This window comes from Indicator indicator, chromosome 1, assembly GCF_027791375.1.
Source record: "Indicator indicator isolate 239-I01 chromosome 1, UM_Iind_1.1, whole genome shotgun sequence".
Classification (NCBI taxonomy): Eukaryota; Metazoa; Chordata; class Aves; order Piciformes; family Indicatoridae; genus Indicator; species Indicator indicator.
In genome coordinates, this window is record NC_072010.1 from 23,636,792 (window position 1) to 23,708,880 (window position 72,089).

Below are 72,089 nucleotides of genomic sequence, written 5' to 3' on the forward strand. Positions count from 1 at the left end.
CACCACAGCCATGAAAGCATAGTGCAAAGGATGCAGAGGTTCACACATTTTCAGGAGACACTCAGCAATCCCCAAGATGCCATCCCCTAAACAAGAGTCATCCCAGGATGTCAGCTGGGGGTGCCCTGTGTAGCTGTTTGATGGGAGAAAGAAATGCTTTGGACACAAGCCTCATCTAGGCTTTCTAGGTTTCAAGGGATGTTTTTACCCTGTACTGTTGGGTTTTTCCACCATCTGCTTGTCTTACCTCTTAACATAGGTTGAGCAAAGCTAACTAAAATGGGACACATATTTGTAAAGATGCTCTAAAACTATTACCTGTGACACCCAGAGTGGTGATACCAGGAGAAGTAAAAAGCATCTGAATGTCATCAATGGCACAATGGTTGTATCTTCAAGAATAAAATTGCAGTGTGGCTACTCTCCCTGCCTGGGGAGTGAGGAGCCTGCCAGAGCCTCTTCCTGCTGCCAGCATCTCTGCAAATTTATAAAACCTCTTCTAGTCCCTGGTCAGTAGTAGAGCTCTGCAGATCCTTTGTAGGTCTCAGAGCTTTGAAAACAGCAGCAGATCAGTTGTCATTGTATCGACTGCTTTGCTGATAGGCAAAAATCATTCAACCCCAAAACTAATATGCAGATATTTGTGGACCTCTGTGGTCCAGGGGAGGGCCATACGGAGGATCAGAGTGTTGGAGCATCTCTGCTACGAGGACAGGCTGAGTGAATTGGGTCTGATCAGCCTGGAGAAGAAAAGGCTCTAGGAAGACCTTGTAGTGGCCTCCCAGTACCTGAAGACATTCTACCAGAAAGCTGGGGGGGCACTTTTATAAGGGCCTGTGGTGATAGGACAAGGGGCAATGATTTTATATTAGAACAGGGTATATTTAGACATTATGAAGAAATTTGGACATTATGAAGAAATTCTTTCCTGTGAGGGTGGTGAGATATTGGAATAGGTTGCCCAGAGATATTGTGGACGCCTCAGTACCTGGAAGTGTTTAAGATCAGGCTGGATGAGGCTTTGAGCAAGATGGTCTGGTGGGAGGTGTCCCTGCCCATGTCAAGGGGGTTGGAACTAGATGATCTTTAAGGACTCTTCCAACTCACGACATTCTATGGTTCTATGATATCTTTATTTTCCTGGAAGCATAAGCAGCAGGGGGTTGAGCTGAATGACAGAGATATTTCAGCTCACAGAAGTGCTGACTCCCTTTAAAATCCCTTCCTCACTGTGGCTAGCTTGATCTTCTTGCAGGTGTTGGCAGGTGGCTAGATGAAAGCTGAAACTCCAGCAGCAACCACTGCTCCCCAGGGAATGCAGATTCACACTGCTGTGACTGTCAGAAAGAAATGGAGTGGAGGATGGAAAAAGCTCTCCAGGAGCGATGCACCTACGAAGCCTGCATCTCTGCCAGTCCTGCAGCTTGCTGAGTCACAACAAAGCTCAGAGCCACTCTGCTTCCTGTGTTCCATCCACATCCATGATGGACTCCTCTTAGCCAACAATCTCTTCTTGGTCTCTCTGTTCCCTTGCTTCTCATCCCAGAGAAAAGCCTCCACTTCTCAGCAGTCCTCCCCTTTGCCCAGTGGCTTTCACGAGAGCTTTGGGAGTTTCCTTTTTTCCTCAATTCCATTTCTCCAGCTATCAGGTGATACTTAATGCAAATATCTTCATAGGTCAAATCACTTCAGATGCTGAGCTGCTGGAGATGAGAGAAGTAACAAGTCATTGTTAAGTCTGTTCTGTTTCTATGGTAGCAAGAAGAGAGGTTTTTCATTAGGCTCCACTTTTGAGACACCACCTCCAGAGCAGTTCCTGGGCTCTGGCAGTCAATATTCCCCAGGTCACCTATGGCTTCAGGACCTGCCAGCCCCACACACATGCTGCTGACAGAACTGGCTGGCAGTTTGCTGTGTGGAGCATGATACATGCAGTTCTCCAGTCTTGCATCTCAGTTAGGAGACTGGTATGGAGCAGAAGCCCCAGGCCTAAAGTGCTATCAAGTAGCAATTCAGGGGGATGGTGGGGGAGAACATAAAATCTTGGTGAAGACAGCCTAGTAACTGAACTAAACAAACTAACCTTTGTCCTCTTTCAAGCAGTCTCATGGGTAGAGGACACTGGCTCCATCCCTGTGCCATATAAACCAAAGACTGCCTTTTTACAAAGATGTGGGAAATCAAAAAAGAGATTAAATGTTGTCATTCTTCATGACATGGTGCAGGGCTGAAAGCGCATCATCACAGATTTAAAATCCAGGAAGAGCTCTGCAATGGTGGAACAATTTCTGTACATAACATGTAATTTCATGGACTCCATGGACAAGCTCAAGTTTGCTTTTCTAACAATGTGATTTTACAAAGAATTAGAGAGTGTTGGGAGTCAAGGGCACCAGCATGGCTGCTTTGTGCTTTTCAACCCACCACACTTTGCTAGTACTCAAGGAGACAGAGCTTCCTCTGGAAGCAGCCTACCACACAGTGGTTTGTCTGTACAAAAACCTCCAAAACATTGTTTTGAGATTTCCAGATACAAAATGCATCTGTTAGGTTTGTGCTGAAAAAGCACATCTTTTCTTAGTTATAGCCCAGCATCCTTGGCTTTATTCTCAGTCTCACTGCATTGGTAGGCCAGACTAGTTACTTACTTGACCAAAACACAGGTTGCCTTTGAGATATGCTCTTCTCTCTTTGAACAGGGAAAGCTTTTCTGAAGCCTCAGGAGGCTGTCTCTGGAGTAGGTAAAGTGGTAGCCGTGCTTGGAGAGGGAGATGGAGGCCAGTGACAAGCTGAGTCCCTCAGGGCTCAGTCCTGGGACCAGTCTTGTTCAACATCTTTGTTAGTGACATGGACAGAGGCATTGAGTGCACCCTCAGCAAGTTTGCTGATGACACCAAGCTGTGTGGTGCAGCAGAGACGCTGGAGGGAAGGGATGGCATCCAGAGGGACCTTGACAGGCTGGAGAGGTGGGCACAAGCCAACCTCATGAGGTTCAACAAGACCAAGTGCAAGGTCCTGCATCTGGGTTGAGGCAATCCCAAGCACAAATACAGGCTGGGCAGTGACTGGCTGGAAAGCAGCCCTGAGGAGAGGGACTTGGGGGTGCTGGTGGACGAGAAGCTCAACATGAGCTGTCAGGGTGCACTTGCAGCCCAGAAAGCCAACCAGGTCCTGGGCTGCATCAAGAGAAGTGTGGCCAGCAGGACAAGGGAGGTGATTCTCCCCCTCTACTCAGCTCTGGTGAGACCCCACCTGGAGTACTGCATCCAGTTCTGGAGCCCCTATTACAAGAGGGATCTGGACATGCTGGAAGGTGTGCAGAGAAGGGCCACCAGGATGAGCAGAAGGCTGGAGCACCTCTCCTATGAGGACAGACTGAAAGAGTTGGGGCTGTTCAGTCTGGAGAAGAGAAGGCTCCGAGGTGACCTTCTTGTGGCCTTCTGGTATCTGCAGGGGGCCTACAAGAAAGCTGGGGAGGGACTTTTTAGGATATCAGGAAGTGATAGGACTGGGGGAAATGGAATAAAGCTGGAAGTGGGGAGATTCAGGCTGGATGTGAGGAAGAAGTTCTTCCCCATGAGAGTGGTGAGAGCCTGGAATGGGTTGTCCAGGGAGGTGGTTGGGGTCCCATCCCTGGGGGTGTTTAAGGCCAGGCTGGATGAGGCTCTGGCCAGCCTGCTCTAGTGTGAGGTGTCCCTGCCCATGGCAGGGGGTTGCAACTAGGTGATCCTTGTGGTCCCTTCCAACCCTGACTGATTCTATGATTCTATGATTCTTCTAGCACAGGAAGTAGGGTCAGCAAATAAAATTGTGAACATCAGAAGTCCAGGACAGTGTCATATTGCACTCCTAGCTCTACCTTCCTAATTTTCCTCTCTAGTTCTAGCCAGTTAAAACTGTGATTCACAATCCCATAAAGACTAGACATGGACCTGGTGCTGAGCCTGGCACTCACAGGGACTTGGTCCCTTCCCAGTGCTGTGGAGCCACACGCCTTCTTAAGACACACCTGTATCTTACACCACAACAGGTGGTTTCAACTGGTCAAGTCTAGACTGGTTGTTCACCCCAGAGTGTCCCTATTCTGTAGTCAGTAAAGAAAAACAGTAAACTACATCAACACTATACATTTTTCGCTTTGAGATGAGATGAATCACCCCAGGGGAGTACACCACCTTCCACTGATGACAGGGACAGCTCAGTCATCCTGCTAGGCTGGATGCCCTGCCTCTGAGAGCTGAAGTTAAGTGAGATGGCTCCCAGTTCATAAACTGCCTCACATTATCCCAATCTTGCCTAATGATACTCACCAGTCTGTCACTGACCTGAGCATTAACTAGGATCACAGGCCAAGAAGTCACAACAGTGGAGCATCAGTATCCAGGTTTGACTACAGGGTCTTGGTGTAGCTGCTGCCTTTACAAGAGCTCTCAGCAGTGCTTGTGCAGCATGTAGAGCATCCCTGGACAAAGAGCCAGCAACAGCACAGATACTCTTTGGCTCCTTTGTGCATTGACCTTGTCCAAGGTGAAGCACTGCTCAATGGACTGAGATTACACTGCTTTCTTTAATAAAAGTGGCACTACAGGAGAATGAGATTTTGTCCTATTCCAGTGACAAAAAGCCACCTTCATAGCTTGGAGTTTAAGAGATCATGGCTATTGTCCCCTTCTGCCATTGCCCTATAGGTTACTTCAGACATGGCTGAGAATGACAGAATAACTGAGGTTGGAAGGGACCTCTGGATGTCATCAGGTACCACTGCAGCTCAAAGAAGCTTCAGTTACAGCAAGCTGATCAGGGCCATGATGAGTCTGAACACCTTCAAGGAAAATAAAATGTTCCAAGGATTGCTGTCTCTCTGGACAATCTACACCAGTGTTTGACCACATTGATTGTGCCAACCTGATGCCTTATATCTAAACAAAATTTCCTGCACTGTCTCTCTTCCTTTCACCATGCACCTCGCAGCAAGACTTCATAGTCTCTATTACCTTCCACAGGCTGCTTGTAGGCAACAATCAAATCTTTCCTTTGCCTTCTCCTATGACTAAATAAACTCAGCTCTCTCACCGTCTCCTGGTACTTCACGTGCTCCAGCCACCTGGGTGACCCTCCACCAGGCTCTCTCTAGTCCATCAGTTCCCCAACACTTGTCTCTCACTTGGCTTTCATTTTCTTCCCTGAGGGAAGGACACCATTCCACATGGGTCCAACGAGAAGCACACACAGCAAGCACAGGACTGAGAGTGCCCTCAGCTCCCAGGTTCCCAGAGTGCCCAAATATCAGTGGTCAAAAATCAGTGTTGCACCAGTAGGTTAGCAGGGAGGAAAGAGATGCCTTTGCTGCCCTCCTTGTGAGAGCAGAAGCAGTATGACAGGGTTTGCAATGGCACAAACTGCCACCTGGACAAGAAAACTTAGGATAGGATCTGAGCATCTTAGGAGCCCCCAGAACTGTTAGGCCTGTTTCACAGCTATAGAAATGAGGAAGAAGACGACTAAGGAACTGACTCACAGAAAGTCTTCAAAGACCAGAACATTTGACTGCTGGGCACAGGGTACACTACCCTTGAGCTGTGTTGGGGAAGCCCATGGTCCACACTTCCTTCTCTGTAGAGAGAAGTGCTGCCTACATTTCATGTCAAAGCTGTGTGCTGCTTAAAGTATCCTTGAGCACTTTGTTCCAACGAGTGTGTCATCCTGGCAGCAGCAGGCTGGGAAGGCTTCCTTTTAGTATACTAACAAAACCTTGGAAGATGAGGTTCCACCTCAACAAGAGGAGGAACTTCTTCACTGTGAGGGTCACAGAGCACAGGAACAGGCTCCCCAGAGAGGTTGTGGAGTCTCCCTCTTTGGGGATTTTCAAGACCCATCAGGATGTGTTCCTGTGCGACCCCCAGGTCCTGGGGACCTGTCCTGTGCTAGATTCCATGGTCCTGCTCTGGCAGGGGGTTGGACTTGATGATCTTTGGAGGTCCCTTCCAACCCCTAACATCCTGTGATCCCTTGGAGATTATAGAGCAAATGTAGTCAGGTCACTGTTTCTAGTATAGGAAGATGAGGCTTGTGCTGAGGACAAGTACTGGAAACGTATCTGCAAATGAAACAGTGACTGCATTCAGCAAGTGTCAGCAGGCAAGGGAATTAGGGAATTTAGGAAAAAACTTTCCTACCTGTGAAAGATTTGCATGCAGAAGACTGAGAGGATAAATGGGTGGGGGAAGCCTTGCATATGATAAGCTCTGATGGCACCATACATTTTGCAGGCCTGATCTATCAACACCCAGCTGTGGGCTGACACCAGGTAAGATCAGAGGTTGCCTGACACCTCCACAGCACCTGGTGGCATAATTTAGCAAGGGTCTTCTGAGTACAGTCATGAAATACAGGAGTAACTCACCTTCCCCACTGCACCCCGAGCTGCCCCAGCACATGGACAAGAGCCCCAGTGTGCAGCCTGCCCACTACATAGGAGCCACCAGGGCAGCATCAGCCTGCAATAGGCTCTGAAGTGGAAGAAACTGTTTTCTCAGCATTTTATTTCGACTAATGTGCTCAGACTAGTACCACACTGTGCTGCCCTGGTTTGTAATTCTGCTTTCATGTTGGATCCATTTTTCTCTTTTTAATACCACCATCCAGCCTTCTGGTTCTTAAACGCAGGACCTATTTTTCTGTCTGCTGTAGCAGAAAGAGCTAATTTGGTCCTTCTGTGCATTAGCAACAGGACTGTGAAGTGGAATAGAAGGCGATTTTATCTCTGTGTACGTCCTTGGTCAGATTGACACTAGAATACTGCATCCTGCTGAGGTGCCATATTTTAAAAGAGGACATCAAAAAATTGGAGCGGGTGAAGAAAAGAGCCATAAAAAATGGTTTGAGAGCTGAAGAAAACCACTTACAGGGAGTGACTTCTAGAGGTCAGACTCTGTAACTTGTCAGAAAGGAAACTGAGAAGTGATTTGATGATGTGTGTAAGTACATGTGTGGAGAGAAAATATGGGATGCTAACGGGGTACTAAAAATTTAGCCTGAGAAAAGCACACAGATGGACAGTGATGGGCACTGGAGGACACGCTGAGCTGAATTAGAAATCAGGCATACTTTTTAACCATAAGGATGTTAACCCTCAGAAGAAAATTGCAAAGTGAGTCATGGGTGCTGCACCTCTTGATGTGTTTGAGACGAGTTTGGATGCTAAATCTGCATGTCAGGACAGAGGCAGGGATTCCTGGATGGAAATCGAGGTGAATTTGCTTGAGTACAATCTGGGAGGTGACAGAATTCAGTTCCACAGAAACAAAACTCCACATTTCATTTCATGTGCCCTTTTTACCAGTTGCTCATCACATTCTTGGACAAAATCTTCTGGGAGGAAACTTGCTCCCCTAATGTATTAATAAACTGTTAGTAAGCTAAGTGGTCACTTTTAAGGCTGGGGAGGCATCTGGGGAGGGAGAGCTGGGGCTTTCAGATACACAGGGTTATGAGGATGGATGCTGTAAGCCTGCTCCCATGTGAGCATCTTCAGGATTGTAGAGCTGGGGGGTGACAAGCCCTATGAGGAGAGGTTGAGGGAGCTGGTGTTTTTTAGCCTGGAGAAGAGGAGGCTCAGGGGAGACCTTATTGCTCTCTACAACTACCTGAAAGGAAGTTGTAGACAGGTGGGGATTGGTCTCTTCTCCCAGGCACCCAGCACCAGAACAAAAGGACAGTCTCAAGCTGTGCCAGGGTAAGTTTAGGCTTGAGGTGAGGAGAAAGTTCTTCACAGAAAGAGTAATTGGCCAGTGGAATGGGCTGCCCAGGGAGGTGGTGGAGTCACTGTCCCTGCAGGTGTTAAACAAAAGATTGGATGTGACATTTGGAGCCATGGTTTAGTTGTCAGGTGGTGTTAGATATTAGGTAACAGGTTGGACTTGATGATCTCTGAGGTCTTTTCCAACCTGGTTGATTCTGTGATTCTGTGTTGAATGCCAGCACCATACAACAATGCTCTAGCCAGCACAGTCATACACAGAGATGCTCATCCAGCCTATTGAGAAAAATGACATCAGGCTCCTGAAACTGAATTTCCCCACTGCCTCTGCTGGTGGGTGCCAGCAGCAGCTCCATGAAGAGACTTTGTACTCATGTCTTTGGTGTACAGAAGTGGATAAAGGTTGTAAAGCCAAAATCATGGCAAAACTCATCAGGACTAGAACCAGAGGATCATTTAGTCCTGGGGGAGGATTTAGAGGATCACATTAGAGGTGTTTCTCTGCAGCTCTTTTGCTTCTTACTACCTTTCTGTAGAGGCCTTCAGATCCCCCATGTCCTCTTTAAGGCAGATGCACAGGGAATGAGGACAAAAGGCCCTTTCTTCCACCAGGAGAGCCAGACACCAGTCACTCACAGCTAGTTGTGGATGACCTGAGACAGATAGACCCTTCCCTGCACTGCTGGCTCAAGTCATTTCCCCATCCCGCACATGGACAGTTAATAAATATACCCCAATTACACAACTCCTCATTAGTAAACACAGACCTTTTAAACGGCTCCTACACATCTGCATCAGAAAAATGACACGTCAGAAAGCCACAGAGAGAAACTTCCAATTAAGCTCACTTTGTAAATCATCTGTGGTTTCCAAACAAGCCTGGCACACACACACATCCCTCTTGGTTTTTCTCGGGGTGGATGTTTGCAGTCAGCACTCTGCACACAACCTTCTGCAGTGGGTTTAAAGCTAAAGCTGCTCTGAGCAAGGGCTGCGTGCCCTGAACCCAGCCCCAAGGCTGGGAACTGCCTCCAGCCTCCAGCTAGAGCTCCTAGACTCACAAACAGAAAGCTGCTGGGCATAAAAGTAACTATTAAGCTACTCATGCACTTAAAACTTCATACAACTCTCAAAAGCAGTTCAAACCCTTTCTTTCCCCAGTGACTTCTCACTCTCTTAGGGACATACTCCTGCAGATGGCTGCATTCATGACATTTCTGTTGGCTCTAGGAGTGAAGTGGTCTTCAAGAATTCAGAACTCAGCAGCCTTTTGAATCCCTTCCAGCTGATCTGTTGTGCTCTGCAGCTTCTGTGCAGCTCAAGAAACGTCAGTATTTACCAATCTGGTCTGAGCATCATATCCCAAGGAAGCCCAAACCCAAGGAGTTAGGAGCTCTGCATACACAGCATATAAAACTGCGTTCAAAGGATTTGTGCTGGCTGAGCAAGCAGGTTCTGCACACCCATCTGCATATTCCTCTTTGCACAGGAACATTACACAGAAAACTCTGAAGCTTAAATAAAAAACAAGGCTTAAATGTAAATTCACAACGATCCCTGAGAGACTGGAGGAGATATTGAAGCATTTGTTTCATAGTGTGTTAAACTAATTCTTAAGGAAAAAAATAATTTGTCTCAGAAGGTAAAACCGAATGCAAAGAGCAGAGCTTCCTGGAGGCACAGGTGCTCCAGCTTTGCACCATTAGCAAAACCAGCTGAAAAATCCTGGTAGGAGCAGAAATCCTTCAGGAAGCTGAGCCAGGAGACATGTTGTCATTTCTCTTTGAGAACAAATGGAAATGGTCCCAGACTTGTCTTCACAAAGAGCAGACAAAGCCCTGCCTAGCTGCCTGCACCCCACAGTGCCCAGTTGGCTCTGGCAGCTGCCTGGCCAAGCAACAAGCCACCTCATGGCAGTGTTCTGGATACTTCCTTCAGAAAAGGTTGAGTTTGATCTTGAACTCTTGGAGAACACAATCCAAAAAGCCTGATAACAAACATCAGGGACAGCAGCCAACCCTCGGTACGCCCTGGCTGCATCCAATATAGATCCCACATCACTGCCCTTGCTTCTTCCTTTGCTCATCTTGGCTTGTCTCACTAGTGTCAGCTCAGATGACATCACAGCTTCTTACCCCACAGACACCCTATGCTAGCAGAGCACAGAGGCACCCACACAGCCTGCTGAGCTGGCAGACTTTGGCAGGGGCTGTACACTTCTTTTATGGGTATTCCAGAGGTGGCCAGAGGGTCACTGACATAGGACAGGGAAGATACCACATCTCCTTCAGAGATGGGTTTGCATTGCCAGAAGAGGTGGAGTGGGCAGTAAACATGTTCCAAGCATTCTTCTGAATCACATTCAAACCTCCTTTGTAAGAGACAGAAATCTGCTGCGCTGCACCGAGAGACAAGAGGGCAACCAGTTCTCTGCAGCACTGGGGGAATTTCTGGGGTGAATTACCTTACTCCAGGGTGCAAAGCACACCATCTAACCAAGCAGGAGAATGTGAGGGCATCAGAGCCCTGCAATTCTAATCCAGGGATTTGGGTTTTACCATGTTAGCAAAACTCACCAGCTATGAGAAGCCACGATTTAACCACCAAAGCCCTAAAAACCTCAGAGCACAGACCACAGTCAGAGCACAGTTGTCATCTCCTTTTTAGGCTGGTATAAGTAACAGTATTCCAATGATCTTCTCCAGGAGCACCATCAGCCCTGTGCAGGGTAGATCTAGCTGGAAATGAGCCTGACCACACCCCGAAGGTGAGGAAATCTCTTTTTATGCATCACCTCAGAAATGCACCACTTGGCAACTCCTCTCCTGAATATTCACCCCTTTCCCAGGGTGAATGACAAGACAGGAGAACTCAAGTGATTTTTATGCTGCTTGGAGCGCAAGTGCAGCTTGCTTATACCCTGCCAAAGCTCCACAGCTTGAGAGGAAGGAGCCACAGGTTAGAGGGGAAAGAAAGACTTTCCAGCCACATGGGTAACCACAAGTAGCCATGCAGGACAGATCTGTAAAATTAAGCATGGTGCAAAGAAACACCTCTTTCCAACACCCTCTTCTTCCTTGTTCTTCCCTCCTGAGGCTCAGATTTGTTAAGTCTTGTGAAGGAAGGAGCAGTCAGGGTGCTACAGTGGAGAGCTAGAATCCCCCTCCCGCATTAATAATAACCAGGCTAACTCAGTTTGGAAGCAAATGAAGCTGTATTTACAGCCAAAACTACAATCCATGATGAAATGCAATGAATATGTACAAATATACACTATTCACAACATTTACAAATATGTACAATCAACAGAAAAACAAAACAAAACCCCCTGGCCCCAGAGGGGCTGTGCTTCTCCCCCCCACCCACCCACTCCCCCCCCCATCTCTCCCAGAGCAGGCAAAAGGGAAGAAAGCCAAGAAGCCAAGAGGTTTGTTAAACTTAGTTTGTCAAGGTCAGTATGTGACTGTGTGTGTTATCTCCAGCCAGAAGAACAGAGCAGACTGAGAGAGACTGCCCCACCTTGTTTTGAGTACTGACTCTTAAACATTTCCATCTCTCCAGTGGAAGCATTTAGAATAATCATTATTTTGCTTTCTTACACCCAATAGTGATTTATTTACATTCTTTCACTTTTCTGCTTGAACTTTGTGAGAAAAAAAATTAAAGGTATAGCCTTAAAACTGTCACACACAGGCAGCGTCCATCTCTTACCACCTCACCTAGCCTAGTAGCTGCACTGCAGGGTATTGTCAGAAAGCTGCTTGCAGACCCTGCCTGGACCATGCCCACATTACATGTGTAGAATCATAGAATGATAGAATGGTTTGGGTTGGAAGGGACCTCCAAAGGTCATCCAGTCCAACCCTTTCTGCAGTCAGCAGGGGCATCCTCAACTAGATGAGGTTGCCCAGAGCCTTGTCAAGCCTCACCTTGACTATCTCCAGGGATGGAGCCTCAATTACCTCCCTGGGCAATCTGTTCCAGTGTTCCACTACCCTCATAGTAAAGACCCTGTTCCTAACAGCCAATCTAAATCTACTCTTCTCTAGCTTGAAACCATTGCCCCTTGTTCTATCGCTACAGGCCTTTGTAAATAGTCTCTCTCCATCCTTCTTGTCGTTATTATATAGGTATCTCTCCTAAGTGTTCTCTTCTCCAGGCTGAACAACCCCAGCTCTCTCAGCCTGTCTTTGTAGCAGAGGTGCTCCAACCCCCTGATCATTCTCATGGCTCTCCCTCTGGACCTGCTCCATCAGGTCTATGTCCTTCCTGTATTGAGGGCTGCAGAGCTGGATGCAGTACTCCAGGTGAGGTCTCACCAGAGCACAGTAAAGTGGCATCACTCAGAGGCACAGTGAAAGCCAGGCAGTACCCCACCCTTCTCACTGCCTGGCATATCCACATAGCACATCCACTGGCAACTGTTGGGCAGGAGGGAAAGATGACTGTTTCAGCACCAAGGGATGCTGTCGTCTGAGGGAAAGATGCCACAGACATTATGGAAGGAAGCATCAATACAACAGTGTGAGCTCTGAATGTTCAGCACTCTTTAGGCCTCTCACAACTCCCAAATTTCTCATGCCCTCCTCTCTCCTGCTAAAGGAAGAATTCCCTCTGCTGTCTCCTGCCCTAATCAGTACCCAGCATGTGCAGCTCCCCTGAGCAAATGCTTGTATTCTGTCCCAACTCCTGGTGTTTGCCAGGAGGGGCCAGGATGAAGATGCACTGCCTTAACATTTCCATGCTACCAGCTCAGCCTCACTACTCTGAGTGTGCCAATCCCACTCATCCAGGCTGGGCTAACATTGGTTCAGGGAAAGCTAAACTCAGGAGCTCTCCAGGGCATGAAGAGGGGTTCTTAACTGTGTGCAAAGGAGACACAGCTTGAGATTGACTTAGACACTGTGGTGGTCAAAGGCCTAAGTGCTCTCTGTCTGCACCCAAGACACTGAGGGACCACGAAACATCTGACGGTAAGTAACCACTAAGCTGCAGTGCTGGTGGAACAGTGAGGGCAAAAGGAACTGTGGAGATAGAGACCAACACAGAGAGGTTCTTCCCACCCCAAATTCACCATCTAAACTGCTTCTCCTTTACCCCTTATGTAATAAATAGCACCCTAGAGGTAATGCTCATCTGATCCTCTTATCCTAAGCTGGCCCATTTCTCCCCATCCAGTGTACAGGTAGTCTGGGTGACAAGCTCCCAGGTAAGTATCTGCAGCTGGGCAAAAGGAGCTCCAAACTCACCCCTCTAAAGCAGCCACGGATCCTAACATGGGCAACTGCATCATCATCCCAGGACTAGCTCCAGCAGCAGGAACTCCCACCACCAATCCTTCTTCATCCTGTCCCACAGCTCTTCCTTGATCATATCTAACATTTCAAGTAAGTGTGGCCCTTTTTTTGGGAAGTTGTGTGATGTGTCATGTGTGTTCAGACACAAGCTTGTTCCCATCCTTTACCAAATCTGTCCAGGTGGTTTTCTTAAGTGTGACAGAGCCTTTTGTCTTCTTGAAACTGCCCTGTAGTCCTTGAGAAGCAGAGTTGCTGAGTCTTTTAAGAGGAGATGAAGCCTTCATGTTTCTGGGACCTCCAAACTTTTGCAGCAAAGCTATGAATGTCTACACACAGCCGCTGCTGGCACACCCACACAGAGTCCCACCAGAGCAACATCACCAAAAAACCACAAACAGTCCTTGTCACTGAGGAACAGAAGCATGATAGCTCTATTCCCACCTTGGTTGTAATGAGCACCAGGCTCAATCTAAGTGGGTTTGGTTTTTGCATAACAGGGTTTCTGCATAACAGCTCCCTTTCAAAGGCTGCAGTTCGATCTTGCTTCTGGACCACTTGAGAGAAAGGAGCGCTGGAGAACTGTGTACCAACAGAATCCTGCACAGAGCATCTGGGTACTCAGGGCAGTGAGGACCTGTGTGCAAGCATCAGGGTAACTGAGGCCTGGTTGCTCTTTATACATACACAGAAGAAAGGCAGAGACAGGGAGACTGGCAGAGGGTAGACGTGATCAATACTGCCACTCCACATTCACACTCATCCCTGGCTACTGGTGGCCATGTTACCCTAGGAGCTTGTTAGCTGGTTCCAAATCTGTTCTCCAAAATATCCTCAAAAATGCTGTGGTCTCAAACTGTGTGGGTGCCGCTTGCTGCATCCCCTGTGAACAGAATACCCAAACCTTTCCACTTGCCATTCCCTTGAGACTTCCTGCTCCTTTTCTCCTTTCCCTGCCTATCAGCATCTCAGTTACCTCATGAGCTATAGTTATTGTGCAACAACACTCTAATGAAGCCTTCTGCCATGCCGTAGATTGTACAACCAAACACTTGGTTTATTTGCTTGATTACAGCAACATATTATGATGGCCATTTCTTTTTTCTTTGCCTTACTGGGTCACTTGCTGTGTGCAAATTATGGACCCCTCAAGCATGTCTCTGGTGGTCTGTGTTAAAAAGCCCAACCAGGCTCAGGTGGAAAGAAAGGTTGCTGAAGAAGATTTGTTTTATAAAGGACTGAGGGAGCTTGTACAGTCTCGCAAAGCAGAAGGTGTTGCTTTATATGATGATTCTATAAATACACTCAGGGATGTAGGATACCTGCAGGGAGGCAAGAACTGTTTGTTACAAGATGACGTTAGCAGAAGACCAGGCGGACACAAATCAAGTGTGAACTTACTTAGATTGGAAACTAGTAGACAGTTTCCAAATCATCTGTGAGAACAAAAAACATCTGGATATGCCATAGAGCTGGAAAAGGCCTCTTGGGTCACTGGCTACAGTGGGCTTCACTCCATCTTAAAACTGATTAGTTCTTGATTTGTTCCTTTGTCTTAAAATAACGTCTGCTCTTCTCCCATCCGAATGCATACTGCAGACCTGAGGGAGTGTTTTTACCTCTCATCATCATTAATTTCCTTTGCCCAGACCTGATGGGCACACAGGGACACAGTACAACCTGCTATCTTAACCCCACTGCTGCCCGACCTCCTCCTGATGCACCACCCCAGCCAAAGCCGTTTGTCCCCACAGGCTTCGCTTGGGGTTGCAAAAGCACAGCTGCCTGGGCAGGTGAAGGAGATGAGGGTGGCCGAGGCACCACGCATTTGCGTCAGCAGGTTTCCAGTTTAAATCAATCTAAATTCTCTGGCTCTAGAGAGGGAGGCTGACCCAGCATGCTGCCAGTGTGCTATTGGCAGCCCCAGCAGCAGAGGGGTGGGCTGCCTGCCCTGCTCCCCCTGAGCTGAGACGTGGATCCACCCTGCAGGGGAGGAGTGCATGAATCACAGTTCTCAGCTCTTGGGTGAGGGGGAAGGAGCCTGGTCCCCCAGCACCATTGTAGAAATATCTAATTAGATACAACAGAGGGATAGATGTGCATACTCAGGGGCCTTTCTACATGAGCATAAATTAAGGAAAGCCAAATATTTATTTTAAATGGCTGTGCCATATGCTGATAAATGCTAATCTGCATTTACAGTGTGAAAAAACACACTGTAAATAAACTCCCCAGAAGCACTGCACATTCAGGGAGCATCATCTTTCTGAGCAAGCTAACAAAAAGAAAACAAAATCAACGTCATCCATTACAGACTCTCTTCCATAAGAAATTCAGGCAAGCTTAGGATGACATGGGCCAGTGCTTTTCAAACTGTCATCTACAGCCACCAGGAGCACCACAGGCTTTGTTAAGTGCCTGAGAAGGTATTTCAGATAAAAAAAACCTTGCAGTGTTTAATTCAGGGACTTCGGCCTCAGTAGAAAAAGTGCTAGAGGGTTGCAAATCAAAAGCAACTGAAAAACACTCTAGTGTGCCTCAGGATCAGGACTGGGTGTCAAAAGGACACTTTTGTACCCTCCAGAGATCTCAGGATCTTGGGTGAGTGACTTCACTTGCACCTCTCCTCATCCTTCTGTCAACTCATCTCCTAATAAGCATTAGCAACATCTCTTGTGCACTCAAATAGCACAACAAAGATCCTCCCAGGATCCTCCAGACACACATCACTATTAACATGTCCTTGTTCTCCTAGCCCTCCACCCCCAGCACATCCTAAAGTTTGAAGCCATTTCAAGACGGGAAGCCAAAGGCATTGGCATTGAAGGCATTTCAAGATGGCAAGAAGCCCAATGTGGTTACCTGAAAGACAGGGGTTTTAGTGGCCATCACAAGCTGGCCATGGAGATTGGCATGTTTTTAAGCAGCAAGGCTGGGCAACAAAACCTGTTGACAATGCCTGCAGTTGGCTTCCTTTGTTCACCGAGCTACTTCCACCCTCTTACATATGTTCTCCTCAGTGACAAAGATATAAAGACCACCTTTTGATCAACATGCATATTGCAGTGTTGTCAGCAGCTCCTTAAGGTTATTCCCTTTTTCTTCTGTTATATTTATAAATCCTGTGCAGAGTTGCTATGGTTTCTGCTACCACCAGTCCAATTGGTATTCAGTGCAGTTCCTCTCACCTTCACCATTCAGGTGACCTTTACTTCACAAGGAAGATCTCATGCCATCAGACCGTTCAATTAGATGTCACACAACACGCTGTGCACGAACACCAACTGCTAAGCACAAGAGGACTCTGTGGAACCAATTCATCTGCAAGGCTGTCTGAGAGATGGATAAACAATGGTAATTATTTCAAAGCAAATCAGAACCAGAAAGTGCAAGCCAGCAGTGTAACTGCTAGACAAAAAGGAAAGCCACAAAAAGAAGACATTTCAGGTTTCAATGTCTTGGTTACTCCAGTATCTTCCTCTGGGCAAGTATTTTTCTACCTTTCCTGCTCTCTAAAAACAAGTTTAGAAAAACTTTTACTTCCAAGACAGTTTCATCAGTTGAATAACTTATGCAAGAGACTGCTCACAAATGGGAGCAACACAGCTGTAAACTGGTAGTAAGCATTTCTCTCTTTTGCAGACAAACATTCTAAGTGTTATAGTGAAGCAACTTTGCACAAAGCAACACTGCTTACTCTATGCATGATACCTTCCTCCAAAATTAAGCACGCTGAGAATGGGCTTGGCAGCTTCATATACCAACCACATCATGAGATCTCCCAAACTCTAACCCAGACACTGACCAAAAAGCCCATGGCTTCTCCCTAATTCCAAAACCAAGGTTCCTACTACAACAAAGAAGTTACAAATACACAAAATCCAGAAAATAGAGCTTGGAAATTATATAACTCTAGCTCTGCTCATGCCATGGGAATAGGATGGTATCCCCAGACTTTGTCTCTTCAGAACAATGCCAGAATTTTCCTTGTGGCACTTACCTGGCTGTTGAGGCAAGTGTTCTTTCATTAGGCAACCAGGTTAGCCAAGACATTTCATCCCATAAGCTTTTAATGCTAGTTAGGCTCTTCTAGAGATGAGGAAAATTGCCTGGCATCTTTCCAGGACACCTAGGTGCAGACATGTAGGAGCATGGTACTTCAGCTGATCAAAAGACAGCTCTGTTTTGCACAAAAGGAGCTCCTCTGTTACAGGTACTGAAGAACCCTGTGTGCAATAAGTGGGTCAGAAGAACAGGTCAGAACCAGTAGACAAAACCAGGCTGACTTAGAAGGCAGGGAAGGTCAAATGCCCTTGTGCTGTAGGAGGTGGAACATCACTTGCAGCTGCAGCTCTGTTAGCTAGGGTTAGTGAGGACAGCAAGCTCTGAAACACCAGTGACTTAGGCATTCACAGCCATGGCCAAGCTTTCACACAGTGCTCTCAGGAAACACCAGGAGCAGGGGAAAAAGACTGTGTGCCACATTCTCTGAACTGCAGCATCTCTCTGACTTTGCTATTACCAACATGCATGGCTTTACACAGTCTGCTTTTTTCCATCAGGGGGCTACTGAGACTACTCCCACCTGGCTTGGCTGCAGCCTGCACCACATTGTTTGCAGTCTGGGCCTGCCACCCACTTTTCAGTGTGCTGCTCTGGCACTCCCAGGCTCGCTGCTTGCTCCCTGTCAGCACAGTGTCACCTGCAAGTTCATTACTGCAGATCCAAAAAAAAAGCCCCAAAAACCCAACAAAAAAGTCAGTCCACAATCAGATTCAGGGTGGCTTATTCCAAAAAGAGACATAAAAAAGTTTCCACTATTTCCTCTGCTGCTTCCATCTCCTCGTGCCTGATTGTGCAGCAAAGTCTTTGCTTGCTTGATGGAGAACTTCTTTACAGCACACAAACTCTTTCATCTTTACCATGATCAGAACAAGTCGGTGAACCTTTGCTATTTCACAGTCTCTTTTAAACTGGGGTGAGCTGAACTTTCTATACAAAGACTTGACCTCTCCTGAAATCCCTTGATCAGCAATTTCCCTTGCTTGGTCTTTCATGTTTGAGGCATTATGAAACACTGGAAACTACACATTCTTTCATAAGGAAGTTAGTGAGAAAATTCAAATAATCAACTCAGTCCCAAGAGACTTGGGGTCTCTTTCTAAGTTTGAAAGTTCTTTCCTAAGAGAAGTTTTGCTATTGAAAGTCCTCTGGTTAGCAGGCAGCTGCTGATAGAGCTTCTCTGGAGTCTGATTTTACTTCCAGCCCAAGGGCAAGCAATAAAAAGTCCTGCCCAGCTCTGTGAGGTCTGAATCAGGTGCTAACACTGAACATCTGCTGGGGCCTCTGCTCTCCTCTCCCCCACCCTCCTTTCATGTGCTGGGCATTGGAGCATTCTCCACTTTATAGCTTGTGGCAACGGAAGGCAAATTTAAGAGGCAAAGCAATGCTGACAGCGTTATCCAAAAAACCCCAGACTCTGCTTTAGCTGCTCCCTGTCCAGGACTTTGGTGAGTCCAACACCACTGTGACATGCTGAAATGATCTGCATTGTATGGCAGCCTTTAGAAGCAGTTAGCAGCAAAGCATTCACAGCCCAACCTCAGCAAAATAGACTCTGCACGTACGTTTATTACTTCATACAACCAGATTGCTTATTGTACAAAAACTAACAGTGCCACCCAAGAGGGCCTTCACAGATGTTCTGAAAGACTGACGTAAACACAGCTTTAAAATATGGTTTTTAATGTAATTTAGATACAAACTACTGAAGCACCATATGTTGTGTGCCTATGTATACACATACATGCACATGTGCATGTATCTCCACACATCATACAGACACAGACTGAACAAATTGTCACAGCAGGCTGAGGAATCCAACATCCCTAGACGACCATTTCCATCAGTGAGACACAAATGGACTGAGCCATACACTCATCCTGCCTTGAGCTGCTGCCACTGTTGGTCTTTCTTCCATGGTTGCTCCTTGCTGCACCCCACCGCTAGCTATCCCCTCGAGTCAATAATCCAATCTCCAAGCTCACCTAGGTGGGTGCATCAGCCTGACTTGCTGAACATGTCAGGGTCACCATACAGAGTCATATTCCTATACCAAAAAGCCTCAGCAGGGAAGGGATGTGTTCTGTCCTGCAGGGTGCCTGGTCTACCAGGCTCCAAATCACAGGTGTAAATGCTTGGGCACAACCACTGAACTTATAAACATCTAGAGCCTGGAAACTTTCATTATTCTGCTCTGCAGCACTAAAGGGATGAATGGACCTGTACAGGAAAAATATTTGGGATAGAAATCATGACCTTTAGATAAAACGATTGCAGCACCTGAACAATTCTTACTAGAGTTAATGCCCAGCACAGAGAATTTTGCTTAAATCCAAGAGGGAAGTTTAATAACTTAAAGCAGAAGGTTTCTGAAAGAGCTACATAACAACATTGCTGCTAAATGCTGTGCTGTCGACAGCAGGAAGGGCACTGCTGCTTGCAGTATGAAACTGAGAACACTGGTACTTCCTAAGCAGCAACTGCTGCATCTCAGCACTGCTCCTGGGCAGCTGAACACTGCAAGTCATTGGCGTTCGTGTCCACTGCCTTCCAGATCTTTCCTGCCTAGACTAAGTTCCCTGGGCAGCAAAGGTCTCTCCAGTGAGAGAGCATGAAGTGCTAATCTGGCACTGGCCACAAAAGACTTGCGTGGCTTTACTAATTTCTACTGCAGTAAACCAAGTGAGTATGGGCTGGATCCTACAGCTTTCAAAGGAAGAAATAATAGACTGTAGCAATGTCTGCAGAGTTTTCTCTCTGTTAAGTCCAGTTACTCCCTGGGAGGCACAGACTAGCCCTGTATAAAGATTCAACATGGTTTCGCCCTGCTCATCTTTTAAAGCAGGGAGAATTTGTTCCTGTTAGTCTGACAGCCACAGGTCCTGTGAATCCCAAGGACTCTATCCACTGTGCAGTCAGTGCAAACTGGTCAGGAAAGAAGCAGTTATTGTCCCTGTAGGCAAAGAGGGTACAAGCTGACGTCTTTCTGCACTATCTTCCCTGCCCCAGAGTATAACAGGGTCTAACGCTAGGCAGCCGAGATTCTCTGTCCTTGGAAAGGTATCAAACAGCAGCTGTGTTTCAACCAGCCTAAAGGCCCCAGAAGATTCTGGTGTGGAAAGACATTTTTAAAGCCCTGACTGGGCTTCATGTCAGATCCAAGACTGGCAGAACCTCCATGGTGTTTCCCCATGCAAACTGGGGCAGCCCTTTATAATGACAGGGTCAATCTCAGATGTGGTCTTCACATAACAAATTAAAAAAGGAATACTGTCAGACACAGCAGCAATGGAAAAACAGCTCCAAAAGTCACTCATGTGGTCTGAGAGATGCTGCAGAGCTGCCGTGCACGCACTCTGACAGTCCTAGCTACTGAACAGTTTAACACACTTGAGCAGCATTTCCCTTAGTGGTTCATATATCACAGTCCAAGAGATCAATGTGATGACTTACTGACATTATTGGGAACTTCCAAGTACTAGTAAAAAGCAGCAAGTCAGAACATGTTTCCATTCAAGGGGAGGTGTTGTAAGTTTCCTACTCCAGTTTGCCACATCTGGCTACACCACTAGGAACCTCCGCAGAGAGCCAAAGAGCAGAATACCTATCAAACTGCACAGCAGCTCACATCCACCAAGATATTTCAGACCTAGCTCAAAAAAATCACCAAAAATTTGAGAGCTGAGTCTGTGAAAAGCTGGCAGATGAGCATGACAGTTATACTCTAAAGAGAAGCTTTCTCATGCTATGGTTTCTAACCCAACCCTTCTCATCCCTACACTTTTACGCGGGAAGGGAAGAAACAAGTAAGAGAGATTGTACAGATTATTCTCCCCTAAATCAGTAACATTTATACATTTAAAAAAAACTTCATAAAAAAATTAAGCATGGACAGTTCTATAACACAAATAGGTACAAATTCCACCACCTAGAAAAGCTAGGAAACAGTTCATGTATACTCATAAGTGGAAGTCCACAATCACATGTTTTAAGGACAGCCTTATGTTTTGAAGGCAGCCTTCACATTAGTGTCTTTCCTGTACTAAGCTCTTGGTTGTTAAACAATGTTATCAAGACAAAGTACAGGATGATACATCAGCAAAAAAGTGCAAGATGCAACTTAAGTCAAAGTGCCTGCTGGTCAAACTGGTACTAAGTATGTTCAGAGATCAAGCATAAAAGTGGACTGAGAGCACTTCCATCAGAAGTCATCACAAGTTACATCAGTACAGTCTGAAGAGGCATCAGTTCCAAATGGATGTATATAAGAGGACAGCCAAGCCCATGACTTGATGGAAAACTGATCCTCATTTCCTCTGTGCGGTACCAATTGATCCACAGGCTTTGCTCCAAATATCCCAGCAGAGAGAGAGAACAGTAACTTCAATGACACATTCAAGAGAGGCAGAGTCAGGAGCTCAACAGAAGAGTAGCACTTAAGAGAAGGGGGTACAGCACACCTTTGTGAACTCCTCTGGAGTCACATCCCCCAGCAGATTTATTGATTCCAGCCACGAAAGATGACTATGAGGAGGTTAAGTAACACTGCTCTTCATGGGAAAAATAAAAAGATTATCCTCACAAGTATAACTTTCCCTTCCTGTTTGTCTTATTTTGCTATTTCAGAGATAAAATATCTTTTACAATATTAGCTTTTTCGGAGTTTAAAAGATCTTGTCATCAAAAGAGGGTGAGATGGGAGCACAGACAGACCTTTTCTTAAACCTTTAAAAAGATTTCTACCTCATTCTGCAAGTGAAAACAACAAAAGCCACAAAACTCGAGCAAAGAAGCTGTCGCTGAGATTAAGCAGATCCAAATTCTGCCATCCATTTTTCATACTTCTCCAGGTCTGCAGCAGAAACAGATTTGGAGATTTTCTTCAGAGCCAGCTCAAAGTCCCCCTTGGTAACTGGCATCTGAAGCTCCTCTTTAGAAAGTGCACGAATCTCTTCTGGAGTTAAGCCGTTAATACGTCGTCTCATTGCCATTAAAGAGGCATCCCTGGAAACAGAGGACAATGGAAGAGAATTAATTGCTAGCAGCATATGCTGCAAGCCTATGAATTTTGACTGTGTTCTCTTGCTAGAAACCACTTCCAGGAACACTTAAGAGAGCATTTATTTACCATGCAAGATGCAGTTCACATCCTTCTTAGCTTCCATGTTTCCAGACCACTACATTAATTCAACATAAAGGAAGCACTGGCAACAAAACCCATTTAAGTATATAGTAAATGTGCAGAGATAATTAAGACTATAAAACTGAAAACCTTTTACAATGATTCATAGAGATGAAGTTTTACAGCCTCAGCGCAGGAACAGGCAGGGTGGGAGAGGAACCGCGCTCAAATATTTATTCCTTTTTAAAGCAGCCTGGGTTTTGCACAGCTTTCCTCTTAGATGTCAACCCTCTGTGCTCCCAAAGGGACAGTCAGCCCAAAAGGACAGTCAGCAAGTGTCTGGAGTGCAGCCCAGCTCTGTTGCCTGCCCGCACTCAGCACCTGAATCTGTAGAGCAGGAAGCATCAGACACTAGCATCACATGGTCCTGCTGCAGGGCTGAGGTCACCAGCGCCTGTGGCTCCTCATGCTCTACCTGCTTCCTGACTCCTCCTCAGCTCAGATGCTGCCAGTGTGGCCCACTGGCATGGAAAACACTGATCATTTCTCACACCACAGCCCACATGCAGTCTGAAATAACATTTTTTTCTTCTTTCCCCAGGTTTTTGCCAGCAAGAGATAACACAAGCCTCAGGGAAAACAGGTAATTCAACTACTGCACTGTGACACACACCAAGTTTTGAAAATCATGGAGTCATTTCACAATTTCAGTAAAGCAGCAGGGGAAGGCAAAAAAAACCCCAAGCCACATTCTTAAAGGATCAGTTTCTCTTGGCAGACACCCTAACATTGTAAGGGACACAGACTTCCTCCCAGTAAGTTTTTTCAAGTACCTCTTCTCCACCAGAAAAGACTAAATTTTCAAAAAAATGAAACCAATTGTGGGAACAGAAAGGAAATAAATTTGTTACTAATACTATGAACTCTATAACCCTTGCAGCACCTGGAAGATTCAGGCAGAAGCCAAGACCATGTTGCACTGGGGGCTGTCCAAGCACAGGGCATATAGAAGTTCTGAAGAATTATTCTGTGAAAGGTTCCTTTGCATCACAAATTTCTAGCTCTTAAACTGATTGTATTTGAAAAATAAAGAAATCATCTAAACCTGGTTTGCACTGCATTAACCAATGCAGACAAATTCAGTAAATACAGCCAACAGTAACAAGAAATTTGCCCAGAAAATCTTTTTTTTCTCTTCAGATCCAAGAAAATCACATCTCACAGAAAGACTCCATTTTTAGACCACTCCACAGTGACAGTAATGCAGTAACACATGGTTCCAGTAAAATAGATTTGAGCCTCAACACAGTCACTCTTAGCATGGCTTCAGCTGTAGCAGGTATTGCCTTTTATCATGGGATGCAAACAATGACTTCTCATGCAGTTTTATTTGCAAATTAAGGACAATGAGCTACCTGCAAACATTAGTGATGTCAGCACCAGAATAGCCTTCAATCTTCTCTGCAATTTCTTCAAGGCTGATATCAGGATCCAGTTCCACCTCCCGAAGATTAATCTTAAGTAGTTCTGCTCTGCCTTTTGCTACAACACAAAAATAGTCTGAAGACTTAGAAGGGTAACAGTAAAAAAAAAATATATATATACATATAAACACAACTTAGATGTTTCATTGAAAAATATAGACAAAAGGATTTAATATAAGAAAAGAGACAGAATACATCACAGTAAATTGTGCAATCAAACACAATAAAGTATATGGTTAAAAGCTGCATGTTAGGACAGCATGCTCCAGAGACATTTTTCAAAGTCATACGTCATTAAAAATGCCTGTTATGTCTCAGGTGACAAAGCATTTGGTCACATACTACCCAAGGGCACAAAAGCACAATCTTACAAATGTCTGCTTCTTCTCACATCCCTTTGGATTCACTCATTGTGCAGTTTCATGAGGACCGCAATGAGGATTCTATTAACAGAGCTTCAGACAGCACAACCCCCTTAACAATAGGCTGAACTTTAAGCATATGTTTAAGCACTTTATTCAGTTGGGACCCAAGAAAGCTGCTGCAGCCTGATAGAAAACAGATACATTAACAGAATAAACATATATTAATATATTTATAATACAAAATGTCCTGGTATCCCACTTTCAGACCTGGATGCAGCATGCACACAGTGATAGCCAGCTGTGTAAATGAGCACTTACACAGCTCATTAGCCACTGCTCTTGTAGAGGGCACCTGCATTTGTGCATTTGGGGACATGTGTTCAGCAGCCTGGGCTTATAAAAAGAGAATTCACATTTGACAGCTTAAGCCTCAGTGTTATTCTACGCAGGGATGGTAAAGCAGGGGTCGAACGCTTTCCCAGCTTCCACTGCACCAAAAAAAAAATATACCAACTCAGCATCTTTATTTCCACAGTGACCATTTTTTATGACCTAGAAAAGAGGACAATCATAAGTAGCAGTAGAAAAGGTTAAAAGTCCTAAGGAAATGTCCACAGTTATGTTTTATTTATTGATATCCCTCCTTCTTTTTTTTTTTTTAATTTTTGGGGGAGGAGAAATACAAAGGAAATTAGAAAGCTTGTATAAAGCTGCTGGTTTTGCCTGCTTTGCAGAACTGTCAAGAATATGGAGTTATCAATCACACACAACTGGCACTAGCTATAAAATGGGGATTTACTATTTATGGAGCACACTGTACACACAGCACACCTACAGGGAGCATCCTGTATCAGAAAACTTTCTTCTAATCTTTGCTATGGGGCTAAGGAAGTCCTTGCAGTATTTTGAAAAGGAAACATGGAATAATCACAGAATCATAGAATTGTCAGGGTTGGAAAGGGGCCCCAAGGATCATCTAGTTCAAAGCCCCCTGCCATGGGCAGGGACACCTCATGGTAGATCAGGTTGCTCAGAGCCACATCCAGCCTGGCCTTGAAAACTTCCAGGGATGGGGCTTCCACCACCTCCCTGAGCAACCTATTCCAGTGTCTCACCACCCTAACGGTGAAAAATTTCTTCCTAACATCCAATCTGAATCTACCCACTTCAAATTTTGTTCCATTCCCCCTAGTCCTATCACTACCCAACATCTTAAAAGTCCCACCCCAGCTTTCTTGTAGGCCCCCTGCAGATACTGGAAGGCCACAATAAAGTCTCTTCGAAGCCTTCTCCTCTCCAAACTGAACAGCCCCAACTCTCTCAGCCTGTCTTCATAGGAGAGGTGCTCCAGCCCTCTGATCATTCTCATGGTCCTTCTCTGGACACACTCCAGCACGTCCACATCCTTCCTATAAAAGGGACTCCAGAACTGGACACAGTACTCCAGGTGGGGTCTCACCAGGGCTGAGTAGAGGGGGAGAATCACCTCCCTTGACCTGCTGGCCACACTTCTCTTGATACAGCCCAGGATCTGGTTGGCTTTCTGGGCTGCAAGTGAACACTGGCAGCTCATGTTGAGCTTCTCATCCGCCAGCAGCCCCAAGTCCTTTTCTTCAGGGCTGCTCTCAAGCCAGTCACTGCCCAGCCTATATCAGTGCTTGGGAGTAATATAATATATGCTTGCATCAAATTCCACAATATACAGGTGTATATATATGACATATAACTTTTTCAGTTAACATGCCTAACCACATCAAATCACACAGCAGTTACAAATGCATCATTTAGACATGCCCAGAACAGCCCAATGGTCTTATTTACAAAATAGACAGAAGAAAAACATAATATTGAAAACGAAACAGGAGCCCAGCTTGTATGCTGTCCAGGGTGTAACACATTGTGTCAAAAAACAACCTGGTTTAATTGGAAACAAGAGCAAGAGCTGATAGGATTTTAAGCTAATTGGTGGTAAAGACAGTCATCCTGTTAGGAGCTGTTTCCAGCTGTAAGCTGCAAAGACAAGCTGTAGAACTATTAAGTGTCCTTATACCTGCTAAATTAAATCACAACTGCTGTCACCACCAACACGCATCTTGTTATCTTGAGTGCTCATGCAAGGAGATGAGGCATCCACTGTACCAAGAAGAAATGAAGCTATGCAAACTTCAAGTGATAGGAATCTCAAAATTAATAGGACAGGTGAATGACAGCTAGGGAAGACAACGCAAGCCGAGACGTCGTAGGGCAGGAAAGTAATCAGCCTGCTGCATTCTGAGTGACTGGAAGCACAGTCACAAAGGCAAGCAAGCCCTGATTTACAATGAACTAAGCCTGTAAGTGAACATTCACGGATCCACTTCTTTGCATTTGTCTGCCAGGGCACAGAGTGCATTTGCAGTATTTCTGAACATGTCTAGCGGCTGCCTTTGATGATCGCTCAAGGAGTAACTGTTAAACATTTGAAATAATTCTAGGCTCATTAAAACTAACTCTCTTTCAAATTGTAAGAACCCATCAATTGGCTTGCAATGAAATGTTGCAGCTCTTTGTTTTTAAGCCCTCAAGCTAGTAGGGGTTTTTTGTTTTTTGTTTTTTTTTTCTTTCTCTCACTTTCTTTAAAAATAATATGATGCAGCCAAACAATTAACCCCTGAATTTCACTGCTCATCACAAAAACATCAAGATTCCTTCAAAACCCAACAGTCCTGCAGTAATTCTAAGTGTATCTTTGCAAAGGCCATTTTAAAGGAAAATGCTCATAGCAAACATACCTGTGGGCAAAGGTATATAAATCCTCTTCTCCAGTCTCCGTCGGAGAGCTTCATCGATATCCCAGGGAAAATTTGTAGCAGCTAATACCATAACCATCTTGGAAGGGTCATCATTTTCCAAAGCACCACCTACCCCTGCAACACAACAGTTCACAGCAATTTCACTGCACAGTTCTTATTGATTGCGATGCTTGCCAAGAAAAGCTGCATAGAAAAGCATTGCAAAAGCCAGGACAAAGCTAAGCAACAACTCTATATACAGTCCTAGTGTCCTTTCCAAAGGTAGGTATGACAAGACCATCATTGTCACAGAGAGGGGGAACAGTTAATTTTTTTGTTGAGTCAGATTTCTTTGACAGTACTAGTAACAGTCACTATGTAAGTGGAGCACTCCCAGTCCCACCAAGAGTCACTCTGTCAAACCCGGCCATAGAAGAAACAGAAATCACTCCTTGGCCTCCCAAATGAGGACTGCAAAGAAATTATCATTTTGGGGCAAAAAGCTGTCTACCCTAAGTTTACAACTATCAACCTGCATGTTTGAGGACATTATAAATGGTAGTTAAACAGCAGCTGCAGTACAGAGGTGGTTATCAAACCACTACACCATGCAATGGTCATCACTGTTATATAACAAGAGAAAAGATACTAAATCTGGTTAAAATGGTACTAACTAGCTGCCACCAGAGAATACAGCAAAATCAGATCTCACAGTGGAGTCCCTGGGCCAGAGACTCTAGTGAAGGGGAGAAAATTGTTTAAATTGCATCAAAATTCAAGACTGCATTAAACTACACAAATCTCCATTATCTGCTTCTCCTAGAATGTCTCTTAAATATGAATTTTCAATTTACCAGCAAAATGGTCATTTCAGAAAAAAATAGAGCAGAACACTCTTTACAGTTATCTGCCTTTGGAAATTCCCCAAATACACTCCCTCTCTCAAGTTCTGCCTTATTCTTGCCCTATCCATAAAGCCAGAATTTCTAGATTGCTCAAGTTCTTACATTCCCATCTGTAAAGAAACGATGCCCCAGCCCCAGACTCAGATCTAAACACTTGTTACCATCCATTTGCACAAGCAGCTCTGACTTGACTCTGCGACTCGCCTCGTGTTCGTCTGACGTGCCTCTGCGGCTGCACATGGAATCTATCTCGTCAATGAAGATTGTTGCTGGAGCGTAGAACCTTGCCTTTATTCAAAGGAAAACATCACTGTTAAGGCTGCACCTGCAAGCACAGGCCCTCAACAGACCATGACCCAGTCCCACCAGGCATACTACATACATATCTTCCCTGCCTGTCACAAGAATGTAATTCAAAATCTTGATTTGCAAACTGTCTGGCAAATGCTGAAGTTTATACACTTTAAATCGTACTCCTTAAATCGGAGGTCTTGGTGGTTGGTTTTCCCCAGCAACCGGTCTTGCAAAGGGGAACACAATCAAAATACAGACACATTTTATGTCCAGGTTTTTGTGCTGCTGAGGGGTAAGCACAGAGGACAGAAAGGAGCTCAGCCTGTCTCAGAAGAGACAGGTTTTAACAGAGTATTGTAGCAGTGCAAAGAGGTGAATGACTCCTCAGTATAGGCACACATGGACATGTCCTTCACATACCTCTCATGACAGATCACACCCACAACTTCACTGAGTGGTTTGTGTCCATTATTCAGAACAGAAACAGAATTAAAACATGTAGTGCTTCTAGAGCAACAGTTCCACATCCCTTCCACTTTCAAATCTACTTCCTGTGGGCTTGTTATCCCACAATCAAATAAGAACTTTTGTCAAGGACACAATTCTACAGTTAGTCTGGAAAATGGCATTCTAAATATGGGTGATAAACCATTTTCTTTTTAATCCTCAACACTCAGCAAAGGATGGAAACACAGAGGTACATTTTTCTAACTGGTTGAGGAGGTGTCAATTCTACGAACTCCGTGCTTCCAACATGCTACTGAAGGGGCAGGAGACCAAGAGAGATGTTCTTTCTCACCTTAGTGATCCCCAGATCACATCATCGAGGACATACCATTTCAAACAAGAGGCGGACCAGCTTCTCAGACTCGCCCCTGTATTTAGATGTCAGGGTAGAGGAAGACACATTGAAGAATGTTGTTCCACATTCTGTAGCAACAGCTTTCGCTAGCATTGTTTTGCCAGTGCCAGGAGGACCAACCATCAGCACGCCCTAAAAGGTGAAAATAAAGGAGAGCAACGCAAACAAAGAAACTTTGCAATGGGTGCTCTATATTGCACTTCCATTTGATACAAGATCTGTATTTAAATTGTTTGATAACTTAATTGTCATCAATGGAAAACAAAAAAGAATCCTACTTTCACGAACAGCATGGAAGAACCTGGTTTCTTTTTACCACTCCACCTGAGTCTCAATCACAAAAGCCAGTAAGTGATGCTGCACCTAGCACCTCGGAAACAGGCAAAAGGTTTACAGCCTTGCTCTGAATCAGAGCCTGGACATAAACTTAGGCCTACTCATGCAGGGATGCACAGGCAGATGAAGACAGTGAATTATTTTTGGAACAATGGCCACTTCACAAAGAAAGCTTCACGGAAACCAAAATACTTTTACAGAAAATTGCTTCCTCATTAGATCCTTTTTATGTAGAAAAGACATTTTGCCAAAAAGCCCTGAAGATGTGTACACATGAATCTGCTTGATTTTTACACTTACATTAGCACAAGAACGTTCACTGAATAAAATGGTTCATCATACTGTTTAATCTCTGCATCTCAGTACTTCTGCAGCCATACTACTGCATCTTAACAAGTACTGGATGAAGTACCATCCTCACCATACTTTTCCATGCCAGAAGACTCTTGCTATTTCTTTTTTTACAGATAAGCTAACTGTAGCTTAGGTGGACTACATCTCAGTCTCACAAAAGCCTAATATGAACCCCAGTGATTAATCAGAAAGATTTAAACTAGAACACTAAACTATAATTGTTAAGTCCCAAGTTGGCATCTGCACCATCGACTTACAAAATCATGCAGGTTGGGAAAGATCTTTAAAGATTATTGAGTCCAACTGCAAACCTAAATTTGACAAGTCCATAACATATCTGTTTCCATCTGTGGTCTACCTGAAAGAGAGACTAAGAAGCACACATCTCTGCAGCTCAGCCCATTCACACATCGTTGCACAAGCAGGTTTTTAGCTAGACACACAGTGGGCTCAGGACCCATGTTAAGACTGTAGCACTGAGCCTGGTTAACCACTCCTGATAATATTTCTAAATACACTTATCTTTATGGACAGTCTTTCCAACCCTTTCAGCAGCAGTGCTGAAGAGGGACAACACCTTGTTCCATGCTACACAGCAGTAGAATAGAGCATTGTAATTTTAAGCACGGGACTGTGAAAATGCAGTGCTCAAGCAGCTTGGCTTTTTTTCCTTCCCAACTGCAAGATCTTATTACATGCTAGCAAGAGTTTCCTAAAGAAGTTGTACTGTGTTGCAAGGATAATCAAATTAGCTGGAATTAGCATTGCACATCATAACGTGCACTGCAATTAATAACTTACATAAAGTTCCACAGCAATAAAATTTCTGTTAAATGCAAGCCACATAGCAAATTAGATTTCATCTGTTCCTCACAAAAAATTTACTTCAAAATGCGCAAAGAATGACATGGAAGAGATCTATAAAAACAAATCAACCGGGGATGCAATTATTCAAAAACGTACTATTCAAAAGCAATAGTCTCTCTGTACTCCATTTTCCATTAACTCTTAATACCTTTATTGCCATTTAACACTTAGCTAATGCAAGCTCCACATACAGTTGTCTGTAAATTAAGTCAGAAAAGCTCACACACCATCCATACAGCAAACAGCCCAATGTCACTCCTCAGGCTGCCCAAGGCTTCCTAAGATGCAGAGCAGCAAACATAAAAAGTAAATGGACTCTTTTTTCCCCCATCACCATTCAGACATATACTGTGATTTCAGCTGCTGCACATTGTAATATTGCAAGTACAACCCTGTAGGACTGGATGAAAATCACTCAGCCTGCGATACGGAATTCGGGGACGACTTCCTGTTCTCTCTGAATTTCAAACATATTTATTTACTATTTTAAAACAAGCTGCACCTCAATTTACATCAAAGTTGTCCCTGGTGTCTTCTGCAGGATCTGGTGATACAAGGGACTAAGGTAATTTTTTGGATATTGCTCTGGTCCTCCATTATTCTGGAAGGTCAAATTCTGGCTTCACTTATGCATACTGCTCACTGCTGAAATCATAGAATCATAGAATCAGTCAGGGTTGGAAGGGACCACAAGGATCAGCTAGTTCCAATCCCCTTGCCATGGCCAGGGACACCTCACACTACATCAGGACGGCCAGAGCCTCATCCAGCCTGGCTGCAAACACCTCCAGGGATGGAGCCTCAACCACCTCTCTGGACAACCCATTCCAGGCTCTCACCACTCTCATGGGGAAGAACTTCTTCCTCACATCCAGCCTGAATCTCCCCACCTCCAGCTGCATTCCATTCCCCCTAATCCTGTCACTACCTGATAGCCTAAAAAGTCCCTCCCCAGCTTTCTTGGAGGCCCCCTTCAGATACCAGAAGGCCACAAGAAGGTCACCTTGGAGCCTTCTCTTCTCCAGACTGAACAGCCCCAACTCTTTCAGTCTGTCCTCATAGGAGAGGTGCTCCAGCCCTCTGATCATCCTCATGGCCCTTCTCTGGACACCTTCCAGCATGTCCATATCCTTCCTATAAAAGGGACTCCAGAACTGGACACAGTACTCCAGGTGGGGTCTCACCAGAGCTGAGTAGAGGGGGAGAATCACCTCCCTTGTCCTGCTGGCCACACTTCTCTTGATGCAGCCCAGGATCTGGTTGGCTTTCTGGGCTGCAAGTGCACATTAACAGCTCATGTTGAGCTTCTCGTCCACCAGCACCCCCAAGTCCCTCTCCTCAGGGCTGCTTTCCAGCCAGTCACTGCCCAGCTTGTATTTGTGCTTGGGATTGCCTCGACCCAGATGCAGGACCCTGCACTTGGTCTTGTTGAACCTCATGAGGTTGGCTTGTGCACACCTCTCCAGCCTGTCAAGGTCCCTCTGGATGCCATCCCTTCCCTCCAGCGTCTCTGCTGCACCACACAGCTTGGTGTCATCAGCAAACTTGCTGAGGGTGCACTCAATGCCATTGTCCATGTCACCAACAAAGATGTTGAACAAGACTGGTCCCAGGACTGAGCCCTGAGGGACTCTGCTTGTCACTGGCCTCCACTGGGACATGGAGCCATTGACAGCCACTCTTTGGGTGTGGCCACCAAGCCAGTTCTTTATCCATCTCGTGGTCCACCCATCAAACCCATGTGTCACCAGTTTGGAGACCAGGATGTGGTGTGGGACAGTGTCAAAGGCTTTGCTCAGATCCAGGTCAATGACATCAGTTGCTCTCCCCTCATCTATTAATGTTGTGACTTTGTCATAGAAGGCCACCAGGTTTGTCAGGCAGGATTTGCCCTTGGTGAAGCCATGCTGACTGTACCCAATCACCTCTTCACTATTTTTCTGTCTCAGTAGTGCCTCTAGGAGGATCTGCTCCATGATCTTACCAGGCACAGAGGTGAGACTGACTGGCCTGTAGTTCCCTGGTTCTTCCTTCTTCCCCTTTTTGAAAATGGGAGTAATGTTTCCCCTTTTCCAGTCTGTGGGCACTTCCCCAGACTGCCAGGACTTTTGGAATATAATAGAGAGGGGTTTAGCAACCTCATCTGCCAGTTCTCTCAGTACCCGTGGGTGTATCCCGTCAGGTCCCATGGACTTGAACACTTTCAGGTTCTTCAGGTGATCACGAACCTGATCTTCACTTATGATGGGAGGTTCTTCCTTCTGGTTCTTGCCATTAGCTTCCATGACTATTCCAGGAGTGTGGCTGGAGGCCCTTGCAGTGAAGACTGAGGTGAAGAAGTCATTGAGAACCTCAGCCTTTTCCAGGTCCCTTGTGACCATTTCTCCTGTTTCCTTTCTGAGGGGGCCCACACCTTCCCTAGTCTTCCTTTTACCATTAATACACCTGTAGAAATTCTTAGTGTTCCCTTTAACCTCCCTGGCTAGATTCAATTCAAACTGTGCTTTGGCTTTCTTAACCAGGTCTCTTGCTGCTTGGGCAGCTTCCTTATACACCCCCCATTCCAGCTGTCCTTTCCTCCACTCCTTGTAGAGCTTCCTTTTAAGTGATAGTGTGTCCAGCAGCTCCTTGCTCATCCAGGCAGGCCTCCTAGCATTCTTCCCTGCTTTTCTCTTTGTTGGAATACATTGCTGCTGGACACAGAGGAGGTGGTCCTTGAATACTGACCAGCTGTCCTGGGCCCCTCTTCCCTCTAGGGCTTTGTCCCACGACACTTTGGCCAGCAGATCCCTGAAGTGATCAAAGTCTGCACTGCCTAAAGTCCAGGGTTGTAAGCTTAGAATATGTCCTCCTGGTTGCCCTGAGGATCTTAAATTCAACTGCTTCATGGTCACTGCAGCCAAGGCTGTCTCTGAGCCTCACATTGGTTACCAGCCCTTCCCTGTTGGTGAGAACAAGGTCCAACATAGCACCTTTTCTTGTTGGTTCCTCTACCATTTGGAGGAGGAAGTTGTCATCTATGCAATCCAGGAACATCCTGGATTGCTGGTGCCTTGTTGTGTTGTCCCTCCAGCAGATGTCAGGGTGGTTGAAATCACCCATGAGGACCAGGGCTTGTGACCTGGAAGCTGCTTCTCTTTCCCTGTGGAGGGCCTCATCTGCTTGGCTCTGCTGGTCAGGTGGCCTGTAGCAGACCCCTACAGTAACATCTCCTTCCCCTGTCTTGCCTTTAATTTTAACCCATACACTCTCAACCAGCTCATCATCCTTCCCCAGGTGGAGCTCCACTGATTCCAGCTGGTCACTGACATAGAGGGCAACACCTCTTCCTCTCCTTCCCTGCCTATCCTTCCTAAAGAGCTTGTACCCATCACTTGCACCTCCTGTGTAGCTACTCCAGTGAGCGTTACCTTGCATGTGATACTGGTAGCAGCACATATGTGTATAACATGGGTGCACACCAGCTGTAAAGCCAGGGAAAAATAACCTCTCTGGGGATAAAGACAATAGAAATATCAGTTAAAAAACAACCAAACAAAAATATCCAGCCCCTAAGCAACACAAAAAAACCCAGAACTTGAGCTCTCAGCAAAACAAGATGTGCATGGTTGCAATCAGAAACACGTAGGATCAGGTTGCTCTTTCTCTCTGCAAACTAGGAGGCTGCCACTTACTTGCAAGCTAAAATCCTTGACAAACACAAAGACTTCTTTATTCTTTCTCTAAGGCTCTGTTAATCCAAAGTATGCCAATAAGAAGCTGAAATGCACCACAGGGAGTAAGTGTTTTGATGAAATCACTGCAGGGTTACTTCTTGTTGTTGTAACAATCACTAGCAGAGCAGTGGGAAGCACGGCGAGTAACCAGGCCTGCTTGGCACAAAACAGTTCAGAGAAAAAGAAAGAGCAAGCCCGGGGCCACTCAGAAACTGTGGCTGCAACTACAGAGCACCTGTGTTGAATCAGGGAAGACAGCTGGCTCCTTCATACAAGGCACTGCCCTCTGAATGCAGGCACAAACTGAGAGGGCTGTCTTGGGAATTGTTCTCAGGAGAGCCTGAACATCCAAAACCAGATTTGGCTGCCTTTTCCCTGAATTATTGTCCTGAATGCCTAGGCTCAACAAATGCCTGCTGCTACGCTGATTACTGCAAGAAACAGTCTTCCCTTCAGAACTTATCATCCTTGTAGCACAGTCAGAGGTCAACAGGAGGGAAAATACATGCTGTTCTTTGTGAAAAATAAATTCAGGAGAGTTACAGTTTCACAAGTCACCAGGGAAAAGGCTAACAATGAAGACTCTTCATGGACTCGTCAGAAATCAATTTGCATTTCAGACCGAAGAGAGGAAACAATCTTGGATTTACTTTTTTTCACGTCAGCTACCACCTAGTTTTCAAAGGCAACACTGCTCAGTAGGAAAAGATAATCTCACACAAAGAGATGGAGACTGTAACTCTTGAAAAGATCAGCCTGTTGTTTCTTTATTCACTGCCACAACACTTGGAGACAAGGCCAGTGGCACTCTTCCTGTTCTCTGCAGTCTGCTGAGATACTGGTCTTCCAGGCAGGTGGCCACTACATCCTCTAGGCATGTTGATAGGTGGGGAAGAAAGCACAGCAACTCTTCACTGCCTTAAAAGTTGTTGAAGACTGGAGACAAAAAAGGCCCCTGCAGTCTGTTTTAAGGGTACAGATCGACTTCCTTTATGACAAAAGGAGAAAGATTTAGCCTATTCAAAAGACTAAAAATCTCACCCTACATTTTGAAATCCATGATATCTAGCCTTTGTTCAAGCTTGGTTAACCTTAAGGTTAACCTCAAAGCACTGCTATTGACCACAAGTACTCTAAACCCCAAAGGCCGTATAGCTTGATGCTGAATTTGGCCTGCCTCTAGGTTTGGGCTGCCCCCTGAAACTCATTAAAACCATCATGACCAGTCCTCAAACAGCAACCTCCCAGCTCCCATTCTTTTTGACTTCCCCTTTTTACTGACTGTAGGCACAAGTCTTCCAAGGCTCTGTTTTGTAAACAAGGAGAATAATGGGGATCTACGACTGGCTTCAGCTGAAGGACAGTTTTGAGGGTCAGATCTCAATACAAGCCAGACAAGTAAAAGAACCAAGCAGGAAAAGACTGGGCAAGCACTGGTTACACAAGACCTGACATATGCTGCTGAGCCAGCACACTAGGCCATGGAAACCATTCACGTGGCACAGCACTCCTTACACATGCCATTGCCTCCCAGACTCAGAATAACAACTTGCAACAGTCTCTTTTGTCCAGTAATCCTTCTCAGTAAGCAGAAAGCCCTTCAGTTGTGACTACTTACTCCTAAAACAAGTGTTAATGTGACTCAAAAAAACCCTAAGATAATTTTATTTTCTGTTTATAGAAATGCTCAGCCAGCTCCTCCCTCCTCTTCATTTTTAGTTCTAGTCAAGGCCCAGACTGAGTTCACCTCTGGTCCATCAGCCAGACCAGCTCTGTCTGATACCCATGTCCTTCTTCCACTTTAAATTTCTCCCACTTCAGCAGTAACTATGCTCAGCTGCAAGTCTAACAGCAAAGCCAAATCATCACTCCCCTCTCTCCCTGCACCATCCAGCCTGCAGTCTGAAAGACAGCTGGTACATGCAGTATAAAACAGTCCAAGCACTGCTGTCCTCCATAAAGCACTGAAGAGTGGCCACCACAATCCTAAGCAGAGCTGTCTATTAAGCAGTTCTGCTTCTGTCAATATACCCTGTATGCTCACTCACATGTACAGGCTGATATGCAGAAAGTACTAGCTTGTCAACCAGCTATGACTAAGTAAATACAAAAGAAATATTATTTACTGTAAAGCCCACACACACTTCCAGCTGTTCTTTCAGTGCATTCCACATGAATCATTATGAGAGGATTTAATGAACCAATTCCTGATCTGTCCCATTTGCTTGTTTAGCCTTCTGCTACAGCAATCCACACGAATTACAGCAACATAACTACAGCTTGCCGTTTAGTAAAACACCAAATAAATTCCCACCTTCCAAGGTCTTCTGATCCCTCTGAAAAAATCAGGCATCCACATTGGAAGAACAACAGCTTCTCTTAGTAATTTCTTGGCTTCTTCCAAATCTGCTATGTCATCCCTGTGCAAGATGAAGAAACTGGAATAAGATTCCCATACAACAGTATTTCTTCTATTTTTATACAAGAAAAATAGAAAAGCTTTTCACTTAGTACTTAGCATGCCAGTAGAAGCCTCATGAGAGCACTCTTTTAATTCTGTGACCTAAAACTGAATCCACTTTTGGAAGGTAGGGGGAAAAAAATAGATTTTCAACTCAAGTTACCCAGAGCTGCTTAATGAAAAATTGTTTTGGACAATGTGAACACCAAAGAAGTATCTTTAATATTCTCTAGACTGTACTTTCATTTCAGCAGTACCTGTAACTGATGTACTGCACATAATAACAGTTAGCAACAAAAGCTTAACTGGAATCAAATTAATAAACTGTTAAAACCAAAAGACCTCATTTTGCTTATCTGCAGAAGATTATGATGGCTACCTATTTTAAGAGTCAGAAGAAGGATTTCTCTCCTTCCCCATGCTAGCAAAACCACTTGAATTGAAAAAATCCTCCTACCAATGAATGCTTGGATTCCTTGATACAATGTCCCTTTCAAGAGCTTCAACTAAGTCTTTGTCGTAACCCGCTCCATCAAATTTTGGAATTTCCCCATCGCCAACTTCCTGGGGTGTTTTCTTTCCCTAGAAGTGAAAGTCATAGAGGCTTATAAGGACATTACACTTTCAACACATCCTTTACTAACAATATGGAGCAATGTTGGCTGGATCGTCTCTGTAGAAGCCACAGGAAGACATCAAGCTTCAAGGCAGCCATCTCAGGACCATGATGGCCAGAAAAAACAACACTTCATAAAAAGTCCCCAAACACCTGCAGCTGCCTCTAGAACAGCACTTTATTTCCTTCATAGGTGCAGCTCACAGAGATAAAACCCCATCAGAGCTCATTATATACCACAGTGGGTGGGGGGGTTGGTGGTTTTAAAGCAGCAAACCAGACACTCTTAACAGTGCTAGAGATAAGTGACACACTTCCTGGCCAACCAAAAGCACAAATGCAGAAGCAGCCTCACAAAACAGGCTTGCATCACAACTTAATGCTACATTAATTCTAAAGCATCTAAAGTATATTTTGAAGACGCTACACCTTTCACAGCTAAAGAACCAGCGTTGCATTATCAGTGAAAAAGAACACAAAAGCTGTTACACCCATTGAGTTTGATGGAGGAAACCCAAGCAGATTCTCTCTCCTTGTTTAATGAAAGCCTTCCTGCCCAGCAATTTCTCTTTTCCTCACCTGCAGACTATTTCCCATCTCTCATTCACTGGCCAGCTCCATAAGCAGTTAAAAGGTCATATTTATTTAAGGGCTGCACCAAAACCCCTAAAGAAGCTCCCCAGTCACCCAGACACTGCTGGGAATTCTGACAATGATTTCTGCAGCACGGCAATGCTCGTTCTGCGACCAAGCCTCACACTGCCTCTGCCCCCAAAGGGCACAGAGTTTCTGGTTAATACTTCCACAGCGCCGTTAAGCTTATCGGGGTGAGGAAACATTTCGCCTTTGAAGCATCAGGGTTCTGCTCCTCCTCTCTCACTACAGAAGGAAACCACTTCTCCTCCCAGCCCAGCGGCAGCGTGTGCCTGAAAAGCAGCTGGAGGGAGACCGAGTGAGGAGCTACTTTCGGACTCTTAACTCAGCTTCTAAACATTATCAGCAGCAAGTTAAAGAATTCCAGCTGGCAGGACAAAAGCTGCTAGGCAAAGGCAGGCCGAGAGGCAGCTGGAGACACACGAATAACCTCACAGTGGAAAAAGGTAGCGATTGCACCCCTCCTCCTTGCCTTTTGCTCACGAGGCCTGTGAGGGAGCAGTTTATTTTCCCACTATTTTTATTTGCTTCCAAGTGGTGTTGTGTTGTTCAGTATTGCCAGTTCAGGTTGCCTTTTTAAATTTTTTTTTTCTTCCATGGAAAAGAAGCTGAAAGTCGTGTTTAGACAAAAAGCTGGTGTCAAAAATGTAATGGTCTGGCATAAAAGCGAAACAGGAAAAAAGCCCTGTAGAATTGGGAAGGTTTCAGAAGAAAGAAAATGGAATCCAAATGTAACCATAAAAAAAAAAGAAAGAAAGATGGAGGGGAAAAAATACAATTAAATGAAAGGTATTTGCTGTCTCTCTGTTACACACTTCTGTTTCTCTGTAATGAACTGGTTTTCCTAGTGAAATAATTTTTCTCCACGACTAAAAACCACATCGGATGTTTTGCTGGTTTGGTTTTGGTTTGTTGTTTGTTTTGGGGTTTGTTTTTTTTTTGGGGGGGTGTGTGTGTGTGTGTGTTTGTTTTTCTGGGTGAAAGAGAGTTAAGGCAGAGTTCAAAAAGAGGAGAGGGCCGGGCGGATGACTGCAGGCACTGTGGCGGAGGCTGAGGCCGCTGCTCAATCGCCGCACCGAACGCGGTGGGCAGAGCTGCACGCAGCCCGTTTGCTGCAGCAGAACGGCGGAGAACACGCCGGTCGGGCAGTGCAGGTGACACCGGGCAGTGCAGATGACACCGGGCGCTGCTGTGACGCTGCTCAGAAAAGCATTAAAAAAAACTCGAAGCAAAAGAGGAAAGAAAGGCCCAGCGGCAAGGCAGGCTGCGGCAGCCACGGAGCGGCAGTAGAGCCAGCCGGCAGCGCGGTGGGCAGCGGGAGGGGCGGCGACAGCTCCCTGCGCCCGGCCGCCTCCCGCACGCTGCATCCGGGGCCGAACCCCCAACCGCCGGGGCCCACGGGTCTGACGCTTCCCGGGAGAAGTTATTCCTCCGGTTCCGTGACAGAGAAGGAAAAGGGCGGCCGCTGGCATCACCTTGGCTATCATTTTAGTGACAGTGAATGCTTCCATTTTTTAAGTTCTAGGATTACCCTGAGATTTAAAATATTTACACATATAATAATGTTATTTATGTTGGTCCCAAACTGCTCCAACATGCAATCCTCAGTCAGCAAGTGAGCAGCGACTTAAAAAAATCATTTTTAAAAGTGTCACCTGAATCCACACAGCAGGAATAAGCTTAATTTTCCAGTCATAGCCTCATCTCTTGTGGAATTACTTTCCCAAAACAGCTTTAAATAAGGCTGCTGTGATGGCTTCTCTCCATCAGGGTATGCTAAAAAGCAGGTATACGGCTGAGTTCCTACCCTTGGCAATCTCATCACCTAACCTTCTCCTCAGCCAACCAAGCTCTGATTTTAAAATATTTAAAAACTTTGCTGGGTTTCAGTCAGGAAGGGCTATCAGACCTGCACCACTCCACTGCAGCAAACCCCTGATTTTCAAAACTCATCTATTTCTACACCTGTACTTAACTGTGCATTAGTTTCTGCAGTTGTCTCATCAATGGGTCCACCATCCTGATGAACTTGGCAGCACAGACGTTCTCTACCATCTTTTACCAAAGCTAAGTCTCCTCTTGGAACGTAAACTGAACACAACTACCTGTTCACTTGGACAACCTTTTTAAACAAATATTATTTCTTCTAATTTTAACATATCTTTCCTGAGCATGCCTGTTAAAAACACATACAACATAGTCATGTTGCTGTCTCACCACAGCCTCCTAATAATGGGTATCTCTTTGCTAGCAACATCTCAACAAACTAAGCCTAGGCTTTAATTTATGTTAATTGTTGCCTTAATCTCAAACAGATCAATCACGTAGAATTGGTGGCTCAATAACCAGAACTAGTTAACTGAAAGTGATGGCATCTTGCTTTCCTGCAGACTTTTCCCACTACACAGAAACACCAAACTATGGCCAAATGCACTCTCTGCCCCTTGCTTCCACAGCCAAAGGTGGCACCTGGCTGTGCCTCGCTCTTGCAGCCAGTCCTTCCCATCACTGCCAGGAAGGGTCATGTGCCAAATTAAAGTTCAACATGATTCAGTTTCTGACAATACAAAAATGGAGGGGTGGCTGACACCCTGGAAGGCTGTGCTGCCATTAAATGAGATCTGGACAGGCTGGAGAGCTGGGCCAAGGTGAACCAAATTAAGTTCAGTAAGGACAAATGAAGAGTCCTGCATCTCAGGGTGAATAACACCAGACACCAGCAGAGACTAGGGGTCATCCTGCTGGGAAGCAGTTCCATGGAGAAAGACCTTGGAGTCCTGATGGACAGCAAGTTAGCAAGTTATCCATGAGACAGCAATGTGCCCTTGTGGTCAAGAGGGCCAATGGTATCCTGGGGTGCATTAAGAAAAGTGTGTCCAGCAGGTCTAAGGAGGTTCTCCTTCCCCTCTACTCTGCCCTGATGAGGCTACACCTGGAACACTGTGTCCAGTTCTGGGCTCCCCATTTCAAGAGAGACAAGGATCTGCTAGAGAGAGTCCAACAGAGAGCTGTGAGGATGATCGAGGGACTTGAACATCTCTCCTATGAAGAAGGACTCAGAGAACTGCAGCTGGGATCTTGTCAACATCTATAAATGTCTGAGGGGTGGTGTCAAGATGAAGGTGCCAGTCTCTTTCTGGTGGTGCCCAGTGATAGGACAAGGAACAACAGGTACAAGCTAGGACACAGGAGGTGCCACCTCAACATGAGGAGACACTTCCTTACAATGAGGGTGATGCATCACTGGAACGGGCTTCCCAGAGAGGTTTTGGAGCCTCCTTCTCTGGAGAGTTTCAAAACCTGCCTGGATGTGTTCCTGTGCAGCCTGCCCTAGGTTGTCTTGCTTTGGCAAGCGGGTTGGACTTGATCTCTGGAGGTTCCTTCCAACCCCTAACATTCTTTGATTCTGTGATATATCTCTCTTCTAAGTCTTTCTTCTCCACACCTGATTTCCCAGCCTCTAGAAGAAATTCTTGTCTCCAAATACATGTCTGCACCATTGAACATTATCCCACCCAGCCTGATGATTCCGGCATAGAATCATCCAATCCCTCCTGTACAGCAGCCTCATTCTCCTCTTTTGGTGATGGTGCTTCCCAGCTCAGTGTCATCAGCAAATTAGCACATGCCTCTTTTCTTTTTTGTGTCAAGTTCACTAATTTAAATAGAAGACAAGAATCTGTCTTGAGGAAGTCCATAAATGATTTACCTGTTGACTGATATATTTTCTTTCAGTACTACTCATTAACATTCACATGGGACTACCACAGACCCATAAGTTTTAATGGAAATCTCTGCTCCTAACCCTGCAATTTCACCTTTCAGCATTCTTAGATTAAGATTATGCAGCCTTCTAGTCACAATGCATGGAGGTCTATGCTTCCACATAAATACAAATACCTCATCTCACATCTGATGATGCACATCAGAATAATCAAGGAAAAAAACATTACATTTTTTTCATTGATTTTAATATTCACTTCACTGATAGGGCAGCACAATCCATGGCTATTTGATATCCTTTGTAATATGCCCCATCCTCATCCACTGACAATCTGAAATAATCTAAAAAGTACTCCTGAAAAGGTGTTCTACTGCTTACATATAGTATCATGTAATTCCTAAACCAAGTAGCATTCATGCTGCCTCTTTAAGTTGAACTATTGAACAGAAGGCAAAATTCTTGGAAATGATTTGGTAGAAGGTTCCCTGAGACCAAGCCTAATAATTTCCAGTGGAACTAAGGAGGAAAAAGCAGTTGAAAGCAGTATTTCAGAAAAAGCAACACATAAACATAAGGGTTTAGTGGATAAACATCATCCGGTGGCTTGCAGTTCAAGATTATTTTATATAGCACTACAAAAGGTCATTTTACAGGCACAGTCAGGTTAAAACTCCTTATCCCAAGACAGTTACTGTCAGAATAAAAAGATTATATGGTCTGGGGGAGGAGAAACAGTGAAAGAAGGCATTTGACTCAAGTGAGGCAAAACACTTCTGAAGCATACATACTCTACCTTTATTTATACCTTTATAAGATCATAGAATGGTTTGGGTTGGAAGGGACGTTAAAGAATATCACAAATAAATATGCAGATTACATTGTGATATTGTAGCCAGGACATCATACAACTTATGACACTGCAACCAACATCTTGGGAAATGGATACAGCATCCAAGTTCATTACATGTTCTTAGTAGCCTGATTCAAGCATCCTAGAGCTGACACATCTACTCTGAAAGAGACACCTGGGTACTTAATTTGAACTTTCTGGTTTGTCTCATTTTTTGGTAACTAAATGTGATCTATTTATTCAGATAAGAGTAGTGTTTAAAATGTACTACCACATTAAATGGAACACCTTCATGACTATTCCTCTGTCTGACAGCAGTAGTGTTGTTAATCTCATTACTCCCAGAGACAAGTATTGTACAAGTCATGTTGTTGTGGGCTGCTTATAATAAAGCCCTATAATGCTCATCGCCGGAGAGCTTTGAGAGCAGAGTTCACTCTCATTAGCACTAAGACTTTGAAGGCTGCCTTATACAAGCACAACTGGTGAACCTGTCACACACCATGACTCCAATTCCCTGTGTAGATATCAGAGCTGTAAATAGTTTCACAGATCTTCACAAGGTTTTTTTATCTTGCAGGATGCACACTTGTTATTTTTAATCTTACTGATCCAGCATAGAGAGATTTCTAAAATGATTAAACTTGATCTGTGCAGTCACTCAGTGGCACTGCTGAAAATGTGCTTGGCCCTACCTATTGATGGTAATAGGGCTGGGATTGCTTAATACTTTTCCGGTGCATCAGGAAAGCAATTCATGATGTGAAAAACCTATCTTGAGTTCTTTCTGCACTATGAAGAAGCAACCTCTAACAGAGAGGCCACAAAGTGGCTAACTAAATTCATTTGGAAGAAAACTAGCCAAAGTATTCTTAGTCATCTCTCAAGATCTGTATACTGTGTGCCTCTATAGGAATGGGCTTCTCATATCTCTGTCATAAAAGTAAAGCCACTTCAGTACACTTCTGAATTGTATCCCTTATACCACAAATTCCTTGGGTTCCTGGCACTGACTCCACAGTTCAATTTAAAAATACAAATTTTTCAGAAATAGCAATGTGCATACAGACATTTTTCCACCACAAAAACAGTCCTGCCTTTGATATCACTACTTGATAGGGAATCATTATTTTTATTTTTCTTTCATTTTAGCACTGCTTCTTTTCATAGGTCTTCAGAGGAAAGAATTCCCAACTTACTCTGATTTATTTTGCTGTTTTTATTTTTAAAACAAACACTTTCCAAGAAGCATCTTCCTAAATACTATAATAAACACAAAGCCCTTTTCATAAAGAAAATTAAAGTTGCTAAGAGTTTACTTTTATTACATCTCCCTGACGTGATTTTCAAATATATAACTTCAGTTAATTTGGCACAGATTTACCTAGCATGAGTTCACTTACAGAACCGTTCTGGACTTCTAGGCACAACTACAAGAGGCAATGACACTGCGGAACTCCATCCATAACGCTCAAAAGTCTAGAACAGGGCATTGGTCTCACTTTTGCACTTTTTACAAACAATCTTTACAACAGAATGGAATCAGATTCCTTTAAAATGAAACAGAAACAGTGGGAAGGAGAAGGGACTTTACACATGATTGACACTGACAGATTAGTCTAAGCCCATAGCCTGAGATAATGAAAACTCCCTAGCAACAGGCCACCATGCTTCCTCCCTATCAAAAAAAAACCTTTTAAAAACAAGACAGAATAAATGAGAGAGAATTCTCCCTAATTTGGTGCCATTACTACTATGTATCTCCATGATACAGGCTTTGTCCATCAGGCAAGAGGAAAGCACCATTTTTTTTTTCCACTGGATTATTGTGGCTTTTTATTATTAACTGTATTAAATAAACTAAGAATGCTTCCCTTTGCCACCTGCTGCATCATAACTGCACCTCTCTGTATTCTTTCCCACTTCTTCATAACAGCTCCTCTCCGCATTCTTTCCCACTTCTTACCTTGTCATCTCTTCCTCTAGCTCTAGATTCCCTTTCGCGGCTGCCTGCAGACTTCTCGCCCTTGGACAATGCGTGTGCTCTGCCCGCAGGCCCACGGGGCTGCAGCCCTGGTGATTCTTTCCTCAAAGGTTTTACTTCTCGGTTGGGACGTTTTATCTGAGGTGGAGCCCTAACAATAAGCAATCACAACAAAACCATGCTAAAAACAGCAAAAAAAAAAGAGCACCATTAAGGAGGAAAGACACTAAGATTTCATTAATTCCCTCAGTGCATAATTACTAACGATGACATGCCCTTCTTATTCTCTCTGTATCTGCAACATATTCTAGTTCTTTGTGATGCCTAAAGTTAAGACAAAAAATACAAAAGGAAAAATGTTTCAAAAGTGGAAAAAAAAGAAAATTAATAATACTATTAGATCAGTACTCTTAACTAATCTTATAACAAACCACATGTAACAAATGAAGAAACTATTTATGTTGTAGTTGCCCCTGACTCCACACCAGAGGATTTTATCAGGCTACATTCATATGCACAAGTTCTACTCAACCAGATCACAATCCTGGTTTTAAAACAAACAAACAAACAAACAAAACCACCAAACCCCCCTCCCCCAACAAAACCCCCACCAAAACAAAGAAAGAACCACAAGCTGGCCAATATCTTTGACAAGTACCAAAACAAAGGAGGGAGAACTTTAAAACAATCCTCCTACCTCTGATTTCACCTCCCTGTGTAAAAACATTGAAATGTAGAAATTGCCTAGAAAGCAAAAACAAGTAGAGCCAAACTGCAACTCCCTAAACTTGTGTGCATCACCCACAATGTCAGAGAACACAGCAGTGCCACAAGGATAAAGAATTTGGTTTTATACGAGGAGTCACAGGCATTTCGCTTTAGGGATTGGATTTGAAACATAGAACTAAAAATAAATGGCCAGGAGTGTCACCCAACTATTAAATCATCTACTGATTCTTGGTCTGAATAACTCAACATTTGCGAACTCCAGCAGCACTTTCCTGGAATATGGCTTAAACACACTTCTGTGTACAACTGCTACACTCTGCTTTGTATACATTTTCATCATACTTAACAGCATAAAAGAGTGGCTAATTTTCTGTATTTATTTGCACAATATTTAAATTCATCATAAAAAAGTGAATGAACTATTGGGCCTTTACCTCTAACAAAGATGTAAGAATATATACATCTTGCACTTCACATAATATTACCACAAAAATTCAGATGATAATTTCTATCACTCAGAAAAGTAATCAGTGTTAACATTATTTTATACTTACATCCTTAGGGGTTTTTGGAAAGCAGAGATTCATTTGTTTGATAAAGCACATAAATTTGCAAATAAACTTTGTCATTTCTTTCTGTTAACCAAGATCTCTCATCTTTGTTCCTTTGCTTGTACAAGTACACACACATTAAAATTCTTTGCTATTATGATGATAGAAACACATTGTCATGATAAGTGTTGTTCTTGGTTTTAAATTGGATTTGTTGTTTCCAGCAATCTGTGTCAAGTTCTATTATGATGAAAAAAAGAGATTTCAGAAAATGCACAAGCAGTAGCTAACTAAAGTTACCCTAACAGTAGTTACAGAAGAGAAACTAACCACTGGATTAAATGTAAATTACATTACTTGTAGCTAGGAAGAGACTAGTAACCACCATGTGCTTTCAAGATCTTCCAGTTCCAGCTCCTTACTGACTCCTCAGCCATCAATGAAATCAACTGCTTAAATCAATGAAATGGGAAAATTTTCTCCCTGCACATGAGAATGGCAAGTGTCACCAAAAGCCCTTACCTCTCCAGTTCTTCTAGTTCCAGGCACTTAGATACACTCCTACCAGAATAAAGGAGTGACTTTCTTTAGAGCTTCAGCAATAAATCTGAACTGCAGTTTAATGACTTTTTCCCCCAATTAATTATATTTATGCTTTATTACAAATGACTAAGGGGTAAAAGAAATGTGATTTTATGTTACAAATGCATTATAAAAGAAGAATATAACAGCAACCCAGCTTTACTCCACCCACTCTGCTTGTCCTCATTACCTGTGTTCAGCTGGAACAGGAGGGGGCCAAACAGCAGGATCTCTGAAAGGCTCATCCTGACAGGATACAGGGATCTCTGCAGGTCTGTCCATTTTAAAACTCTCTAAAGTGCTGACAATGCTCTTAACCTGTTCATATTCTTCAACTAATTCTTGTCGGACCTGAAGAAATACATTATTATTTAATTAAAGAAGCAAGTAATTATGTAATTAAAAGTTGTTACAATTCGAACTTAAACAAACAAACAAAACCAGAAAAGTACTTCAAAACATACGATCCCCTCAAAAGCCAGGATTCCCAAGCCTCTCCATTCGCAAACCCCAGACCTGTCAGGCTGACACGAGATCTTTAACAACAGCCTAAACTATTGAATCTGTTGAGTTCATCTTCCTGTCTGTCAAAGTCATGACCTGACATGATTGCTAACACAGGGATCACTCCTCCATAACATGTGCTGATGCTTAGATTTATGTGTGCATGTTGGCATGGATGCACTCATGCACAAGCTTTCATACTAGTAAGGGTACTGCTGGCAGATCTTTAACATATTTGCTCCTATTCTGGCATAGAAAAACTTCTCCAAATACAGTCTCCAAGGTTCTTTCTATTTATAAAACTGGTAAGACCATTCAAATATAATATTACAAAATTAACTTTATGAGGGGTGTAACATCATCATACAGTCAAAGCATAAATCAATTCTTTGGTGGATTGCAAAGATTAGAACAGAAAATGGGAACTTCAATACTTTATGGCATAAGTTCAAATGATAAGTAAGCAAAATAAAAAGGAGAGGAAATTGAGTCTCAAAAAGAAATCATGTTGCAGAATTATGCAGCTCAATTCTATTGTCACTACTCAGGGAACTAGAACTACTCTGTGACAATTTCAAGATTATGTATCTTACCTTTGTTCCTTTGGAAAAATAAAAGCTGTGTAGAAATTTCCTAAGTTTTAAGTGATATGGCTTGTTGCAAGCTCAAGTATTGTATGGCAAGGTCACCATTTTTCAGTACACACCAGCAGCCAAAAACTGCTTTGTTTGCTCATGAGCAAAAGCTTTCAGTGCAGTAACTTAAAATGTGCTAGCATTCACCTGAGAGCACTTGTACTGCATCTTACCAGCCTACCACCTGTCACTCAGTGATGCTTTCCATCCTGCAGGATCAACCTCCACGCTTACTCCGGTTTTTACCTGCTTGAGGGTCGTAACAACCCAGACATCACCACTGAAGTGCTGGTGCACAGCTAAAACTAATTCATAGATTGCTGTGCATAGCTGGAAATAAGTATGGGCACTCTGCAGCTAAGATTACCTTAGGGCAGTGTGAATCTTGCAGTTACAGACTGTAGCTGGAGCTGCAGAGACTTCTTGGACCTTTCTGCCCACTGGAGAGGTGCATAGACTTTAACAGCTCTCACGAAGAAACACTATGGTGAGGATATTTGCAGACTGCCACGAGGCACACTACTGAGTGAGGCTACAACTAGCATGCATTGCAAGGCTTAATCAAAAAGCCAGGATACGAAGACAGCTCACAAGAAAGCCAAGGAAAGACACCGGGCCCCCAGCCATGCTCATGTAATGCATCCACGTGAAAAAGAGATGGGAAAAATATTGCCTAGGGATGCTGCAACCAGGCATCACTGTGTGGCAAACAGAGAAAGGCAACTCGGGGCAGTATCAACAGATATCAGTGATTTTGCCCGAAACCCAGACTCTTTGCTGTGCATATCCTGAGCAGAGACTGGGTAATCAAGACAATCAGGAGAATGGAAGTCTGCATATCCAGGCTTTCCACTGGATATGGAATTAAAGCATAGAATGGTTTGGGTTGGAAGGGAACTTAAAGATCCAATCTCCACTACCATGGCTAGGGACACCTCCTCCTAAACCAGGTTGTTCAAGGCCCCATCCAACCTGGGTTTGAACATTTCTGGGATTGCAGCCTCCACAATTCTCTAGGCAACCTGTTCCAGTGCTTCACCACCCTCATGGTGAAGAGTATCTTCCTAATGTCTAATCTAAATCTATCTTCCTCTAGTAACAGCTCATTCCTCATCCTGTCACTACAGGCCTTTGTAAAAAGTCCCTCTCCAGCTACCCTGTAGTCTCCCTTCAAATACTGGAAGGTAACAGCAGATCAGAAACTACTTACTAAACAGCATCACATCATGATTGCTCTTCCTGATGGTGCTTACTGGTGAAAAGCTGTGGCCGCTAGCCTGATATATTCCTATTTCCTAGTGTGCTTGGAAAGGAACCATGATGGATACATGCAGGGTGCAAGGTCTTGTCAGCACACATTCAGAATAATGCCTCTTCCAGACTGATTTTCACCTGCTCCTCACGTTTCTCTCTTACACTCTCATTTTCCCTCTCAAAACATCACCTTTCCTTACCCACTCTGCTCTATATATTCAAAACAGCAGCAATCCCCCACTTTTGGTGGGGCAACTTCAAGACAGAAGACTCTATCTGACATAACCATTTTCTGAGAATGGTGTATAAAAGATTGAGTGATTAAATGGTCAGCACTCAGTAACAAGCATACATCACACCTCTTTCTGGATGCTGCAATTCTAAAATACTACCAGGTACACCCCACAGCAAGGTTTTGTTCTGCTCTGTATTATTTTCCAGGAATTTTCTCACCACGAGGACAAAAATAGATTTCAGCTGCACAGAGAAACTATTTTCTGGCTTAAGACTTAAACCTTGTTTAAGAATAAGAATATATATGACTGCTGTCAGCAAGGTATCAACAAGGACAGAGACAAAGGGTAAATCCCCAAGGCCCTGCACAGCTTTTGCAGCACCACATTTACTTCACCAGGAGCTTGGCATGTGTCTGTGCGAAAGAAGCCTTAGGTACAGGAAGAACTCGATCCTCTCACAGGGCAAAGCAGCCTTCTTGTTTGTTCCAGATGGAGTAGCTGCATCTTTTCAAAGACACAGGACATCCAGCTCAGGCAGGATTGCTCTGGTAAAGACAGTCAGTGCTTGACATGACTCCCACCCCATGTCCTGGCTTTGCTTTCTTTGTTTTCTCATCACACAATTAGCAGACACATCTCAGAGTGTAAGAACTTCCAGCCGAGTTACAAATGTGATTGATTACTGATTCCTTCAAACTAACAAGTATCTCTCCTTTCAAAAAATAAATCCAACTGTGAGGCACAAAGGAATGATACAGCATAAATCCTTCAGGGCACCGTTCCACAAGAGATGTCCACTTCCTATTCCAGTGCTCTGGAGCATGCAGAAAAGTTGGTGGAAAACAACTGGCTAGCACTGAGGGCTAGAAGTGCTGTCATTCAGCTTTCTGGACCAGCAAGGAGGATGGTATCTGAAAACTGAAAGTGAGCCTTTTATGGCTTGGAAGCTGGAAACAGACTAAAAACTGCTGGCCATCTCTTATCCAGACCTGAGCAGTCCCAACTGCAACATACACCTTTATTGCTTTATCAGTACCTGACAAACCAACCAATGAAAAACAACAGGACCACAAAGGAAAACCAGCTAATAAATTCCTGGAGGCCTTAAAGAAACCAAGACACATGAAACAAGTGCAGCTGAGCAACAAATAACCCATATGTGAGCCAAGAAGGGTTGTGCCATAATTATAGAGGTCTTTGAGCAGTGTCTTTGAGTGATCAATGTTACTCTGAAGTAACCTTGAAGGCTGTAAAAAAGGAGTATCACTGGTCTAGATTCACTCAGTCTCTTTGCCTCTGTGTCACACTCTTCCCTTGGGTGCTGAAGCCTTCTTGGGGGCTCCAGCTCAGGATGTAGAGAACCTGGAGAAAGCTTTTAGGTTATTTATGTTCAAGTAGCTTCAGGAGATAGCACAGGCCTAGTTAGCAGCTCACCACTATCAAACAGGAAGATCTCATTTTCCCTCACTCACTCCAACCATACTCTCCTCCTGGATTCAATTTTGGCACTTCCATACAGTAACCTAGCCTGGTAAAATGGCAGAAAATTAGCCTAGGATGGTAAAAAGAAAATAAAGGACGGACACTCTTGATCACTATCTTGTGATCAGGTGAATCCCAGGACAAAGAATAGCAAAGTGCAGAAGAGGGAGAAAAACTGGTGTGGGTTGAGTGAAGACTAGGTGGGGAAGAGCTTGGCCTCTCTAGTCAAGGCAGGATCTTAACTGGATTCAGTTACTCTGTGAAACTGCCTGATCCCTAGAGCAACACGCTGTTACACTAGACACTCCTACAGGCCACATCACTGCCTCCACAAAAGCAGCATCATGGCCACTGGGTGATGTTAGAAAGCCCAATGAAAAACCTTTCAGCCCAAGAGGTGGGCCTACAGCTTTGTTTTGACATTTCAGCCTTAAGGATTTAACCAAGCAGAGAACACATCCTAGCATCTGAGTATAAAACAGTAACCAAGAGCTGTGTTCACTCTTTCTTAGTGGTAGTCCCAAAAACCATTTCAGGGGCTTCCACTGTATTTTACAACCTGCCAACTGCTGTACCATTGGCATGATCAGCTTTTATTTGCTGTGCTAAAGCTTAAACTTCCCATAGCAGTAAGTATGGGTATTTGTACCTTGGTAAATACAAATAACATAAGGTGGGGTTTTTAATTTATATCATGCTGGAACAAAATCAAGTTCCTATAAAAGTATTTTCCAAACCTGAAATTACCACCTGCAATTACTGTTAGTTATCCAACAGGCTCCATTTTTCAAAAAGTGAAAATAAAAATTCCTTAAACCATACCCAGAACAGACATCCTGTACCCCAATTTGATCCCATGGAGTGAAAGTGTAGCTGCTGCAATCATGGTTCTTCGTGAGCTACCTGCAGAATATTCCTTAGTTACTCATGAAGTGTTAATAAAACAGGCATGGAGCAAAACCAACGCAAGCACATATTGACTGAGATGTATTTAAAATAATAAATAAAAGTAAAAATCATCCTTCTTTAAGCAAGAATATGGTACACCTAATCACCTGCTCCAGGGACCATGGTCAGTAAAGGTGCCTTGCAGGCTGCTCCCAGTGCTCTGGGAAGCATTAAACTCCTGCCCCAGCTCCAGCTGAGACTCCTGTGCTCTCAGATATTGTGCAACACAGAGCACAGGGTTGTAACACACAGCAGGTTTTGCTCGACAGCCGCTGGCCTTGTTGTAAGCCAGGACTATCTCCCAGGGGCACGCTCTGCTGTCATCCTGCAGCTGCTGAACTGTCACTGGAGCAGCTCTTTCCTACAAGCCAGCTGTCTAGTAAAAAGACTGCTGAAGCCAAGAAACTCTCTCAGAATAAGCAGGGGGAATGTCAACACAAGTAGAGTTCACAGCAGCGGTCATGGGGGTAAACCTATCTTTTGTTGTTATTGTTAAAATAGGGGAAAAAAAACCCTGAGATGCTCCTGATTTTGAATCTTTCTAGTCCCAGCCTGTATTTACATAGATGAATATGCCTACATGTCTGACAAACCTCAAAGCACAACAATGTAGTAACTTTTTCAAATGAGCTCCGTGGCCTAGGAGTGAGAATAAAAACGGAGCTACACTCAGCCACACATGAGCAAGTTACAGCTGCCTGTATGCAAAACAAATAAAGGTCTCAATAGCAGGTCACTTTTGATATCCCCAAGCCAATCCAGTTATCAGACAATCAATGACAATGAATTTTCCAAAAGATTAGAGGAATTCTTATGATGTCACACCACTGCTTTGGTGGACCCTTCAGGATATATCTTCTGACCTTTCAAAGTTCTGCAGGTTGTGCCAGACTAATAACACAGTCCCTCTCCCCGAGTCAGTGCTGATTGTGAAGTTCCAGAAGCAGTATTGCATCAAGTGGAACTGAGCCAGTCAGTTGTTCCAAAGGGAGTAGGTGATACATATTCACGTTCCTCCTCCCATCAGCACCAAGCACAAGAAACCCTTGAAATCAGGGTACCCAGCTGCAAAGTTGAAGCTGTCCGATTGTGCAACATGAAATCAAAACCACCAAATACTTGCACAGAATATAACTGTCCAAAACAACCTGTAGAAATTTTAAAACAATGACACCTAAGAAAAGAGTGTTTGGGAGTCTGACCCAAAATTCACAGAATCCCAGAATCAATAAGGTTGGAAAAGACCTCAAGGATCATCAAGTCCAACTACTTCTCATTGAGGATGCCCCTGCTTACTGTAGAGGGGGGTGGACTAGATGACCTTTGGAGGTCCCTTCCAACCCAGACCATTCTATGATTCTATGGTTTACCTCTGCTTTCCATTGCTCAATAATAGCTGGGAAAATCCTGAGGTATTTACTCAGGATGGAGGACCCACTGCAGAGTAGTGACCAGATAGGGAGAACAATGGTTCATGTAACCAGTATGAGTTGGTCAGCTGCAGCATCACGGCTGGAACTATTCTTTGAGATGTTAGTTGTATGAACATTCCTATTTTACGAGGGAACGTGTACACAAACACTTAAACTGAGTTCACTACCTCAGAAGTAAAAGCAGAACAAACACCCAGTTTGTGCACTGAACACAAACATACAGAAAGGAAGGGCATGCTTCGTGCTGCCACATCCCCTCAGCGTCGCTGTCTCAGGAATCCTTCAGGAGGTTCAAGATTGTGAATGTGCATGCAGACAGCACATCTCAAAGAACTAGTTTAAGTAACAATCCTCTCCTTCAAGCACTTATATACATGGGCATTCATGCTGGGGACCTCTCCCAACAGTGAAAGCTCTCCCTGCCCAGTGTGTGCTAGAGATAAACTCCCCTCCAAAAGGTGCCAGTGGTTTTATCCTCTTCATATTCCTCAGAGGATGGAGAAACTGAAGAACCTAAAGAAAGGGCTAGTTCCATGTGTCAGGAGACAGAATTTCAAACAAAAATTAATTGCATTCATCCCCTGAACTATGACCTAAGGGTTGCTTTGCTTCTTGTGCCTTTTGCAAGAAGTATGCAGGTACAGGAATCTTTTGATTCTGCACATTATTAGTACCAAGTGGGTTAGACCTCAGGTTTGCTAAACTTACAGTGTGTATGGCATAACTCTTTCACGAGTATGAGCTATAAAAGAGTATCTAAATATTATTTTAACATTGTGAACAAGTGTTTCTTGTGATGCAATGTTTTGGTTTAATTTTTCTTTCAGAACAGGCTGTCAGAAAGCTATTGAATGTGGCTGACAGTTTGGATGTAGCTGCTCTTTGGACTGGAAAGCAGTGCTAACATCCAGATCATCATACTCCCTCTTAGTCTGTCTGAAGAAGTGAGAAAGCATAACAATTATCTATCAAGGGTGGGTAGCAGAGCAGGTCCATCTTGGCAGGTCACACCAAACCACTCAGGTGAAGGTATGGAAAAGGTACTGATTCCAGGGCTGCATCATTTGCTCTCAGGGCTATATTATTTTGTTCCCAGTGGCAGTGCCACAATTGAATGAGAAGGCAATAAGCCTGAGGATGAAACACTTCTGACTTTTTTTCAATTACATTTCTTATTTCTTGTTTGTCCCCAAGCTGAGACTGACACCAGCAAAGTGATATCCTGACACAGCTCAGCTGCCACCACTGTGTTGGGAAATTTCAGAATTAACACAAGTGCAGAGCATGGCAGATGTGACCCCACCTGCTGTTGATCTTTCTGGGGGTGGTTCTCTATGAAGTATTTATGGGGCACTGTCAGAGGCCATTCTGGTTGAAGTAAGGAGACTCGTGGTAAACTAAAAGGAATAATTTCTAAGAAGGTGCAAACTTCAGATCCTTTGCTAAAGAGCCAGCTGCTTTCCCCAGGAAATAATCCTGGAAACCAAGTCAATGGTCCTCATTTACTTGAGGTTTGTCTCCAATGTACATCACACCTTCCATGGTGCATGGGCCTCTCTCTGCAGCAGTTCAAACAACACACAACATCATGAGACGTGAATTAACAAGGTAAGATCTGTTAAAAGGAATCAATGTCCTTGGAGGAAACACAAACTTGCATTGAAGGCAATGCAGCGATGCAGCTGGAGAAAAGGAAAAAGCCTCATGGTCTATCTTTATGTCAGCTACAAGTTCAGCAGGAACTATGGACACACATGGGGCATGAATACCTTGATTCAGCACATCCTGTGGTGAGGAAGATACTTGAATGTGAATATCTCCTATACAACATTCAGTGTATTACATCACCAGGAAAGCTAGGCATTACCACTGCTGCTTGGACATGTTCATGCTTTACAGACAAGCTCTTAATAAGCAGACAGACTTCTACAGTTCTATGAAAAACATCTATGAATAGTACTGTCATTGGAAAATAACTGCTAACAGTGTTGTAGCTGTCTCTCAGTACACAAAATACTCTATGTCAGTGTCAAGTTGTCTCAAACACAGAACTCTAACCAAAGCACCTGATGCAATAAAAAGGAAAAACTCTTCTTGAAATCATCTCTTTAGCTACTTACTGCAAAATTATATCTTTTACAGGAGCTATGACTTTCCCACCAAACATAATGTTTAAGCAACATGAATTCTTTATTCTAGAATACGCTTTTATATGTTTATCCTCCTTTTTTTTTTGTATGGAACACACTTTGTACAATGAAAAATGTGATCACAAAAGATTTAATAAAGATTTAAATACTGAAATTGCTAACTGAAGGTTCTTACATTTCACCTGTGGATTACTTTTTGCCTCCAGGAGCACTCTAGCTCAACAGGGAGATTCCTGTGTGCAAGAATCAGACTAAGAACACTGGAGTTTTAGAAACACTGTAGCATGACAGTTAACTGTCACTCAGACAGCCATTCCAGTGATACCACCCCATCCCCTCACACCTTAGTTTACTACACAACGAGGATAATCAGAGAGCTGGAGCACCTCTTCTATGAAGACAGACTGAGAGAGTTTGGGCTATTCAGTCTGGAGAAGAGAAGGCTCCCAGGACACCTTATTGGGGCCTTCCACTGTCTTAAGGGGGCCTACAAGAAAGCTGGGGAGGGACTTCTTAGGGTGTCAGGTAGTGATAGGACTACAGGGAATGGAAAAAAAATAGAAATGGGTAGATTCAGATTGGATGTCAGAAAGAAGTTTTTCACCATGAGGGTGGTGAGACTCTGGAACAGGTTGCCCAGGGAGGTGGTAGAAGCCCCATCCCTGGAGGTTTTTAAGGCCAGGCTGGATGTGGCTCTGCGCAACCTGATCTAGTGTGAGGTGTCCCTGCCCATGGCAAGGGCCTGGAACTAGATGATCCTTGAGGTCCCTTCCAACCCTAACAATTCTATGATTCCTCAGTTTTCCAAAGTATTCAATCACACACAAAAAGACCGGTGAAAACAACCAAAGAAAATTATTCTATCAGAACAAAAGGTCAAGGGAGGTGATTCTCTCCCTCTGCTCAGCTCTGGTGAGACCCCACCTGGAGTACTGTGTCCAGTTCTGGAGCCCCTATTACAAGAGGGATATATGGACATGCTGGAAGGTGTCCAGAGAAGGGCCACCAGGATGAGCAGAGGGCTGGAGCACCTCTCCTATGAGGACAGACTGAAAGAGTTGGGGCTGTTCAGTCTGGAGAAGAGAAGGCTCCAAGGTGACCTTATTGTGGCCTTTCAATATCTGAAGGGGGCCTACAAGGAAGCTGGGGAGGGACTTTTTAGGCTATCAGGAAGTGATAGGACTAGGGGGAATGGAATAAAGCTGGAAGTGGGGAGATTCAGACTGGACGTGAGGAAGAAGTTCTTCCCCATGAGAGTGGTGAGAGCCTGGAATGGGTTGTCCAGGGAGGTGGTTGAGGCCCCATCCCTGGAGGTGTTTAAGGCCAGGCTGGATGAGGCTCTGGGCAGCCTGATGTAGTGTGAGGTGTCCCTGGCCGTGGCATGGGGGTTGGAACTAGATGATCCTTGTGGTCCCTTCCAACCCTGACTGATTCTATGATTCTATGATTCTAAAAGAATCCCTTCTGAACATTCCACAAAAGTTACTTTCTCATAAATATCAACAAAATATTTAAAAATAGATGTAAACTTTACTGAAATATACCTCCTTTACATCTAAAAGTTTGGGGGAGTATAGCGGGTTTTTTTAAATATCAAATAATAGAATAAAGGCAACCTTATTTTACCCTACCTGTTGCCATTTGCCCTTAATTGCTGGATCTCTGATTGACTGGCAATGTCTTTGGATTTGCTGGATGACACCTTGGTAATATACCATAGAAGAGTCGTAATTCCCAAGGAGTGCATATTCTCTTCCTTTTTTGGCATTATCGCAAATCTCTGCTAAATTCATCTTCACTCCGAAACCTAAAAGAGAACATAACCATCAGAAAAACTAGTTTTACTTCTTGTAGAATAAATGCAGACTGTGACACTTTAGTTTTGTGGTTTGTTTTTTTTTAACTCATAACTGAATTGTGTCTCTTCACCTCCCCTTCCCATCCAGCCTCTCTGCAGTACCTCTTTACCAGACTAAGGTTTGAGATCATGAATCATAACATCGCAACTTCTTTGCTGCCTTTGGTCCCAATCCTGTTCAACTAATGCAAGAAAATTAAATGTCCTGCTCACGCAGAACATAGCAAACCAAACTTTAATCTGTAGATCACCACAATATATTAGTAGCCATCTACCCATGAATCACAAATGAACGAGGCATTAAATTGCTTTTCATACTGCTGTATTACATACGTGCCTAAATTTGCCAACCAGCATCAGTGAAATCTGCACTTAGCACTTTCAAGAGCCCTCACCCTAATGAGATTATGATACGGTTGAATGATAGCTCTACAAAAGACAAAGTCAAGAGCCTCATCCTATTTAAATTTTTTTTCAAAGTTCTCTAACATTGACATGCCAGTTTGTATTTTTTTCATTAAATTTAACATGTTGCTTTGGGATTTATGGTAGAGTTAGCACTCCAAATTTAAGATTTCTTAAAACAGTGTCTCCCAAAGTACAACCTTTCTCTAGTCCTCAAAAGAACTTAAGATTTACATAGTTTACTGATTTATTTATACAAATAATAAACCACAGCATGACTTCAAGGCAAATCCATGGTCCAACTTTTCCCAGTAACCATTCAAGAAAGCAGTAGTAAACAACACTCTCTAAACTAAGCTGTTGTACCAGCCAGGTTTGTATTTTAAGTTCAAGACTGAAGCAGAGCCTGTCCCTTTAAATTCTACATGACCCAGAGTCTAGGTCCTTACCACAGAAAAAGAGCATAAGTTTCTTTCCCTTGTCCTCTGACTCAGAATGGGTGAGGTCCCTCACATTCCCTCAGATATAAACCTCTGGAAATAAAAAGTTTAACGTTACAATTCGTAGTAATGCAATGCAGAGTATTGCATTGACCAAGGGGGAGGAAGCCAGCTCAGTAAGGTTGTCCACTTGCTGCACTGAGGGTCTGGTGACACCAAGTTGAAGAAACAGGGAAGGAGGGATACAGCCACACCAGGAGAGAGAGCAGGGTGTGACGCCCAATACAGCACACAGGCCAGGTCACACAGCTAAAGGCAGCCTTGTGATATGGGGATGCACACAGCAGAAGCAGGTGGTAGCAGAGAGAAAACAGATCAGGGAGAAACATCCTTTTACAGCCTAGTAGGTTATAAAAATACTTTTTATAGAACAGACCAGACAAGATCAAGATGGCATTAAGGAGGATATATCTTATGCCTTTATTTTCTCTGGTGCTTACCAATATTCAAACTTTTGACAATAAGTTAAACATATATCCACATGACCTTCATTCTGCCCTGCTTGAATGCTGCCTATAGCAAACATATGCTCTGCCTCTCAACAGTGCCAAACTGGTAGCTCTTATTGCTGCCTGCAGCTCCACACCAGGTCTGCTCCATTACCGCTTCACTCCTGCACCCTGCAACTAAGCCATGGAAACCTGCTACCTTCACTTAAACCCACAGGCCACACAGCTTGCATGTAGCTGAAGACTTTTGATGGGGCGGGAACACTGCTGCCTCCTGGCTGGCACTCCACCGAGCACAGGAAGACACATAGGAGCACTTCAGCTTGCAGATCATTCCCATGGGCTGTTAGAAACTTCTGGGTGAGAGCAGAACTAAGGTGGAATGGGTGATGACCCTAATTTTGTTTTCTCTTGGTGCTGAGGAAGGGCAGGATACATCTGCCCTACATGTGGCAATTAAGACCATTTAATTCTAAAATACCGATGATAACCGACAGGAAAAAGCGATTGCTCTTGCAATCTGGAAACAGATAAAAAGATAGAACTGAATATGGGTTACAACCCATTCAGCTCTGATGAATCAACTTAAAAATGAACACCACCTGAGGCAGAATCCATTGCCCTGTCTTCAAACACGTACAAGTTAGGATCTGATACATAACCAGCTTGTCCACACAAGGGAAACAGTCCTCTCTGGAGGTTTTCCCCACATGTATCCAAAAAAAAGAAAGAAAGAAAGAAAAAAGGAGCTGCTGCATTCAAATCCTAGAAATGCATTAAGCAGACAAAGTACTTCAGCAATCTCTTGTATCTGTTTATAGCCAGCTGTAGTTTGTAGATGTTTGTAGCTGGTTCCCACCCTGCAAGCGTGTGTTTAACTCCCTTTTGCCTTAAGAAGGTTGACATTTGCAGAAGAGTGCCCTGCTCACCACAGAAGACAGCCTCCTCATGTCCAGTGAAACCTGGGCCAACCCACAGGCAGGAGGCAAGGCACAGCAAAAAAAACCCTCACTTCAGAAGAGTATTTAGTACAGGAAGGTGGGAAGTGGGAGACGAAAAAATTTGCATGGTCTTAGAACTGCATGGGGAAACCAAATCAGAGTCTCCCCTTTCCTCCAGCAACCAAGATTTTGGGAGTTTCCTCTTGTTGGTGACACTGAAGCTTAACAAGAGCTTGATGTCCATTGCATCACACTGCAGAGCTTCTAAACATCAACAGGCACTGAAGCTCAGAACACACTGGGAGGTTGGTGGATGTACACATATGCACCTAATGCGCAGTTGATGCCTACAGAGGTTTCTGGATTCAGGCACTTCGATTTTTACTTATCACCTACCCTAGACACCAAAGTGGGTAACATGGCTTGAGAAGGTGAATATAACATCACCCATACACCTGAACCACATTTGAAACTTCAACCATAGACGTCAGTCTTAAATCAGTGCTTCCCCCGACACTCAGAAAGTCATCAGAGGTCCTACTACAAAAAGAGTGGTGGCTATTTTAAAGTAATGGATAAAAATTATTTCAGCAAACTACAAACCTTTTATGCACATCTCTGATGGTAACATTAGTTCAGAATTGCTAGAGCAAGTCAAAACAAATATGCCCAAAGTTAAGGAAAAATATTTTAAGTAGGAAATTCCTTCCTTGATTGTCTTCTGGACAGCTCCATTCTTTGACACCAGGGCTGGGGAGGAAGAAGTAGCTAGAACTAGGTGGGAGCTATTTAACGTTATAATATTATCTAATCTACATTATATTATAGATTTCATACAATACTGAAAACATCCAAGGAACCAGAAATACAGAAGTTATAAATAGTGCTTTTGTTGTTTGGGGTTTTGTTTAAGTATTTGTTTTCTTACCATATTGCAGAGACATCTTTTAAGTAAATATACAGCCAGGGACAACTGTTGTCAGGTACGTTTAGAACAACTTACGCATTACTGGTGACACCAGCTTTTCATTCTATCGCTGCGTGGTTATTTCCTGCACTAGACCATAACAGCTCCACGGCATGTCAAGATATCCTTGGAGATTCCTTAGTTCACGGATCATTGACAAGAAGAGGCATTACAGACATTCATGTTGGCATAGCTGCCACACATGGGGTCTTAAGCCCACTTGTTAAAAACCCTGCAGCAGCCAGGCTAAAAGGTCACAGGGGATATTAATCTCTATTCTTTGGAGCATAAGCTGAGCTGATCTCTATCTGAGGTCAGGAAAGAATTTTTTCTCCCGGAACTACAGCAATGCACAATTGAGCAAGATCCAAAAGACAGTCTCTATTTTAACATTAAAGCATTATACACACAGAGATGTATCTGCGGGCAGATACAGTGCATGGTGGGTAAAGGGGGACAGCTTGTCTAGCACACTATTCCAAGCTTGTGTGCAACACCAGTGGGAATGCTGGACAACTGGCCCCCTTCAGGTTATCTCCCACTTAACCTCAGCACAGTGCTACCAAAGGCAACAAACATCCTCCCTTATAGATAGGGGTCTAGAGAAGGGCTTTTCCTATTGCTTAATACCGAACATTCAGATCTGCAAGTGCCACAATGAAAGGCACCTCTGTTATCTTTACACGTGTGTTTTGTGCCTATGTGTTCTGACAGTCAGTTACACAACTGTATCCCATTTTCTCCATCAGCTCTCAACTCTTGCACAGGAGGGATGACACTCATTACATCAGCAGTTACTTATTTCTTGCTTTAGTCTCATTATTTCAATAGTCACATTGAGCTTTATTCACTGTCTACTAATCAGACTTTTCTCCAATCAGTTGTTAGTTCCTCACTGATAGTGCTGTATCTGGGTTTTTTATGGACATGTGCCTTTCTCTGATCAAAATGTTAACCAGATAGACCACAAATTTTCCACAGCTCCCCAGGACTGCTGGACATATGGTCTCATGTCATAGCAGCTGTGCAGTATTGCTGACCAGACAGATGAACATCTGGAAAGGCCTGGACATACACAGATAAAGACTGATTCCTAATTCTGTTTCTCATTTTACATAAATCAACCATGCAACATAAGAGACCCAACTAATGTCATAAGACAGACAGCCACAATGTAAGGCACCACCTGCTGAAATTCAGTGCTGAGGTATGACTTTATGTTTTCCACTTAGACAAAATAGAGCCAGGATGTCTCTCTGCTGCCCCACAATCTCTGAAGAGGTCGACTGCCACAGAAAGCTAGGAAGCTGATTCCAGTGTTAAGAGGTTTTGGTTTTTGTATGCATCTATTTCTATTACCAGTCTAAGCAATGAACTCAAGTTGATCTTTTCTCAAATTCTTCTTACTGCTTGGAAGCTTTTTCTTACAATTAACCTAAATCTGCCCTTCTTAGTTTAAGGCCATATTGTTTCTATAAGCCAGATTTGACCAGTTTCAAACAGCTTCCTCTCCTTTGATTACATTTTCACTTAAAGTAGTACAATGATCCTACTTCTCATTTTTTTGTCAAAGTTAAACTTGGTAAAATAGAGACATATAAGACAATATCTTAACCTGAAAAAGCATAAACTGGAACCCTAAATGGAACATTATCAGAGGAATAAAAAAGCTTTTACCTCCCTGCTTGACATGCAGTTCCTACTGGAAGCTTTTCTGATTGAAATACAGATTATATTTCTTTCTCATATGCTTAATGTATTTTATGTGATTTTTTTAAAGAGTAAGTTATTAAAAAATGCAATTATCCATATATAATTAAATAGGTCTTGCCTGCTTTATTAGAAAGATTATCCCTTTTATTTTTGAACTTGAGTACAGAACAACTGGTCTTCATTTCTAATAATTAACTGTCCCTGTTCAGAAGCAATCACTGATGCTGCAGACAATTATCAGTCATTATGCTCACATGACAAAAACAACATTTTAACAGATCATTGCCAGATAAAATACAAACAAATAAAAGGCTTGCCAAGTTCCACAGTCAAATCTATCTTTCTCTGTTAACTTGTCTTTGTTTAAAGTTGCAGCTGTGGTCCCACACACTGGTGCAGAAGCTAATAGTCATTGCTGGACAGGATCGCAACTCCCGTTAAAAAAACGTAAATAAGAACGTGGTTCAGTTCCAGCAGATTTGCATTTAAACTACATTGAAATGCCCTCTTGAATCAAAGACAAGTGTGCTGTACCAGTGCTCTTTTTTTCCCTTTTGCTGTGTGTATCAGCAGTGACAAGAATGGCCATAACCACAACAGCAGCACTGGGGCTTGCAGCAGGTAACATCATTAGTGTTCACTCCCCATTGGCCATGTTACTTCAAAATAGCACACACGCCAGATAAAACATACACACACCATGGTTCAGGAAACCCAGCACCAAGGGACCTTCCAGCTCAGCTAAATGCTTTCTGTTATAACTGGGTGTTGGCTTCTCTGCTCTGAAACTCTCTTTTGAAATAATAGACATGGAGTTAATGGGGAAATGTGCGTGGATGTGTATGGAAGTGGGAAGAAGTAGCATGCACACAGGCCTCAAATTATTTTTGTGTGGGACCTTATGAGAGCTAACTTGAAACAGAAGAGTTGAATGTTACTTTAAATACAAGAGAAACAAACAAAAAGAATAATTTTCAGATGAAGTAAAGATATCACGCATTAACAATAAACACAAATACGTAAGAAACCACTCAACAGTTGCTCAGTGTTTTAATTAGAGAAAATATACTATTGCACCAAACAGAAAGCACCCTGGAGAATGAAATGGCCATTTGCAAAGCCTTTGAACTATGATTTTCTGAAGAATTATAAAGAGGGAAATCAGAGATGGTTGTGCTATTTCTAAAATTGACTGCAAAACATATCCTTCTCCAGATCACTTCATCTTCCAGCTACAAGCATATCCATACGGTCACATCACCATTAATCAGGGTTATGGTGTTCATCAGCTAGGCTGAGTAACCAAAATGAAAACAGCCAACGCAAATGCTCTGCAGCACTCTAGAGAGCCTAACTCCAGTCTAGGCAGTGAGAGGCTTGCTAGCTGCTTCTCCATCATAGTTAGCCCTGCTGGACCCAGGTTGGCTCTACACATGCCTCTTCTCTCCACCACAGTCTCCAAGGCTTCTAGCATTAGTACCAAACCAAGGCCAGTGGTCAGTTGGCAAGAGTCCTGAGATGACCTATCCCTCCTCTGACGGGATGGATGGCTCAGATACCTGAAGGATTTTGCAGGGCCTGTAGGAAGCTCAACAAAGTGGCTCGGCCTAAATCAGTAACTCCCCTGGCCCTTTGTGAAACCACTTGCTTCTCTGCACGTGACATGTGTAAGCACTTCTGGTAGAGCAAACATGCCACCAAAGACTTACAAGATGGGTCTGTGCAGTGCCAGCTCGGGTTCAAAGTGTTTCTTAGGCTGGGCTCTGTGCCAAGTAAGGCAGTTAAACTGCTCCTGCACCTGGGTCTGGATACAGCATATCCACGTTCCCACAGCGCTGCAGCTCATGAGCCCTGCCAGACCACAGTCAGCTCCACAAAGGTTCAGTTCTGGTGCCGCTACATTCCTAGCGCAGGCAATCTGCAACCCAGATAAACTTTCCATGAATAATTGCAGGTTTAATGGACTCACACATGTGTTTATAACCCTGACTCATGGGGTCAGAATTTAGGGCTGAATACTTTTCCATCTTTTGAATTCTCCTCTGAATTCCAAAGAATTCTCTCTTTAAAACTATGAATGCATTCTTTTTTTTAATATTAGAATTCTCATTTTTTAATTTCTAAAGAATAATATATATTCTTTAAAGCACACATTTACAGGCATACTGCTGTTCATGCTGCAGACATCAAGTCTTCCAATTTCTCAGCTCATCCTCAGAAGAATCAACTTGTTTGGGGTTCTTTTGCAATTATTCACACAGAAAACCAGATAAAGGCCTATTGTTATTTTGTTGTCTTCCTTTTAGATTTCTATGTTAAGAGTGTGATTAACTCAGGGCAGGAACCATTCCTCTGCACTGCCTGCTCAGAAATCTCCAAGACCAAAGCACCCTGGAAGCATGCTGCAGCAGCAATGTTCACTTCTGCAGTCAGGTAAGTACCAGGAGCTGCAAGATGCCTAAGCATGTATCTGACACTGGGAGTGGAGGAAAGGATAAAAAGAAACTGCCCCAAAACCTTCACCTGCAATAAACATCAAACATCCACTGGAAAGAAACCCACCTCTGTGGCATTTGAAACTGTATTAGGAATAGACATTAAGTATTCATAAACAAGGGAGTACTAATGCACCAATGCTTTTAAAATACAGATTTCCAGGAAAAATAACTCCCTCTAATATATCAATATGCAATCATAAATATGTATAAACGATATAGAACAGGAACTGTAATTTTATTCCCCGTCATGCCTTTTGGAGAGTACAAGATAATAAAGGATAACACTACAATTGCCATCAGAGTAAATGGAGAGGGGAAAACAACAAATGCGAATAGTGACATCACTACAGAAACGTGGGCACAATTGAAATGAAGCAAAATTGTGTCTGCTCATGTCAAAGATCACCTAACGCAACAAGCTCAACAGAGCCAAGTGTGGTAAGTCACATGAAACTGCAAACTATAAACTAGTCGGGAAAACTTTTCAGGGTCACCAGCTCCTGGCTTTCTTTGAGCGATGCCTCCTCCCTATTCATTTACGCGGCCTTCAGTCTGTTCCTTCTGCCTAGCTCTCTCCTCGCATCTGCTCAGCCACTGCATCCCACCACCCGCTTTTCTCTCTCACACCCTCACTCCTGCATTCAGTCATCCTGCAAGGCGCCTCCCCTTCTCCAGCCACCTCCCCATGCCCCTGAGTCCGACTTGCCGCATACCCCACCTTAAGTGGACAGCCCTCCCTGCCCTTCTCCAGCCCACTCCTCCTGCGCCTGCCTGCCTGCCCACCGACCGCCTAGCGTGCCCCTCACCCACCCCTGCGCCCACACCCCCTCCCATCGTGCTCGCCCTCCACACTGCCCCTCCCTCCAGCCCCCTCCCGCCCCAGACAGCGAGTTCACAGCGCTCCGAGCCCACCATCCCCTCAGAGGCGGCTCCGGAGAAATGAGTCGCCTTAGCGAACCTCCCCCTCCGCACAACAGTCTCCTCCGCAGGGGCAATTCCTCGGAACCTATCTCTCCCCATCCCCACCTGAGCGCGCTGGGGTTTGTAGTTCTCACAAGCTGCCCCTCCTGTCATCGCCCGGCGCCCAGTAGTGGGGCGCGGACTACACTTCCCAGCAGGCTCCGCGGAAAGCGGGCTGCCCTCCGCCAGCTGCTCCCGCCGCTACCCCCCACCCCCCCTTTCCCCACTGCTGTTTCCTTCAGCTCGGCGGGATGGGCAGCGGCGCCACCGCGGGAGGGCGGCTGATGGGCCGAGGTCTGAGCCGCCGCCCGCCCCGGGCAGCGCCGTGAAGGGCCGCCCTGTAGCCAGGCCCTGCCGTTACCTGGGAGAGCCGGGGTGCGTGTCCGCGGACGGGAGCGGCGCGGGGAGGGGGGCACAGCCCTTCTGCTCTGTCAGACCGGGGAGGGGGGGGAGAGCCGCGGGGGATGGGGGGGGACGGGCGGGGAAGGGGGTGCGCGCGCGCGACGGCGACGGGCGGTTGCCATGGCGGCGGGGCGCGGGGAGGGGACGGCGCGGCATCCCGCTACCCCGCCCCTGCCGCGCCGCCCCGGGCGGTGCCGGCCCGCTCTGGCCTCGGCCTTGCCCTGGCCGGGAGCAAAGGGTGGAGTTTTCCCGGCGACCGTAAAGCAAAGAAAAAGTCCCTCTGCATCGCCGGGAATGGTTGCGGGTACTGCGCATCCCTGTCGCCAAGCCTGTGTTTCGTAGGCCTTGGATGATCTCTGTATTGAACATCCCGGCCGGACGCAGGCACCGAGCCTGCCCTTGTCAGCCCACTGCGGCTGACGCTGAAGTGCCGCAGTCCCTGGCGAAGGAGGGGAGGGTACGAGGGCAAGAGCCAAGCGCCAGGACGCTCCGGCTGACTGCCGAGTGCCAGTTGTGGCCTCTGTGCCTGTTTCAGCTGTATTGAGGTTTTAGTGGATGAACACGCTCAGAATACAAACCTCATCTGCTTCCACTTCAGTTGAGGGAGTGGCTAGGAAAGGGGAAATGTGCATTTGTCCTGCATGGGCACACGGCAAAGTACTTTGACACCATCTTTGCTAGCAGGCATCATTGCTTTAATATAACGGTAAAGAAACAGATTGGGGGATTTGTCTGTTCTTTCGAATAAAGTGGTGCCTGGTGGTCACAGACAGCCTCACAGGACGGCACCACCCAGTTTATATTCTCTGTTCAGGGCGAATGCTACCTAGCATTTCTAAATCGTGTATCTCACAGTTAATATGAACATTTTGGTCCCGGCAAGGGGAACAGTGTAGTTATAAACCTCTGTAAGGACGAAGTTTTGCAGCTAATGCAAATCAGCTTGTGTTTGTATTGCCACGAAAAGGGACAGCCGTAGCTTCCTCTCTGATCATGGCTATGCTTTCCCGTTTGTTATTTACATGGCAATAATGCTTATTTTGCCATCTGGCAAGGCATGCCTGGGATCTGATCTGTTGGAAAGCCAGTTACGCCCCTCCAAAAAATTACCCATATTCGGCTGGATCAAGTTCCTGAACTAGCTGACCCTGCAAAGCTGTCGTAAGCACAAAAGGCAGAGGAGATGCAGAGCCATTGAGAGCCTGGCTGATCCAAGCTGTGTTTCTGTGTCTGCACCACTGCAGTGACTCCTTGCTGTGGGACTGCTTTGTGACAGCTCTGAGAGTGGCCCACTGATGATGATATTGTGATCACTCCCAATAACAATATGATTTCTCCAGAAAATGTCCATTTTAGTTACCTTAAGGCAGCAGCATGAGGTTGCATCTCACAATAAAGTTCTCAGAAATATTAATAGATGCAAGTGAAAGAGCAGAAACTAAAAGCTCAGTATGCCTCTTAAACAATACAGCATGTGTGAATGTGTCATTCATATATCTACAGCTCTTGGTTCCTTCAAAATCATGTGGAGATTCTTATGCCTTTGTGAGTATTTTAGAATGAGAGCCAAAATCGTGATGAATTCATACCAGCTGCAGCTCTGGCTTCCTCTTTTTCTAGATTTCTTCAGACTTGCATGCCCATGACTTCAGTTCCTGCTGGTTTTTCACATACCCAAAAGCATAGATGCTGTGCAGACCTTACAGAGCCAAACAGTTCTTGGGGATAGCAGATCACAAGCGGCTTGCTCCCAGCCGCTTCCCACAAGACTATGTACTTCTTATCACATTAGGCAACACATTAACTGCATTGTCTTAGGATCATATTCCCAGATGGGAAATTGTGACATAGAGACGGATGGTTACTTAGTCCCTGTTTGTGTTGAGATCTTTTTTCCCCATCCCTTTTTTTCAGTAATATTTTGAGTCGAGTTGGGCTGCTTCCTCATGGCAGAAGGTAGCCGTACTACCACTGACCCCCCTTTGGAAAGCAGTTGCCCAGCACCAGAGCAATACCAGTATCACCCTAGCTGGACCTCTCAGGGAAAGTTTGGTATGCATTGGTCTACATAGTTTGCCAAGATCTGCTAAGTGACTGAATTGGCAGGAAGTGCACCGCATCTCCAGATTCCTGGCCCTGCATGCTAGGTATATGTAAGGTATATATATCACAGGGTAATTCATGTTGGAAGGGACCTCAGGTGGTTATCTAGTCCAGCCAGACAATCAGAAATTCATAAACTTGTTAATAAGGCAAAAGCATGGTAGCCATGAGTGTGAAATTTCATAGCTTTCCATGTTGCTGCAGTCAGACAAACTATAGAAAAATCTGACTCAAGTGACGCAAAAAATACTGCTTTTTGACCATTTTGTTCTACCTCCTTTCTGAAAGTTCCTGTCTCCACAACAGTCCCTGGATTGGAAAATACTAATCTTCTAATCCATTTTAATATAAAATATAACATTAAAGTCATCTTTATCAACAGTTTAAGCTAATTCATTGGACATTGTATTTAAGCAGTTGGACTGGTTTCTGTGTCCCATTCCACTGCCTGATAACTGGCTGTTAAGCAGTTATCTCTGTGAAAGAGAAGGTAGAAAATTGCTGGGAGAGGGTGTGACAGTTTAAGCCACTGAAACTTGTTGTACTATGAGTCTATTCTCGTGGCTTACATCTTTTAATTTTTTGATAGAGGCTATAAATTGAGCAGTTCTGGGTAAGATGTCGTGATGGTGGTGCGTGTCAGCAGCTGTGCTTAGACGGGCTCCAGCCGCAGTGGAGGAGAGCATTACTCACAGCCAGGCCCCAGAGACATACCATGCCCCTTCCCAGTGATCTGCAAATCTGCCAGCAGACCTGATTGTGTGCCCTCTCTCTGATTTATTCTAGTCAGTTCAATCAGAAGCTGATATAAATTAACATGACTCTTTTGCTGTGAACATTAGATTTGGTTCAAAAGTGTCTCTTCAGCTAGAGTAATTGCAGACACTGTCAGATAAGTTTAAAGCTACTCAATCTTGGGGTCTGTGTCAGATTAACAAAACTGGTTTCTGAATTGATTTGGTTATCGTTACATAAATCCCACAGACTCTGTCTAACTTAGATGGCTGGCACAGGCTTTTAGCACAAAGTAGCAGCTTCATTTGTAACCTCCTCCCACACACAAACTTCTGCAGAAGAGGGCTGAAAACATGCAAGATAGCTATGAATTATGAACTGCCCTTTGCTTTTGTCTTCCTTTCCCCTTGCAATTACATTTAACTAGACTACAGGAATTATTATGCCTTCCTAAGAATATTTAATGCTCACATGCAAGCATAACTCTTTACCAGAGGTCTTAGGCTATGTTCAGAAGTGCTGTAATAATGGAAGCTGCAAAACAAAAGGAAACAATAGAGAAAAGGTGCGTGTTATATTCATGAGCAGTAACCTTCCAAAGGAAGTTATGCACAACTCAGTGAAGGCATCAGTAAGCATGCTGTTCATTTTCTTACACACAGAGTAATTTTTCTGCTGCATAGATATTTTTATGGTATTATATTTATCAGTATGATACATCCACCACTTTCTCTCCTAAGAAAGCACCTCAGAGCCTGAACCCTGAGAAATTGTGATGGACTAGCAACACAGAAGGATTTAGTCAACACCTTTCACAAAAACTACATCTGAAAATGCTGTACATTATTAACAGAGAACAGCTGAAGGGAAAGCAGATGATTTTCAAATGAGATTTCAGTTCAGAGAGATAAAGTAGGAATGGACATGGGTGTTTGCATTTATCTGGTCACATATAGACCTCTGTCTTGTAGACCTTTGAGTTAGCCTTCTTCTATGTGTTTTCATGGTAGAGAGAGAAACAGTTTGGGAATACAATTTCTGCTTTGACCAAGGTAGACTGTGCCCTGAATGTGTTAATTTTTTCAGTGCTTATAGCACACTCAGCTGATCAGCATAAATATTAAGTGTTTGCACCGTAGATTTCTAGATTCAAAGAATGGGTTAGGTTGGAAGAGGCCTTAAAGATCATCTAGTTCCAACCACTCCACCATGAGCAGGGACACCTTCTACTAGACCAGGCTGCTCAAGGCCTTGTCCAGCCTAGTCATGAACACCTCGAGGGAGGGGACATACACAACTGTGCTGGGTTGAAAATTCCCCCCCAACATTAACTTTGCCAGACCAGCTTAGTTTGGGAGCAAATGAAAGCTGTATTTACAAGCCAAACTACAATCCACAATGAAATGCAACGAGTATGTACAAATATCCAGTATTTACAATATTTACAAGTATTTACAATATTTACAAGTATTTACAATTAACTAAACAGTAGAAGGACCCCCCTGGCCAAAAGACCAGGGAAGCTGTAAAAGCTTCTCCCTCCCTGCCTCTCCCTTACCCCCTGTACAAAGGGAAGAGAGAAAGCAGCAGATATATTAAACTTAGCCAAAATAAAAGCGATGCAACCAAGGTCAAGCAGAAACAAGTTAGTATCTCCCAGGCTGAAGCGAGAAGAGAAAGATTGTTTTGGGAACCAAATCTTATGGGAGCTATCCCTCCAATGGAATTGTTTAGAATAATCATTATTTTCCTTTTTGCACCCAATAGTGATTTATTTACATTTTTACTACTTTCTGCTCAAGATCTGTGAAAAATTTTAAAGGCATAGCCCTGAACTACCACAACAACCTCCCTGGGCAACCTGTTCCAGCATCTCACCACCCTCACTATAAAGAATTTTTTCCTAACATCCAGTCTAAATCTACCCTCCTCAAACTTATATCCATTCCCCTTTTTTTACAAGCTCTTGTAAAAAGTCCCTTCGTAGGTTTATTGTAGGCCCTGTTAGATGCCTAAAGGTAGGTGAGAGAAGACCCGCCTAATGTGTTTGTTACATTGTTACAGCCATAGGGAGAGAAAGCTGTCACAGCAGTTATGACAAGGCCGATTAAAATGGTGAAGAACAAGCCAGTGCCAGGTTGATGGAAAACACAGGTAAAAAAGAAGACACATCTTTCAGATAAGCTGAAGCAAGTCCACTGTAGATGAAAAAACCCCACAGTTCTGCTTTGAATCTGTGGACAGAAATTAGAAGAATTAACAGGAACTAGGATATTGTGTTTCTTTTCTGTGTATGCTTAACATGAAAAAGCGTTTTGTATATGTTGGAGTGTTACTTTTTGGAGAATGAATAAGAAAGTGGCTTACAGTAATCAAAACAGAGAGAAAGATTTGGACAGAAATCCCACAGAAAATACAAGTCAGGCCCAGGGAGCTGTGTGCTAAGTGAAAACCAGGACAGGAAAAGAAAGGTTTATTCACATCATCTTAGTTCTGTGGCAGAACACTAGACAGTATCACATGGCAAAGTTCCCTTAATCTGTCTGCTAGGGTGGACAACTGAGAGGAGATCTCCCATGATGCACAATTAAGCAAAAAAAAAAAAAAAAAAAATCTAGGCAGTACAATTTTTTCATGGTAGGGTGTGAATTCCAGGCTGGTTTGCAAAAGATGTGACACTTCTGGAGTTGCACACTGACTGCCACTGCAGTCGTTTTGAACCTCGTTGGTGAGTTGGAACCTCATGTGCAAACAGTGGAGGTCTTAATGCTGAGTTCCTTCTAGTTTCATAGTAAATAGCATGGTAGAAAATATTGACTCAGCTGGTGTCCCTGCTGAGCACAAGGTAGGCAGAATTTAGCTGTTACGGATGTAATCTGGCCACAAAACTGTCTAATCTGCATGCATAAAATGACCAACAGCTTTCTGCCTTGTGCTTCTTGCACCCACTTCTGTGCACAGTTGCAATACTGTGCATGACCCACAGGCAGTTTTGTGGAAGTGATGAGGGCTGTGTGGAAATGGATACAAAACCACAGGATACTAGGTTTTGATACTTTGAACCAAACAAATCAGTTGGGCTTGTTAACTCAGGCATAGCCATTAATTATAAGTGATGTTGGTACATATTCTCCTTCTCCTGTAGATATTTCTCTGACTTAGAAGTGGCAGTTTCAAATAAGGGAGCTGTTGAGCAGCTTTTTGCACACACTGGACATGCAGACCACTAGAATAAACAAAGCACAGTCTAATCCATATTAATGGCTTGCCCAGTGTTTTTGATTTCTTAGGCATGCTAGTTAGAGTTCTGCAGTATGAGATATTAGAAGAGGAATGGGCTTTAACAATCCACTCCTGTAAATACATTCATCCAGAAGACAAGTTAGCTACATGTAAAGAGCAAAATTTAATGTATTGGTAACCTTTGCCAGGACTGTCTTCAACAGTTCTTTGAGTAGTGGTTGTGATGGAGGTGGTTATGTTGGACAAAGATGCACTTAAAGTTTGTATTCTGGAGCGTGCCAGGGCAGGAGATAAATACACGAGAGGCCATTCATTGAAGAACAACTTCTGT

At 44.1% G+C, this 72,089-nt stretch overlaps 1 protein-coding gene across 1 annotated transcript; it reads right to left on the reverse strand.

Moving 5' to 3' along the window:
* Positions 1–21,920: 21,920 nt before the first annotated feature.
* KATNAL1 (katanin catalytic subunit A1 like 1) lies at positions 21,921–56,777 on the reverse strand. The gene is made up of 10 exons (XM_054383904.1): positions 56,616–56,777; positions 46,533–46,693; positions 44,463–44,631; positions 37,110–37,234; positions 36,506–36,611; positions 28,892–29,050; positions 27,924–28,050; positions 26,858–26,992; positions 23,653–23,779; positions 21,921–22,119 (listed from the first exon to the last, which is right to left on the reverse strand). The coding sequence occupies exons 1-10, from the start codon at positions 56,775–56,777 to the stop codon at positions 21,921–21,923; spliced, it is 1,470 nt and encodes a 489-aa protein (XP_054239879.1).
* Between the last annotated feature and the right edge of the window lie 15,312 nt (positions 56,778–72,089).

Coding starts and splice junctions, on each gene's coding strand:
- KATNAL1 (XM_054383904.1), bottom strand. CDS start 56,777: ATGAATTTAGCAGAGATTTGCGATAATGCCAAAAAAGGAAGAGAATAT. Junction 23,780..26,857: donor TTATATACCTTTGCCCACAG/GTATGTTTGCTA, acceptor TTTGTGTTGTAG/CAAAAGGCAGAGCAGAACTA. Junction 22,120..23,652: donor GACATCACTAATGTTTGCAG/GTAGCTCATTGT, acceptor CTCTGTTTCCAG/GGATGCCTCTTTAATGGCAA.